The 53,266-nt window shown below is 49.7% G+C and overlaps 2 protein-coding genes across 3 annotated transcripts; one reads left to right on the top strand and one right to left on the bottom strand.

The window, feature by feature from the left end:
• Positions 1 to 27,222: 27,222 nt before the first annotated feature.
• On the bottom strand, positions 27,223 to 39,988 carry LOC101938246 (uncharacterized). The gene is made up of 9 exons (XM_005310993.4): positions 39,770 to 39,988; positions 39,156 to 39,269; positions 34,192 to 35,877; positions 33,499 to 33,598; positions 32,652 to 32,800; positions 32,365 to 32,477; positions 30,326 to 30,415; positions 29,130 to 29,252; positions 27,223 to 28,538 (listed from the first exon to the last, which is right to left on the bottom strand). Exons 1-9 carry the CDS (start codon positions 39,828 to 39,830, stop codon positions 28,335 to 28,337), a joined length of 2,640 nt encoding a protein of 879 aa, XP_005311050.2. The 5' UTR covers positions 39,831 to 39,988; the 3' UTR covers positions 27,223 to 28,334.
• Positions 39,989 to 44,548: 4,560 nt separating this feature from the next.
• LOC101935785 (glutamine amidotransferase-like class 1 domain-containing protein 3, mitochondrial) lies at positions 44,549 to 52,999 on the top strand. Of its 2 annotated transcripts, none has more exons than XM_065556373.1 (4): positions 44,549 to 44,860; positions 49,194 to 49,365; positions 50,923 to 51,124; positions 52,466 to 52,999. In XM_065556373.1, the coding sequence occupies exons 1-4, from the start codon at positions 44,636 to 44,638 to the stop codon at positions 52,656 to 52,658; spliced, it is 792 nt and encodes a 263-aa protein (XP_065412445.1). In that variant the 5' UTR covers positions 44,549 to 44,635; the 3' UTR covers positions 52,659 to 52,999. The 2 variants fall into 2 exon arrangements, with proteins under 2 accessions (XP_065412445.1, XP_008173408.1); XM_008175186.4 differs by having other exon boundaries at positions 44,562 to 44,743.
• Positions 53,000 to 53,266: the final 267 nt, after the last annotated feature.

Genomic DNA, 53,266 nt, shown 5'->3' with positions numbered 1-53,266 from the left:
AAAGTGGCGGGGAGGCTGGTGATGGAAACCATGTTTTTGGTGTTTGTTATTACTACTTCAAGCCAGTTAGCACCCCTAGTTCCAGCACCACTATCTGAGGGTTAAACTGAAAAATCTGGGGGGGGAGTTTCATTTTCAACAGAAACTGATTTTTTTCAGTTTTTTTTTCTTTTGTTTCATTTCATTTCTGGGTGTTTTTCACTCTCTCTTTTCTTTAGTTTGGTTTGGTTGGTTGGTTGTTTAGTTTCAGCTTTTTAATAAATAGAGCTTAATTCCTAAACAAAAATGTCATTTTGAAATGCAAAGTTGAAATGTTGTGTGTCAAAATGAACCATTTTGACTTTTGGGGGGTGGAGGGGTTCTCTCTTTTTTGTGGGGGGGGTTATTAACAATTTGCAGAATTGGACCCAAATTTGCTAATAATTTCGGTGCTATGGGAAATGCAATTTTGGGTGAATTTACTATTTTCAGGGGAAAAAACACCCAGTTCTAGTTGGGATACTCAGTCTTTGCAATGATATATGTTAATCTATAGAGCATGACATCATCATCATCATCATTTATGTCAACCATTGCAGGAAGGAAACTCTCACAATGATATTTATATGTCAGTGTATAATCGGAGCTTCTGCTCTTTCAGTTTGACCCATACAAGTGGACCCTGTCTCCCACTAATTTCACCGGGACTCTGCATGGTCATCCCATGTGCATCAGATTACTGAAACTAGGGATTTCCCCAACTTTTTCACTGTAGGGACAAGTTCTTAGAATCATAGAATATCAGGGTTGGAAGGGACCTCAGGAGGTCATCTAGTCCAACCCCCTGCTCAGAGCAAGATCAATTCCCAACTAAATCATCCCAGACAGGACTTTGTCAAGCCTGTCCTTAAAAACCCCTAAGGAAAGAGATTCCACCACCTCCCTAGGTAACCCATTCCAGTGCTTCACCACCCTCCTAGTGAAAAAGTTTTTCCTACTATCCAACCTAAACCTTCCCCACTGCAACTTGAGACCATTACTCCTTGTTCTGTCATCTGCTACCACTGAGAACAGTCTAGATCCATCCTCTTTGGAACTCCCTTTCAGGTCGTTGAAAGCAGCTATCAAACCCCCGCTCATTCTTCTCTTCTGCAGACTAAACAATCCCAGTTCCCTCAGCCTCTCCTCATAAGTCATGTGCTCCATCCCCCTAATCATTTTTGTTGCCCTCCACTGGACTCTTTCCAATTTTTCCAGATCCTTCTTGTAGTGTGGAGCCCAAAACTGGACACAGTACTCCAGATGAGGCCTCAATAATGTCGAATAGAGGGGAATGATCACATCCCTCGATCTGCTGGCAATGCCCCTAATTATTCAGCCCAAAATGCTGTTAGCCTTCTTGGAAACAAGGGCACACTGTCGACTCATATCCAGCTTCTCGTTCACTATAACCCCTAGGTCCTTTTCTGCAGAACTGCTTCCTAGCCATTAGGTCCCTAATCTGTAACAGTGAATGGGATTCTTCCATCCTAAGTGCAGTACTCTGCACTTCTCCTTGTTGAACCTCATCAGGTTTCTTTTGGCCCAATCCTCTAATTTGTCTAGGTCCCTCTGTATCCTAATCCTACACTCCAGCATATCTACCACTCCTCCCACTTCTTAATTAAGAGTGTCTCATGGATTGCTAGCATCTCTTTAGCTAGCATGTGGGCCATCTCCCCTCCCATTCTCAGCTGTATGACATCCCAACGGCAACTACAACAATTGTTTACACAGCTAAGAAACGTGATGGAAGCTTTTCATGCATTTTTTGCTGCTGTGTAATGTGATTTAGCGGCTGGAAACAAAAAGGAGAACCAGCACCCTGGGACCAACCCATTCACCCCAGCCCACCCGCAAGTGCTGTGAGGCACCAGCAGTCCCCAGAGCCCAATTAGAGAACCTCTGATCTTGCATACTGACAGGGATGATGGGGCAATAGTGCTCCAACAGGAAGATTTTCTGCCACTTGTTTGTAAATCTCCAAGGTGCTCTCGGGGCCAATGGACAAGCACTTTCTCCATGATGCAGTATTTACTGGAGACAGAGCCCTGAGGCAATGAAATGTGAGGATTATAGCACAGTGACAATGTGGACAGATTCTAAGGACTCAAAGAAGCGATTAATGCTGCTGAATAATACAGGACTCACACTGTTTAGGACTTAATATTCTGTTTCACCATTTCATTGGCCCCTTAATAATCCTATAAATACATACATTCTCACTGTGTTCAGTTACAGCTTCTTTGTGCCATTTCACAGGCATCCCTGGGAGTTAGGCAACCTAAATATCTTTGAAGATCTGGGCCAAAATCATCTTTTTTTCCAACAAGGCAAACCTTTATCCAGAGCCATGGAAAGACAATGAACACAGAGGCCTGAATCCTCAGTGGGAGCTAGGCGCCTAAATACCTTTGAGGATCTGGGCCAAAGTCCCATAATTCTTTTGCAGAATGACTTTTTTGGGTCAGAACTTCCCTGTAGGGCAAGTGGCCTTATTCTGCACTCCCATTGGTGTACAGCCCCAATCCAACACCCACCAAAGTCAGTGAGAACCTTCCTGTTGGCTACAAAGAGAATCAGATCTCACCTTAAATTAGAGTCACTTCAGTTAAGTCAATGATTTACACTGCTGCAAGTGAGAGGGGGAAAATGATGTGGAGTTATTATGAACGATGTAATGTGTCCTGGAGCCAACGCTGCAGGGCAATAAGTGGCTATGGTTATATCACTCAACGGCAGGTGGTGTTCTCATCTATCCTCCTGTTTGAGGGTAAAGGTCCAGGTAGGGACACGCACATCCTGGAGATGAATTCATGGCTGTGCACAGGGTGTGGACAGGAGGGCTTTGACTTCTTTGATACGGTGACCAGACAGCAAGTGTGAAAAATCAGGACGGGGGTGGGGGTAATAGGAGCCTATATAAGAAAAAGCCCCAAAAATCAGGACTGTCCTGATAAAACTGGGACATCTGGTCACCCTATTCTTTGACCATGGAATGCTGTTACGGGAAGATCTGCTGGGAAGAGATGGTGTCCATTTGATCAAGAAGGGGAAGAGCATCTTCATGCACCAACCTAGTGAGGAAGGCCTTAAACAAGGTTCAAAGAGCGACAAAAGCCCAAAAGAAGGTATAAAAAATAGTTATAACAGAAGGTTAGATGGTGGGGGCGGGGTTGGGGGGACGTGGCAAATTTCAGCAGGATCATAGAAGCAACAAGAGGGAAAACGGGGGGAATTAGCTCTATATCCTAGATGTCTATACACAAATGGAAGGAGTGAGGGGAATAAACAGGAAGAACTGGGAGTATTAGTATATAAGATAAATTATGACTTAATTTGCATTGTTGAGACTTGGTGGGGTAAATCTCATAACAGGAATGTTGGTATAAAGGCATACAGCGTGTTCAGGAAGGACAGGCCGGGGAAAAAGTATTGCATTATACATCAAGAATATATACACTTGTTCTGAGGTCCAGAAGAAAGGGAGAGGCAGGCCAGGTGAAAGTCTCTGAGGGAAGATAAACAGGAGGAAAAAGAGGGGTAATGTCATGGTAGGGGTCTATTATAGACCACCAAATCAGGGGGAGGCATTTTTAGAACAAATGACAGAAATATCCAAAACACAAGACCTGGTAATAACAGGGAATTTAAGTACCGAGACATCTGTTGTAAAAGTAATATGGCAAAACACAAACTGTCCAAAAAGTTATTGGAACATATTAGGGACAATTTCTTGTTTCAGAAGATGGAGGAAGTAACCAGGGAGACAGCCATTTTAAACTGGGATTCTGACTAACAGGGAGGAATAGATTGTGAACCTGAAGGTATGACAAACTGGGAACTTTTTCTAATATTTTTCTGATCCCTATGTGTGCCTCAGGTTCCTCCTACACTGGGCCTCGCTACTCAGGGGGTGGAAAGCATTAAGTCTTCTCTCAGAGCAGAACAAGACACAAAGGTGGCCATGTGTCACTGTGACGTTGCACTCCATAATGCTTTATAGAAATATGCTTATGAGTGTAAATATGATATAACTTGAATATGTTTTATGCTATATAACATATCTTTGCAAAGGTTATGATCTACTGAATATATTCATCCTATTTGTATGCATGTACCATTTTTATATGTGAAGTTATGAGTGTTGGCTCTATAGCTTGTATTTAAAGTGTTTGCTGTAGGAAGCATATAAGGCAGATTTGGTCAACAGGGGTTATTCAAGTAATTGGGAGCACTTAACTAACAATGGACTTTGGGAGATGCCAATCCACATCTGAGCTTTCCTGGGAACATTCAAACTAACATGTAAACAATGGCCTTGGCCTGCAAAAAGCTCAATCATTCATAGACATGTGACTTGCCCAGGTGGCTAGAGACCCCATCTTGTGGCTGTGATGTTGCAAAAGAGAGAGACTATAAAAGGCCCTGGAAACCCCTCCATATTGTCTTCAGCTGGCTCAGAAGATAGCCTCTCCACCCCAAACAGATGCCTGAAAGAAACTGGAACAAAGGACAGTAACTACTGGGGTGTGAGTGATTGCTGGACCCAGAGTAGGAAGGAGACTAGTCTGTGAAAGATGCTTGTTGGAACATCTCTGAGGGTGAGATTTACCTGCATTTAGTTTCCTACTGTATTAGGCCTAGACTTGCGTGTTTTATTTTATTTTGCTTGGTAGCTTACTTTGTTCTGTCTGTTATTACTTGGACCCCCTTAAATCCTACTTTTTATATTTAATAAAATCACTTTTGCTTATTAATTGACCCGGAGTAAGTAATTAAGGTCTGGGGGAGCAAACAGCTGTGCATATTTCTCTATCAGTGTTATAGAGGGTGGACAATTTATGAGTTTATCCTATATAAGCTTTAGACAAAGTAAAACAGATTTATTTGGGGTTTGGATCCTATTGGGACCTGGGTGTCTGGGTGCTAGAGACAGGAACACTTCTTAAGCCGTTTTCAGTTAAGCCTGCAGCTTTTGGGGGACATGGTTCAAACCTGGATCTATGTTTGCAGCAGGCTAGCATATCTGGCTCAACAAGACAGGGTACTGAAGTCCCAAGCTGGCAGAGAAAATGGGCTCACAGGTAGTATCAGCACATCAGGTGGCAAGGAAAAAGGGGCTGTCTGTGACCCAACCCGTAGTCACCTAGGTATATGGGCCATTAAAGAACAGGCTGAAATTGACCGAGATCAACAGAGGATCTGGCAGGACAAAGAGACACCCCAATGACTGAACAATCCACACTTAACAGCAGGAAACCCCAGTAGGCAGGACATGGGAACTGAGCTGGAGAACAAAGGAGTCAGGAGACTGGGAGAAGGCTGCCCTTGGGAGGGACTCAGGAGCTCATCTGGAGGGGAAAGGGGGCAGAGAGGGAAAGCCAGAGATGGAGTCCGTCACAGCTTGGCTGGTTTATCATGGTCTGGTTTGGCCAGAATGCACTATGGCTCAACTTCTGCCTCACTATGCTAACCTAAGGACTATGGTTACCTTGCTCTGAAAAGGCTGCCTGTCTCATTGCAAATACTCACTGAAAGCACTGCACCCTGAAGGGCTACAGTCCAGGCCTGCTGAAGGGCTACAGTCCAGGCCTTCAGCAGGACTCTGGCTTGGCTACATGAGACAGGGTTCACTGGTGCCAAAGGTCCAGTCTTGGCATTTTGGAGCCTAGAGGCCTGCCCCAGAAGAATGGTGTGGGTCCTTGAGGCCTGGCACTCTAAGGGGTCACTCCCTAGAGACTGGTTGCAGGCTGGTGCATAGACTAGACCCTTTGACTCTGTGACAGAAGGTTGAAGGGAATTTGGGTGAAAGTGCTCATGAAATGATAGATTTCATGAGTCTAAGAAAAGGAAGGAGGGAGTGCAGAAAAATAAGGACAATAGACTTCAAAAAAGCAGACTTTAACAAACTCAGAGACCTGGTAGGTAAGGTCCCACAGGAAGAAAATTGAAGGGAAAAAAGAGTTCAGGAGAACTGGCAGTTTCTCAAGGGAGGCTGTGGAATCTCCATCAATGGAGGTTTTTAAGAGAAGGTTGGACACAAACTGTCTGGATGGTCTAGGTTTACTTGATCCTGCCTCAGCTCAGGGGCTGGACTAGATGATCTCTTGAGGTCCCTTCGTGCCCTACATTGCTATGATTCTGTGACAAAAAGAAAATTGGCACAAGCATTGTTTAATGGCTCTGAGTAATTAAAAGTGAGGGCCAACCACTGCCTTAAAATAACCCTAGTACAATAGAACTATCGAGGTTGCATTATTTTACTATCAAATTACTGTTATCAGTGTATTATAAGGGGTTGTTTTATTTAATTTGACTTCTTGAGGTCCCTTCCTGCCCTACATTGCTATGATTCTGTGACAAAAAGGAATTTGGCACAAGAATTGTTTAATGGCTCTGAGTAATTAAGAGTGAGGGCCAATCACTGCCTTAAAATAACTCTAAATAGAACTATCGAAGTTGCATTATTTTACTATTAAATTACTGTTATCAGGGTGTTATAAGGATGTTTCATTTAATTTGACTTCTGGGAATCCAATAAGTAAATATTTTATGGAGTGTTCACATTGGGCCAGTTTCAATGAACTGGCACTATTCATCCTTTTGTAGCCTGACCCAAAGTTGGGTATATATAATTGTAACTTGAGGATTAACAGGTTCTTGTCCCAAGATCAGGCCCAGTAAGATTACTGTAAAATTATCATATAATTTGGGAACTCCTATGTGCACAGATTCAACACTCACACTATAGGAACTCTCTCTATATATTAATAATTTAGCAAAACTGGCCATTTATAAAACCAGAGTGAGGAGGTTGGCCGATGGAGTCTCCTGTGACTGTGGGGCCTATTTCCGGTCCTCCGTTCGTTCACGTATCCGGGCAGAGTTCCTCTGGGCGGCGTCCACTGGCTCCCTTGACGCCTTCGAGGAACAGTGGGCGCTGTTGGGGGTTCTCTGCTCGGTGTCCCCATCTGGTTCCCTTCTTTTGACCCTTTGACCTCACTCCTGTCCCTGTTCTTTTATTAGTTGTCCCCTGTAATTTTTTGGTCTCCAGGCCCTGTGGACCCCCCCCTTAGGCTGGGGGGGATCCTTTAGCAGTAGGCGGGGTACTCCTGTACCCCACTGGTCTGGGTCTGTCACACTGCACACATACAAAATAGGAAATAACTGCCTAGGAAGGAGTACTGCGGAAAAGGATCTGGGGGTCATAGTGAATCTCAAGCTAAATATGAGTCAACAGTGCAACACTGTTGGAAAAAAAAAAAGCAAACATCATTCTGGGATGTATTAGCAGGAGTATTGTAAGCAAGACAGGAGAAGTAATTCTTCTGCGCTGAATAGGCCTCAGCTGGAGTGTTGTGTTCAGTTCTAGGCACCACATTTCAGGAAAGATGTGGACAAATTGGAGAAAGTCCAGAGAAGAGCAATAAAAATGATGAAAGGTCTAGACAACAGACCTATGAGGGAAGATTGAAAAAACAGAGTTTGTTTAGTCTGGAGAAGAGAAGACTGAGAGGGAACATGGTAGCAGTTTTCAAGTACATAAAAGGGTTTTACAAGGAGGAGGGAGGTAAATTGTACTCCTTGACTTCTGAGGATAGGACAAGAAGCAATGGACTTAAATTGCAGCAACAGCGGTTTAGGTTGGACATTAGGAAAAACTTCCTAACTGTCAGGGTGGTTAAGCACTAGAATAAATGTGGAATCTCCATCACTGTAGATCGGGGTCAGCAACCTATTACACACGTGCCAAAGGTGGCACTGTCACGGACTCACAGATCGTGCCCACTCTTGGCCCCCTGCGGTCCGTGGGGGGTGCCCCTTTTAGTGAGACAGCTCTTCTCGGGGGTCCACTCTCTCTCGGGGTCAGGCCCCTCCACCTCCTGGAGCCGCACCTCTCGGAGCCCTAGCACACCTGTTTCTCGCTGTGGGCCTCCTCAGGGACTCCACTCGCTCTGGACCCCCAGGGCCTCGGCCCCCAAAGGGGTTGATGCCACCCTGTTCTCTAGACCGGAGTGACTCTCAGCCAGCGTAAAACAGGAGGGTTTATTGAGAGTTGAACACAGCACAGGAAACTCTCAGGGTCTTGGGCCTGGCCTCCCTCAGCCCAGCACACCCCAGTCTCTCTGCATCCAGGTGGGCTCTGCCTGCTCCCCCTCTCCAGCCCAGAGCCCCCCTGCTCCCAGCTGGGCATCTGAGATCCCTGGCCCCAGGCCCCGCGTCTGTCCATTGTCTTCTCTCCAGGTAAACAGGGTCGTAAACCGGGGCCTCCTCTCCTCGCTTCTGTCCTCTGGCTGGAACCAGCTGGTCAGGTCACTGGGTCCTCACTCTGCAGCCCATTGTCTGCCCACTGGCCAGAACCGGCTGCATCTTCTCAGCTGGGCCTCCGGGTCACCAGTTCACCCAGGTCACCAGTCGCTGGGGTATCCATCCTCCCGGCCATCGGCTGGGCCCCCAAGTTGTCTATCCAGTCCTCTGCAAAACACACTCCCTCTCCCCTCACCTCGTTAAACCAGTAATACCCAGGGAAACTGAGTCCCACCCCCTCCGAATGCAAACCATTGAAACTCCACAGAAAACAAGAAAACCCCCCACTTCGTCACAGGCACGTAAGCCAATTTTTGATGGCACGTTGCGGCAGGCTGAGCGGCTCAGCCCACTGTCTCTCTGAGGTTCCAGCTGCTGCCCCGTTGGCAGTCAGGGTCCCGGCCACCGGCCCCACTCAGCGCCCGCTGCCAGCCTGGGGACCCCCAAGGAACCTCAGGCTGGCAGCGGGCTGAGCAGGCCGGTGGCTGAGACCCCGGCTGGCAGGAGCCGGCAGCCGGAACCCCAGAGTGGTGGTGGGCTAAGCTGCTCAGCCCGCTGCTGGCCTAGGGTTCCATTCACTCAGCCGGCAGAGGGCTGAGCAGGCCGGTGGCGGGCTGAGCAGGGCCAGTGGGGGGCTGAGTGGCTCAGTCTGCTGCCAGTCTGGGGTGCCGGCAGCACTCAGCCTGCTGCAGGTCTGGGGTTCCGGCTGCCAGCCCCTTGCCAGTTGGGGTCCCAGCCGCTGGCCCCGCTCAGCCCACTGCCAGTCTGGGTGAATGGTACCCCAGTCTGGCAGCGGGCTGAGTGGTGCCAGCGGCCGGGACCTCAGACCGGCAGCAGACTGAACCGCTCAGCCCACTGCCGGCCCCGCTTAGCCCGCCACTGGCCCCGCTCAGCCTGCTCAGCCCAGACCGGCAGCGGGCTGAGCAGGGCCTGGGATCCTTGTCTGGGGTTCCAGCCACCAGCCCCACTCAGACCGCTGCCGGTCTGGGGTTGAGGCTGCCGGCCCCTTGCCAACCAGGATCCCGGCCACCAGCCCCCCTTAGCCCACTACCAGCCTGGGGTTCTGCTCACCCAGGCCGGCAGGAGGCTGAGCGGGGCCGGTTGCTGGGATCCCAACTGGCAAGGGGCCGGCAGCTGGAACCCCAGACTGGCAGCGGACTGAGCCACTCAGCCCCCTGCCAGACCCACTCAGCCCGCCACCGGCCCACTCAGCCCACTGCTGGCTAGGGTGACCAGACGTCCCGATTTTATCGGGACCGTCCCGATATTTCCTTGTTTGTCCCGCGTCCCGACCGACGTGCGGTCGGGACAACCGGACAAACAAGGAAATGCCCCGAGCCTCGAGCCCGGAAGTGCTCGCGCCCCCCCCCCGCCCCGACTCCGCCCCCTCCTCCCCCGATTGGCTCCCTCCCCGAATCCCCGCCTCTTCCCCGGGCTCACCATTCCCCCTCCCTCCACAAGCGCTGGAGGGAGGCCCGGGAGACGCAGGGGAAGCGCGGGGCCGGGGTGAGTAAGAGTCCGGCCTGTCCCAGTGCAGGCAGGACTCAGTTGGGTGGTGGGAGAGGAGGGGGGCGACCCGCGGGACCAGGCGACGGGGGAGGAAGCGGCCATGGCGCTCGGCGGCTCTGGCGCCCCCGAACCCCCCGAGCCGGGGCCTGCAGCAGCGCGTACGCTGGGACCAGCCCCTGGCTAGGCACGTCTGGGCTGCCCAGCTGGTGCTATCGCGCGGCGGCCCCGGGGCGGAGGCATCGGCAGCCCAGCCCCGTTCGTTCCCCTGCGGGACGGGGGGGCTGGGGCCTGCTGCCCCCACTCCGGGGCCGCCGCAGGATAGCACCAGCTGGGCAGCAGCCCAGACACTGGCCAGGGGCTGGGCGCAGCGTGCGCGCTGCTGGGTCCCCGCAGCAGGCCCCGGCTCGGGGGGTTCGGGGGCGCCAGAGCCGCAGCCGCGGAGCGCCATGGCCGCTTCCTCCCCCGCGGCAGTGGGAGCTGCAGCAGCGGCTGCTCCCGAGTCCCGCTGCCCGGGGGTGAGAACAGCCACCGCCTGGCCCCGTGGGCCGCCCCCCTCCTCGCCCTACCTCCCAACTGAGTCCTGCCTGCTCGGGGCCAGGCCGGACTCTCACTACCCCGGCCCCGCGCTTCCCCTGAGTCTCCCGGGCCTCCCTCCAGCACTTGCGGAGGAAGGTGTTTTTTTTTTTTTTTTTGGCCCCGCCCCCCGCCACGCCCCCCCCCCCCACGTCACACCCCCCCCCCGCGTCCCGATATTTGTCTTTGGTGATCTGGTCACCCTACTGCTGGCTGAGTGAATGGAACTCCAGACCGGCAGCGGGCTGAGCAGGGCCAGCAGCTGGACCCCAGACGGGCAGCAGGCTGAGCGGGGCTGGTGGCTAGAACCCCAGACAAGGATCCCAGGCAAGGATCACACTAAATTGATAAGATCTGCATTTTAATTTTATTTTAAATGAAGCTTCTTAAATATTTTAAAAACCTTATTTACTTTAAATACAACAATAGTTTATATATAGACATAGAGAGAGACCTTCTACAAACGTTAAAATGTATTACTGGCACGGGAAACCTTAAATTACAGTGAACTTGGCACACCACTTCTGAAAGGTTGCTGACCCCTGCTGTAGATTTTTAATAGCAGGTTAGACAAACACCTGTCAGGGATGGTCTAGATAATACTTAGTCCTGCTAGGAGTACAGAGGACTGGACTATATGACCTCTCGAGGTCCCTGCCAGTCCTATGGTTCTATATCACTGATGATGGCTTTGCTGGGAATCCGCCCAAGAGATTGAATCTATAAACATTTGTTAAGCTAATATTCGATCTAAATTAAATTTGTTCATTAAAAAGTTATTCTAAATGATTTCCTGCTGTTCACAGAGCTTCCACAGTGAATAATTTCAAGAGGTGCAGTGAATTAGGGCCTGGGAGCACACAGCAAAGGACAATTTTGACAGTATGTTATGGGGTTGTTTTTTGCTTTGCACAAGAAAGATACAGATAGGGCTCTGTTGCTATCCTCACCCAAGCATCTCTGTTCTGTTTTCTTCTATGTGGACTGATCTTATCAGTAAACTCGACACCACAGCTGGTCAAAAACCTCAGGGACTCAAAGTGCATGCAATGCACCCATTGTGTCCACCAACTCATGGCCAGACTTTGTGATGCACTTAACCCACTTGTAGGGTGACCAGACAGCAAGTGTGAAAAATCAGGACAGGGGGTGGGGGATAATAGGAGCCTATATAAGAAAAAGACCCAAAAATCGGGACTGTCCCTATAAAATTGGGACATCTGGTCATCCTACTCATTTGTGCAATTCCCCAAGCAGCTAATTAAATTGCTATAAGACATGTTTACATTTTGTCCATTTCCAGTAGTTCTGTGTCATTGTGTAGGCAGGTGTAATGGAAGGATACAGTAATGGCTTTCCCCCTACAGGATAACACACATCTCTCTAGCAGACAAATGTTAAGAGTTGATAAGAGAAGCTTTCCCAGAATGCGGAGTCAGATTGATATTTGGCTCCATGTGTTTTACCCTATCCGGAAATTTGTTCCCTCTACCAGCTCCCCGAACTAGACTTGAATACATTTTTTGGTTGGTTGGTTGGTTGGTTGGTTGGTTTTAACAAAAATTTAAGATGGGGCCAAGGACACAACTTCCATTAACTGCCCCACTTTGGGTCACCCATGGTCACAAATTACCCTTTAAATGTTTCCCACACACAAATCCTGGAAAAATGAGGATTAATTAATCTTCTTTCCTGCACCTTCTAACCTTTGCCTTGGGTCTGCAAGCCAAGGCATGAGAGCACCCAAGTTGCATGTCTTGACAAGATGTACAGCCCATCGGCACAGTTTGACCTTTTGGCTGCCTTCTGTGGGTGTTAATCAAGAACTCCTATTTTAGTCTTCACAGAGCATTGGTATTCACAGACTTCAAGGAATGGGAGTGAGGCAGGGTCCATGAGACAGGTAGTTGATAGCACTGAACAATAATCACATGTAATTATAGAGAGGGTGTTCACAGCAGGACAGAAAGATAAGCCCAGGCTGCTGGTTCTATCTTCCTCCAAACATCTCTGTTCTCTGACTCGTGGATCATATTGACATAACATTGTCCCAGACAACCAGCTCACTGAAATTCACATGTGAGCTGGAGGGGCCAGAGCCCTTTATGTCCTGTGATGAGGGTGCCCAGAGCAGCAGCAGGCTCAGGGGCTGCCCAGGTAGAAGGCTATTCCAAGAGTAAAGCACTGGTACCGGCTATGTTTTAAAGTCACACATCTCACAAATGGCTTGTGCTAAGCACCTCAAACTTTGCAAAATGAATGAATGAAAGAAAGAGAACAAATCTCCTCTGGTAGGAGACCGTGCATGAAGAATTTCAAGTAGCAAAGACCTTTTATTGTGGAACTAAGTAGGCGGCTCAAAAATCAGCTGGAAAGATTTTCAGTCTTAACTGTGGCATCAGTACCACAGATTCTCATCTGTGATCAGCCTTGTAGTCCCGGCTTTATTCTTGGAGAACATAGGGTTAATCAGGGCCATTTCCACTGTGATCTCCTATCCAAGGTCTATAAGCTACTGCATGTCAGCCATAGACAAACTGATGGAGCACCCCCTTAACTACAACATTGAGCTGATGTAAACTGGAGTAGCTTTAATGGCGCTCTGAGGACCTTATTTTCAGTGATGTATGTAACTAGACCATCCTATCTTTTAGTTATCGGAAGTATCCTAGGCATTCAGGGTTCTCAGAGACTGGAGTACCACATGCTTGCAATTTGGCTTTTACAGTTATAACTGCATAAGCTTTCGTGGACTACAGCCCACTTCTTCGGATGCATATAGAATGGAACATATATTGAGGAGATATATATACACACATACAGAGAGCATAATATATGTCAATATATGTTCCATTCTATATGCATCCGAAGAAGTGGGCTGTAGTCCACGAAAGCTTATGCTCTAATAAATTTGTTAGTCTCTAAGGTGCCACAAGTCCTCCTGTTCTTCTTTTTGCGGATACAGACTAACACGGCTGCTACTCTGAAACAGTTATAACTAATGCCCTGCCAAGTTCATGGTTAAAGCCTGTGTCCTGGCAAAGGCAAATACCCTGAAGGAATTGAGTAGAACTCTCTTCTTAGCTAGATGAGTAACTCAGGATTATCTCCAGTGAAGTCAGTGGAGTTACAACAGTGTAAAGCAGAGGAGAACCAGGTCATTAGGCTGGAATCTGTGTTACTTTGCATCTCATTGAGTCATTTATACCAGTCCAAAATGAGTGCAAAGTAGGTGTGAAACATCGCCAAATCAGAATAGTGATAGCGTACACCCACTTTACCCTAGTGTAAGTGATGATATGTGACACAAGACAACAGGCAGTCTGGCCCATAGCCTCTGATTGGGATAGCTAAGTGGTTTGAGCATTGGCCTATCTAAACCTAAGGTTGTGAGTTCAATCCTTGACGGGGCCACTTAGGGATCTGGGGCAAAATCAGTACTTGGTCCTGCCTAGTGAAGGCAGGGGGCTGGACTTGATGACCTTTCAGGGTCCCTTTCGGCTCTATGAGATAGGTATGATCCTGGAGTAGCAACTCTGCTTGCCTGAGGGAGCTAACACTGGCAGCATACCTAACAAGTGACTTTAAGCCACTTTCTAAATGACAAATCTAACCAGCTAGTCGACCTTCACCCCAAAGTGATCCAACCTCATCTTTCATTCTCCATGCCAAATCCCTACAACCACCCCCCAAATGATTCAACTCTATCCCAGCTGCCAAAGCCTCCTGTAGTTCTCCCAAGCAAGTGCTCTGAGTTGAGGTCACCTCCTGGAACTGGATCCTGCTTCCAATCACAAGCTTGCCAAGCCTTAAAGCTACCCACTTCCAGTAAAGCATTAAGCAATGTCACAGCCACATGTCACGCATTGTTTCTTCTCTCCTCCTCCTCCCAGGGAGAGACATGCATGCAGTGGAGTGTTTTGTTCTGTTGCTATGTGTAACAGAGGGGACTCACTACAGGTGCCACCTTGTGGCTGGGTGTGGCATACCAGCTCTTCCCTCATCTAGCCCCCACTATTGACAGCTGCTCTGACTCATATGGTGGTCTCTCTTCTCCTGATTCAGCCCTCTGGCCAGGTCACTTTAAAATCTCTCCCCTTCAGGGGTATCAATGTCCCCTGTGACACTAGTCATCAGTCTGGTCTTTTCTGCAGGGCCCCTTTTCTGTCCCACTCCTCTGTCAGAGCAGGGGCCCCAAAGCTTCTCCCTGGAGGCTTTAAACCAAACTCAAAAGCAAAACACAAACCACAAAAAGCAACTTCTGCCCCCTCCCTCAGGGACTCCTCCCCAGCTCTCCATGCCTCTGCAGAATGCTGACTCTCGGGGGTTACCTCCCTGGAGTCTTGCTCTGCTCCAGTCCACCCCAAAGGCCATCTGTCTCTGGGGTGGCTTCTCTCAGGCCCACTCCAGGAGTCTTCTTCACCCCCCACTGCCCTCTTCCATCAGGACCCACCCCAGGGTGTAAATTCCCTCCTGAAGCCTCTCTTCAGTGGAACATTGCCCTGGGTTTCTTCCCTGGAGGTCCAGGTCCTGCCCTTCTTCTAGCAAGGCTCACCACTGGAGCATGCGCCCCCTAGGTAGCATCTCTGTATCTCTCCAGGTTCCCTTCCCTGCTAGTCACAGAGGGACTGCAGGCTTCTGCCATGTCACCCTGCACCCCTTTCTACTCCAAGCTTCCTATTGTTATAGAAACCAGCCAGCTGCTTCCCCAGCTGGGCTTCATTTTTAATGAGGTCTGGCTCACCCTCCAGATGCAGCCAGGTAGCATAACTGGCCTCTCTAGCCCCCATTGACCATTTTAGTGCCAGTGTGAGGTATACACCCCATCTTCACACTACATATTTATATTAGAGAAGGCCGGTTAGAGCCACGTACTTCGCATTTGGACCAGAAGGTTTTGAACTCTCTGATGTCCTTTAGTTCCTGGGGGAGTTCATTCCACAGCCTTGGGCCTGCCCCTGAGAAAGCTCTGTCTCTCACACAGATGAGCTTTACCCTTATTGTAGAGAGCTCCAAGGTGCCAGAGGAGCTAAATCAGGGGGTTCTCAAACTTTTGTACTGGTGACCCCTTTCACACAGCAAGCCTCTGAGTGCAACCCCCCTTATAAATTAAAAACACGTTTTAATGTATTTAACACCATTATAAATGCTGGAGGCAAAGCAGGGTTTGGGGTGGAGGCTGACAGCTCGCAACTCCCCATGTAATAACCTCACGATGCCCTGAGGAGCCACGACTCCCAGTTTAAGAACCCCTTAGCTAAATTGTCACCCATGTTCTTCATACCAGAGCTTTACAGGGTCTTTGAGATACCCTAGGCCAACTCCACAAAGTCCTTTGAAGATGAGGTGTGACAGGGTAGTGTGCTACACCCACATCTCTTCCACCCACACAGACCACTCTGAGACCTTGTTTGTGAACACCCCACATAGGTTATTTAGTATTTAATCCCTTCACCAGCACATATTAGTGTCTCCATACCTTTACACTGTATCTCAGCTTTCTAATCCCTTCTCCAAAAGAGGCAGGAGGTAAGGTGTCTACGCAGAGAACCCCTTTGTCAGGCCCTCCTAGCCTTCTGTCTCCCTGTTTCTCTCCTTATCAGCATTCCTTCTGTACAGCTTCCCTGTTAATGGACTAATTGGCTCATTGACTCACTAGCCCGATAATCAAATACATCTCTGTCCTTCTCCAGGAGAACCTAATTAGTATTAATAGTGACCAGAGTTCTGGCTAACGTGCTAGCTTTCTCTGTCTGTCACATGGGGACCGAGACTTGGAACTATGGGAAGTCTTCCAACAAATGATAGAGAGCCCTTTCAACACTGGTGTGCTCTGAGCTGCACTTCATCTGGGGAGGATTGACTGGGACACAGAACTGTTCTCTACTACTAGCCTCTAGCTGTTTTTTTTTTTCCAGGGAGAAGAATTTGGGGTGTCTCCTCCGCTGGCTTGATCATTCCCTGAGCTGGAAAAGTCAAAGGCTATATACTGCTCTCTACAAGGATTGACAGTCTTAGTATTTTGTCAGTGTGACTAGAGTCCTTTTGGCTCAGGGATGATTTGATCAGATATGGTTTTGGTATGCAGAACTTCAACTCAACCTATTCCCTTGCCTCTGTGTCCCTCCCCTCCTAGGACTGGTTCCCTGGAGAGGTGGATCTCATATCATGCTTTCCAGCTGAACTAGTCCATCTGGTACGGTGTGTGACAGACCCAGACCAGTGGGGTACAGGAGTCTGGTAGAGGGCAAATATACTGGTCACTGGATGAGTAGTTTTCTGTTCCCTGAGTGACCAGACCTATTGGGATCCAGGAAGTGGGCGGAGCCCGCCCACTGCTAAAGGATCCCCCCCAGCCTAAGGGGGGGTCCACAGGACCTGGAGACCAAAAAATTACGGGGGACAACTAATAAAAAAAACAGGGACAGGAGTGAGGTCAAAGGGTCAAACGAAGCAAACCAGACGGGGACACCAAGCAGAGAACCCCGGACAGTGCCCACTGCTCCTCGAAGGTGTCAAGGGAGCCAGTGGACGCAGCCCAGAGGAACTCTGCCCGGATACGTGAAAGAACGGAGGACCTGAAATATGCCCCACAGTCACAGGAAACTCCATCGGCCAACCTCCTCACGCTGGTTTTATAGATGGCCAGTTTCGCTATGGCCAGAAGGAGGTTGACCAGGAGGTCCCGCGACTTTGTGGGGCGACAGATAGGGAGTGCATAAATAAAAAGGTGAGGAGAAAAGTGCAACCAAAATCTTAACAAAATATCCGTGAGGAGCCGGAATAGGGGCTGGAGCCTGGCGGACTCCAGATAAACATGCGCCAGCGTCTCCCTCACGCCGCAAAAGGGGCAGGTGTCTGGGATAGGGGTAAACCGCGCCAAGTACACGGCCTGTGCTCACGGCTCCATGAAGGAGCCGCCAACTGATGTCCCCGCTGGGCTTCGGGATCAGAGCAGAATAAAGGCTGGCCCACCGGGGCTCCTCACCCTCCAGAGGTGGCAGAAGGTCCCGCCACTTCGTATCGGGGCGGGACGCGAGGGTGAGGACATGAAGAACATGGAGCACGAGCGTGTATAGATGTTTCCTTGGCGCGGTCCGGAACGGAACCGGCTGTAGATGGTGCAGCTGGCTCATCGCGAATGGACGGGGAGGGGGCTGGTTGGGTCCACGGGGCAGGGGCCCGATGAAAAAGTCTGGAGGGCTCGGAGTGGAGGGTGGGTGGGGCATGCCCTCTCGCAGGACCCGGTCGAGATAGTCCCGAGCAGCGGGCGGCAAAGCGGCCCTCACCTCCTGAAGTACGCGCTGGGGAGTATGAGGTCTGGAGAGCCCCATGCACTGAGCGAGCGTCAGGGGATCCAGCTAGTCTCCCCGGTCGTAGTCCAGGAGGTCTCCGACTTTGGTGACTTCTGCTAGGGCCAACCTCTGGCGCACCATGGGGGACTCCGCCACCTGCACACGAAGCTGGGGGTTGTATAGCAGGGGCTCCGCGAGGAGATCTGCCCCCACGGTGGCCGCCACGGACCTGGTCACTGAAAACAGTTTCCAGGTCCGGAGGAGGTCCTGGTAGAAGACCGGCAGCTCGGAGAGGCCTCGCGGAAGACCTCTTGGATGGAGACAAAGGAGCTGCCGGTCATATCGGAGCCCTCGGAAGCGGCGCAGGAAGGCGTGTGCCAATACGCTCCATGCTGGACTATCTGCACCATAAAGGAGCCTCTGCAGGGCCTGGAGGCGGAAGACATGGACCTGAGCATGCAGACACTTCAGGCCCTGCCCTCCCTCCTCCAGGGGTAGATGGAGAACCCCCGCAGAGACCCAGTGCAGTCCTGACCAAAAGCACTCCAGAATCAACGTCCGGAGGGTGGTCAGGAAGCCCGGGGCCGGGACCAAGGTGTTGAGCCGGTACCAGAGCATGGACAGGACTAGTTGATTGAGCACCAGTGCTCTCCCTCGAAGGGAGAGACACCGGAGCAGTCCTGTCCATTTCCGGAGCCGCTCCGACACTCTGCCCTCTAAACCTAGCCAGTTCTCCGGCGGAGACGGATGCGTGGCAGAAAGGTAAACGCCGAGATAGAGCAGCGGACCCACGCTCCACCGGATGGCCTGAAGCACGGGTGGGAGGGGGCTCGCCTGCCACCCGTCCCCTACCACCAGGCCAGAGCTCTTGACCCAGTTGACCCGGGCGGAGGAGGCCGCCGAATAGATGGTCTGGCAAGCCTCCACCCGCACCAAGTCGCCTGGGTCCTGGATCATGAGGAGCACGTCGTCGGCGTACGCCGACAGGACCAGCCGCAGCTCCGGTTCCCGCAGCACCAACCCTGCCAACCTCCTACGGAGGAGACAGAGGAAGGGCTCGATCACCAGAGCACACAGCTGGCCCGAGAGGGGGGCACCCTTGATGTACTCCTTGCCCGAAGCTGACCGGTTCGGTCAGGCAGGGCCGGCTTTAGGAAGTGCGGGGCCCGATTTGAACAGTTTCGACGGGGCCCTGACAGGGATGACTAAAAAAAAAAAAAAGCACGTTAAAAAAAAAACACGTGGGGCTTGTACTCACTGGGCCACGCTCCTAGTCTTTGGCAGTGGGTCCTTCACTCGCTCTGGGTCTTCGGCGGCACTGAAGGACCCGCCGCCAAAGTGCCGCCAAAGACCCGGAGCGAGTGAAGGATCCGCTGCCAAAGACCTGGAGCGCCGCCGGGTGAGTAAAAATTAAAAAGGTGCCTCTAGCCAGGGAAGGGATTCTCTGCCACTTGCCCCCCATTCTGGGCAACCCTGCCACTGGGCGCGGGGCCCTCTTAAGCGCGGGGCCCGATTCGGGGGAATTGGTGGAATTGGCCTAAAGGCGGCCCTGCGGTCAGGGTCCAGTTGAGCCTGACCAAACACTCTGCGGAGGCGTACAGCACCTGGAGAAAACCCACAAACTGGGGCCCAAAGCCAAACGCTCGCAGAGTGCCCAGGAGATACCCGTGGTCCACCCTGTCGAACGCCTTCTCCTGATCCAGGGACAGGAGGGCGAACGACAGACCATCCCTACACCCGAGTTCCAAGAGGTCTCGGACCAGATACAAGTTGTCGAAGATGGTGCGGCCCGGGACGGTGTAGGTCTGGTCTGGGTGGATCACGTCCGCCAGCACGGACCCTAGCCGCAGCGAGATGGGACGCCAATTCCGTAAATCGCGGAGGTCCCCCTTCTTCGGCAATAAGGTCAACACGGCTCGCCTGCATGAAAGAGGGAGGACCCTGCCCTGCAAGGACTCGGCTGAGATGGTGACAAGGTCCGGACCGAGGACGTCCCAAAACACGCGGTAGATCTCCACGGTCAGCCCGTTCATGCCCGGAGATTTATTGGTGGGCATGCGGCAGAGGGGTTCTGACAACTCTGCCAGAGTGAGAGGCAGCTCCAGCCGGTCTCGGTCACCCGCGCTGAACGTCGGGAGTTCATCCCAGAGCATTCTGCAAGCATTAGGATCGGTCGGATCCGGGGAGAAAAGACCTGCGTAGAAGGCCCTGGCTCTCCCACACATTTCCACTGGATCCGTGAGGGGGGTGCCGTCCTCTGCTAGAAGGCAGGTGACGTGCTTTTTAGCCCCCCTCTTTTTCTCCAGGGCGTAGAAGAAGCGGGAACCGCGATCCATCTCCCGAAGGAGGCGGATGCGGGATCGAACAAAGGCACCTCGGGCCCGATGGTCCTCGAGGGTCCGCAGCTCTTCCCGCTTCTCCCGGCACGCTCCGCAGAGGGGTGAATCACCGGGGCTGGCGGCCAGACGCCTCTCCAGCTCTAAGACCTCCCGTTCCAACTGCCCTATCGCCGCATCCCTCCGTCGCCTGGCGCCCCGGGTGTAGTCACGGCAGAAGAGCTGGGCGCGCACCTTCCCCAGGTCCCACCACCGTTGCGCTGAGGGAAAGGCACGCCGCTGCCCTCGCCAGGCTAGCCAGAACTCCCAGAAGGACACCACGAAGCCCACATCCTCCAACAAGCTATTATTAAAGTGCCAATAGGCCGGCCCCGGCCTCTCCGCGCAGAGAGAGGCTGTCACGGTGGCTAGATGGTGATCTGAAAAAGGGGCCGGCCGGATGCTGGAGGAGTGGGCCCGGGAAAGATGGAAGCGTGACATATAGATGCGGTCCAACCGGGAGTGGTACGACCGATGGACCTCCACCCGGACAAAAGTGAATGTCGAAACGTCATCCGGGTGGTCACGCCAGACGTCCACCAGGGAGTGATGTTCGACGATCTCCCGGAGGACGTCTGTGGTGGCCTGGTGCTGCTCGGCCCCCGAGCGGTCCCGTTCCTCAAGGGTGGCGTTAAAGTCCCCGCCCAGGACCAGGCACTCGCGAGGATCCAAGGTGCCGAGGAAGGCGGACGCCTGCTGATAAAAACACAACCTCTCCGGGCCCAATGTCAGGGCGTAAACATTGACGAGATTAACCACAAGCCTCTCCATGCGGACCCAGAGGTGCAGCAGGTGGCCCGGCACAGCCTCGGTGACCCCCAGCACCTCGGGCTGTAGGTCGGGGGAGAAAGGGTCGCCACTCCAGCCGTACGAACTGTGAGGTGGCTAAAATAGACCCTGTCCCCCCACTCCAGCCACCAGCTAGCTTCAGCGGCCGGATCCGTATGGGTCTCCTGAAGGAAAATCAGAGTACCCCCCCTCCCGAAGGAAGGAGAGCACCTGGCTCCTGCGGAGACCCATCCTACAGCCCCGGGTGTTTAATGTTGCGAAGATGATCGGTGCCATGAGGAGGGCTGGGGGGAATCCTCGCTAGCAGAGACACCCACGGCCTCCGTCGGGCCGCGCAACTATCCGTGACCTACCCCATAAGCGATTAAGGAGTCATGGAAGAGGCGGACCCGTTGGTAGGCTGCGGCGGCCTGCCTCCCGGTCCTCTTACCCTCTCCCATGAGGGCCCTCGCGGCCCGGAGGATCTGATGGAAATCCCCCCATCGCTGGAGTGCAAGCTGTACTTTGTTGCGGGAGCCACGGACGTCCTCAAGGAAGTCCCGTAGCTCCTCTCTCAGTGTATGGGGGGGTGGGGTTATTGATCTATGGCTATCCCCCAGCGGGGCCCCTGTCACAGCCCCGTGGCCCACCGAGACGGGCGAGCAGGGGGCAGACCCTCGACATGGCGTCCGATGGGCTGGCGCCACGTGGCCCGCCTCAGACCCTGGCTCAATGGGGGGCGGTGGAGGGAAAACAGCAGCCCCTGGTGCGTCGGGACAGGGAAAAACAAAGGCCGCTCCTTGGGGGTCATCCTCTGGGATATGGAAGGAGACAACCCCAGGGGCGGCAATAGTATCATGGGAAGTGGAGGGGACAGGGACAGGGTCGGTGACTGGGGCAGGGTCGGAGTCAGGAATAGGGACAGGGGAAGGGGCGATAGTGGGATCGGGGGCCTCAGCAGCCAGGCCACTGGGTGGGGGGGGGGGTGGCACCCCACAAAGGGGCTCAGGGATTTGCAGGGAGGGAGGTGGGCCCTCGGCGATGCCGGACTCGTGCTCCAAGGCAGATGGTAAGGCCACTGCATCCGTAGGTGGAGAATCAACGATGGGGCCCCTACCCGGAAAGGAGGTCGGCTGTCCCTCAGGGAGTCCCCTGGCGACTCGGGTCCCGGTTGCGTGGCACTGGCCGTCGCCTCAAGAGGTTCGGCAGCCGCTAGCGGGGTGCCATCTGCAGCTGGGATGGTGGAAGAGTCCAGGGGCTCCTCAGAGGCGAGAGTGGAAGCAGTGGGTAAGGGGATGGAATACGGGGAAAGGGGGGCCGAGGCAAGGTCGCTCAGATCAAGGCCCGCTGGCAGAGGGTCGTCCTCCCCCTGGGTAACCGGGGTCAGACCCAGGGCCTCAATCTCCTCATAAATGGAAGGGAGATCACCTTCCACCACCCCAGGGCTCTCCCCTCCTGCACCCGAAGCGACGCTCACCTTGGTGCGTGCAGGGGCTTCAGATTGTAAGGGGGCGAGAGGGGCTCCATCAGGGGTTTCCATAGGAAGGGACACCGGAGGAGGGGTAGTGATTTCCTCCGATGCTGCCACGTCTTCCCTAGCCGGCAATGGTGGACAAAACCCACCCGGGGGCAAAGCGGAAGGCTCAGCATCGGTTCCCCCCTTCCTGGTCTTCCGGGGGGCTACCACATCAGATGGAAGGAGTGGATCTCGAGCCTTCTGCTTGCCCCGCGTCCCCTGTACTAAGGACCAGCCCTCCATGGCATCATCCGGGGGCTGGCTAACAGGAGTTGGGTCAGGGAGCAAGAGCGAAGGCTTAGGGACTCGGGGAGGCAATGGTGGGGCAGTATGTAGGAGGGAGGATTCTCTCTGGGGCATGCCCTCTTCTATGCCCGGCGATATCCCTACCTCACCCTCCTCCACAGGCCCCGCCAGATCACAGGCGGCAGAGGCGGGGCCCATTCGCTCATCTAGGCGCACTGGGGGAGATACCCCTTGGGCCCGAGCAGGAGCATTGGTGGGCCGGAAAGGAGGAGGGGCGGCTTCGGGCGCCAGGCAGCTAGGGGTGCCGGCGATGACGGGGCCGGCGCCCTGCCGGGGCTCGGGGGTCCAGGGTGTCCCTCCGTGCCGGGCCAAAGGGCAGTCCCTCCGGACGTGTCCCATCGCCAAGCAGAGGTAGCACCGGGCCTCCCCTGTTGAATAATGTACCCGGTAGCGGGCCCCCTGGTAGGGGACCAAGAAGGACCCCTCGAGCGCCTCACCGTCACGTGCCGCCGGCGGAACGAGAGGACGTGATGGAGGGCGGGGTCTTTGCAGCCCAATGGGAGAGGGCTGACCACAGAGATCGGCCTCCCCAGGGTAGAGAGGGCGGGTAACAGGGCGGCATTTGGAAGAAAGGGAGGGACAGAAGTCAGGACCAGTCGGGCGCCCAGGTCTTCTAGCGGCTCCAGGGGGACATACACGCCCCCCACCGCCAGGCCCTTCTCCACTGCCTCCTGGGCGGCGGCCTCCGCTGCTAGGAATAAGACGACCTTTCCGTACATCTTGGAGGCCGCCACAATGGCCGTGGGCCCCACCACCCTCGCCAACGCCTGCACGTAGGTCTCCACGTGGGGCGAGGCGGGTACCAGGAGGCAACGGACGCCGTGCTTCCTGGTCAAGGTGGGGAAGGGGCCCCGGCCGCTATAGATGGTAGCAGAGGCGGTGGATGGGGGAGATGACGTAGCGGCAGGCGGGTGGGCCGCCGCTACCTGGGCGTACGCCCTGGGAGCTGGGGGTGGGACACCCATAGAGCTGGTGGAGGGAACAGCAGGGAGGGACGCCGCGGCTTGTTGCGGGGCCGCGGCAGTGGGGGCACCCCCTGCCATGGAGGGCCTGGTTTTTTAGCGGGGCCTTTACCCTTCTTTGTGCCCTGGCCCTTCCTGCCGGCTGTGGGGACTCCCCCAGAGTCAGAGGGGGTGAGGGATGTGGCAGCAGCGGAGGTCACCTCGTTACCCACCACTGCCGGCGCTCCAGCAGGGGTGGTAGTAGGTGGCTCGGCAGCGGCAGTTGAGGTAGAGGCTAGGGGGGGATGATGGTGGGGCGGGTGGAGGAGGGGCAGCAGGGTCTGCCCGAGGGGTCTCACTCTCCTCATCCCCTGCCATAATGAGGACAGGGGGAGAGCAAATACTGGAGGAGGGGTAGGGAAGGGGGAAGCAGGTCGACCACTCCTCCCCGCTAGGCTGTAGGCAGGGGAGGAGGGCGCCAAAAAAAGGGGGGGTGGATGGGGGGCTATTAAGGGCTAGGGGTCAGTCACCGACTCAGAGAAGGTTTCTGGCTCCTCTTGTTGCACCAAGGAAGGGAGGAAATAACAGCATTGGGGGGGTGCAGTGAGACAGAATCCAAACTAAAACGGGGAGGGGCACAAGCGCATAGGAGGGGACATGGGCGCACGAGGGGAGGGGCTAATCAGGGCAAGGGGACCGCAGGGGGAAGGGAGCAACCAGGCAGGCGGGAAATGGAGCAGAGGAACCACGAGGCTAGCTTCAGAGGCTGGGGCGGGTTAAACAAAGGCTGCAGAGGGAAAGGACGGGGCAGGCAAACAAATTGGACCTAGCGAGGGGCTGGGGCAAGGGAGAGGGGCAAAAGGTTGTAAGGGGCAAAGGGTAGGTAACAGGGGCAAAGCTGGGGGCTTGCTGCAGGGGGGAAAGGGTCAGTCCAAAAGGGGGGGCACGTGTACCCATGTGCGCTTGCAACAAAAAAGAAAGTCCTTGCAAGCTGGCTGCTGCGTCAGGCCCAATGGTGGCAACAGGGTGTGGCAAGCTTTGGGGAGCAGCTGAGTCCCAGAGGCAGGAGCCCGAGGCAGATGGTAAGTAGCCAGTGGGGATGGTGGAGGGAGCAACGATGATGTTGATGGTGGGGGTCGGGGGGGGGACACAGATGGACCAGGGGGCAGGCTCCACGCCACACCCCCTGTGTCCCACAAACACAGTCTAGACCCCCACCACAAGAGCACAGTTCAAAAGTTACTCAGTCCGTGAGAACCCCTCCACGGTGGTATGTTCTTAGGCGCTCCCCTACTGGCAAATGGTCCTCTTCTCCTTCTCCTCCTCTTCGGGGCTTCAGCAGCTCCCAGCAGCAAACACAGCAGCTTTAGGCTGCAGTCTGGGGGCCAGCAGGAAGGATCCCCCTCAGGTGGAAGGTCGATGGTGGTGGTGTCCTCAGCAGCAGGAGCAATGGCTGGCTTCCTCCCTCCCCTCCTCCGGGGAGTGGGCCAGCAGCCGCCCCCCCAAGGGGCTGTAACTGGAGCAACAGCAACCAAGGAGGGGTGGGGGGTCTAGCAGCCAGCCAGCAAGCAGGTAGTAGAGATGCAGTGGGGGGGGGGGTTAGCCCAGCCAGGAGAGTAGCTGGAGCAGCAGCAACAGACAGCAGTTGTAGGGAAAACCCAGGGCCTAGAAGCAGGAGGAGCAGCTCTCTACCTACCTTCCTCCAGGCCACTGGGGTACAGGAGTCTGTTTGAAGGCAAACACCCTGGTCACTGGCTGAACAGTTATCTGTTCCTTGAGTGACCAGAGCTGGGGCTGCACTAGAGTAATTAGGAACCTGCTAGAACCAGTTAAGGCAGGCAGGCTAATTAGGACACCTGGAGCCAATTAAGAAGAAGCTGCTAGAATCAATTAAGGCAGGCTAATCAGGGCACCTGGGTTTTAAAAAGGAGCTCAGTTCAGTTTGTGTGTGAGTGTGAGGAGCTGGGAGCAAGGAGCTGAGAGGGAGAGGGTGTGTGCGCATGTGCGCGCGCTGCTGGAAGACTGAGGCGCACAGGCATTATCAGACAACAGGAGGAAGGTCCTGTGGTGAGAATAAGGAAGGTGTTTGGAGGAGGCCATGGGGAAGTAGCCCAGGGAGTTGTAGCTGTCATGCAGCTGTTACAGGAGGCCCTATAGACAGCTGCAGTCCATGGGGCCCTGGGCTGGAACCCAGAATAGAGGGCGGGCCCAGGTTCCCCCCAAACCTCCCAATTGACCTGGACTGTGGGTTCTTCCAGAGGGGAGGGTCTCTGGGCTGTTCCCCAACCCACATGGTGAATCTCTGAGGCAAGAAAATCTGCCAATAAGCGCAGGACCCACCAAGATAGAGGAGGAACTTTGTCACCGGTGCTAGACCCAGTTGCAATGCCAACAGGCCTGTTTTAAGATGTCATTTCCAGGAGCAGAAGGTGAAGTTGATCTTTCCTGAGAATGACAAATACTCTTTTTGTGTTGGGTTTTGCTTTTCATTGTCATGGCTGCCTCTGTACTTCTGGGACTGCAAAGGCCAAAGTGCTGCTGGGAAGGCCCTTCTGGAATGATTAGTTCCAAGCCCAGCCAGGAAGAGGAGGTGTTGAAAATCTCACATGTGATTTCCAGCCAAAGTTTTCAGGCCCAAAGGATTCAGAGATGGAACCAAAATGAACTTATGGACCTATGTACCCATCACTGATAATGTCATGGTGTACTTTAATCACCTCCCTCTGATGGAGTTCTGAGCCCCCTAACCATCCCCTTCATCCCCTACCTGGCCTGTGGCCCTGTGGTACACCCAACACCTTTCCTGCTGAGCAGGGCTAGAAGGGAAGCCCTCTGGCGCTCATTAACACTCTTCCCTACAGAGCCAGAAGAAGACACTGTTGCAAAATGAGGCACTTGTGAGTCTTTCCAGTTGGACTTAAGGGTTTAAAGGAGGCCAAGAACATAATTTAACATTATGGGGGCTGGCCACTTGGCCAATGGGAACTGTCCTGGAGAGGAGGAAAGAATCCAGACTGGGGTTTTTGAGAGGGGCCAGAATTTTCAACCCATTTTGAACTCACTGGTATAAAGTACTATTCAAGGTGCATAACAATGATGAATCCAGAAGCTCTCCATTGGGGCTCCCTATTAGATGTCCTTGGGGAAGAGGTCTGTGATACTTAGGTACCTTTCTGGATTAACCCTCTTCAGAAACTCCTCACCTTGGACTTCTTCAGTGATGCCTGCTTGTTATTTAACCTGGTTAAGGAATGGGGCCCACTTCATCTCAGGGGCATTATTATTAGCATACCATAGTACCTAGTAGCCCTAGTCATGGGACCCAGACCCCATTGTGCTAGGTGCTGTACAAACACAGAACAAAGGCCCCAAAGAGCTTACATTCAAAGTGCAATCCTATTGAAACCTCTCACAGATGAATTTTGATGTTATCTATGACCTCTCTCCTATTTGAGACATGGGCAGCTTTTGTGAAGGGTACGAACAATTCCCTACATTCTTGAGGGGTATCTGGATAACAGATTAGGGCACTGTGAAGTGTTTAAATTCATTTCAGAGACATGGCTCCTGGTTTGCAGATGGTCTGATAATCACCATGCATGGTAATGCTGTTCAGTGTTACAAGTTGTATATTTTATTAGAAATGTTTTATTGATTTTTTTTTGAAAAATCAGTAAAAAAAAGTTACAATGAGAGACTCTGCAAAATAAATTAAATAAGTCAATGATGCAACATTCTGTCTTTGCATAGAAGGAAGCCATCTCCTCAACAAGTCAAGAAGGCCTTATTGTTCCCTCAGTATTGTAACAAAGTGGGAACTGTTGTAATATTTTTTATGAAGCCTATGTGTGCCTCAGTTTCCCCATATGCCACATTATTATCCAGTGGGGGGGGGATTAAATTTGCTCTCAGGGCAGACTAAGCTACATAGGTGAGTGTCAACTCCCTGCCTGGAGGGAATGGAGAGTTGGAACTGGTTGAACCCGACCCAAATGTCTCTCAGCAGGCAAGCTGAGCAACGCCCCTAGGTTAAGAACAAAAGCCTGCATTCTCAGGTTTAAAAGTTTTGATACTTCAAAAATGTGCCTGCAGTGTAGATACTATCAGCACCCAGGGTGATATCATTCCCTCAGAAAGGAGGGTCTTTCCTGAAACTCCACTACTTCTGCAATCTTCATTTTGAGCCAAGTAGCTAAACTTTAGGTACCTGCCTTTCTTGGGAAAAGGTGCCAACATCCAGGCGCCGTCTCCTATCTACCTTGATGTTTACACTGCACTCATGACCCCTGGGTTCAAGCCTCTGAAAAGGTCTATGGGGGCGGGAGAGCAAGGTTCATCACTTGTTTCATGTAGAGTTCCCCCCTAAGCAAATCAATATAAGTAACATGAACAGAAAGACTTTCCCAAATCAGAGGCCGTATGACCAGTCTTCATATTGGGATGAAGCATAAACCCTTGAAGAAGGACCTGGGGCCAGTAAGCCACTCCAGTAAGATTGTTTGATCATAGATGGTATTTGGTGAAATCTGGTGAACTCCAATGAGGAAAAATAGCACTGTACATTCCTGGGTTATAAATCACCCCCAGGCAGGGGCAGTTTAGCAGTATCCATAGAAGGGTGGATTCACAGCACCTAAGACAGGGATCTCTCTCCCATCCTCTATTTTTATCTGCATGTCACTTACTGGAAAGCCCCTCCCTGGTGAATGTGTAACTGGGCTGCTCAGAGCTTTCCTCCCTCTTCATCAGTGCTGAATGCACCATTAGTGAATGATGTCAATGCACTCTCTTCTGGGCTAGCAGCATGTATCCCATTGGAGATGGCATGGGAGAGGTGCTGCTGCTGCTTCTGGCCCGCCACGGCGACACTGCCATTGGTATGGCCCTGCATGTGTTTCCTCTGCACCTGCTCCAGTATCTGTAGCACCTGGAGTTGACAAACAGGATTGGGAGTTGGATATTGAGTGGCAACAGCACTAGCTTCTTTTGCGATCACAGGATGCCACAGTGTTTTTAAAGCCACACTGGCTGGCCCTTCTCTCTTGCAAGTTGCACCCAGCCTTCACTTCAGCTCAAAGACTCTTGGATTGGCACAACTGAAGAACGTACATTTCAAAGTCCCAGCTGCTGACTAGCAATAGATTCCCCACCATCTTTTAATCTAGTGGAATAAGGAAAACCCTTTGCACTAACATATGAGGCACCTTTCAACCTTGGATCTCAAAGCATTTTACATAAATGGGCAAATGATTTTTACATATGATAAACCCTATGTTACAGATGGAGAAGCTCGTGCACAGAGAGGGGAAGTGACTTGCCCAGGGTCACACCAGACTCAGAAATAGGACACGGGCATCCTAACTGTCAGTCCCTGACTCTCCAGCATTAGACTATTGGAGATATCTTTGCCTCCCTGTGGATCTTAGGTGCCTCCCTGTCCTTCCAGTACCCACTTAGTGGGGAAGGGAAAGAGAGAGAGTGAGAAGGGAAAGAGAAATACAGAAAAGAGATGGTTTACCTGGGATTTGGGAACAATGCCGACCCTGAAGAACCCTATGTTTCCACTCTCAATCTTGGTGCAGTCCACAACAGTGGAGGCAATGTTCTCTGGAGAAGGCCCATCGCATAGAACCGCATCCACCTTGATAGTAAGCAACACTCATATTATGAGGCCTTTCTCAGGCAGTTGGTTAAAGGGGGGAGAGTTCCCCTTTCTCAATGGATTTAGCATTATCTACAGGTTCTAGCCATGCTACAGATTCCTATCCCTTCCCTCTCCTTTTTCCACCTTGCATTGGCCAAAGTCACCAGAAATCCCTGGTGATTTCCAGCAGTCACCCAGTGATCTTGGGTGACTTTGATCAATGCAAAGTGGAATTAATGCACTAAGTAAAACTCAAGGGCCAAATCCTCAGCTGGTGTATATCGGCACCATTCCATTGACTTTAGTGGAGCTACGCTGGTTTACATCTGCTGAGCATCTCTAAGGTTGCCTTTGTATGTGTAGGCCGTCAGAATGGTCAGATGTGAGAATGGTGAAAGAACAGTTGTGAGCCTAAGTCATCCTCACATGAACTTGCCATTAACTTGTCTCAAGTTCTGTATTTTCAGTGGGAAATATCCAGTACATTCATGGGATTACTTAAGGCATTAACTCTGCTTTCAGAGTTTAAAAACTGGAAAATACAAGAATCTGGTAATTTAATTGGCAGTGCTCATGGAAGACGGGAGTCCCCTAAGATTCAGAAAGTTTTAGAACTCCCAGTGGTTTTAGTCTCTAGAGCATTGGTCATAGATTTAGAACTTTAGTTCTGAAAACTAAAACAAAAGACAACAAGGGTTCTAAAATCTTTGACATCCCCAAAGGCTTTGGAACATTAGAATGTCAAGGGCTTGATCACTTCTAGGTCCATAAATGCTCTATGGCACCCACATCCTTATGGATCTGAAGAGAAACCAACCACAGTGGTGGGTCACAGATTGTGCATTTAAAAACAAAAATGTTTGTGTTAATATTGATTCCTTATTTTTCCAGCCTTCTTTCTCTCCCTCCCTGGCCCTTCTGGGATAAGCCTCAATGAGCTTCTAATTTACAATCTATCTCAGGATTTTAGTCGTAACCACGACTTGCCAGCTGGGAGTAAATCAATATCACCTTGTGATCACATCTCCCTCAGATCCCAGGATGAATGTGAAGAAGCACATGGTGATTACCTTGTCTCCCAGTTTGGCATACACCTGATTGTGGTGGGTGGTGTCTGCTTCTCCAGTTGGATTGGCTGATGTGACTGCAATGGGGCCAACCTGGTAAATGAGAACAAAATGAGAAAGTGGGTTTTGATCAGAGCTTCCAGCACAGAAACAATAATGCTCACGGACTCGTTTCACTTTTTGTTTGTTGAAACACATTTTAACTGAAGGAGAGTGCCAGAGTGTGAGTGTGAGGACAGCAGTACAGTGAGGAAGATACGGAAAACTAGGCTGAATTGAGGAGGTCTTATAGATTCTGCAGCCAGAAGGGACCCTTGTGATCATCTAGTCTGACCTCTTGGATTACACAGGCCAGAGAACTGCCCTAAAATAATTCCTGGAGCATATTTCCTGAGGAAGGAATGAAGCATTTTAATTTCATGGGACAGTAAATTACACTGGAACCCCAATGGAAATATGGGCAGCAAGCAAATTATCAAAGGAACAGGAAGGGTGTCATGGTTTCGTCAGCAGAGGCCCACAGACACAGTGGTGGGGAAGGGGTCTGATTTGTGGAAGGTCAGGATCAGGTTCCAAATAAATTGCCTTAGTACAGCAGCACCAGCCATCCCACTGTTCTGGGTGATCAATGTAGCCCCACTTGGAGCAGTATCAATGGGGCATAGGTGCAATGGTCAGCATTGCTGTAGGAAGTTTGCTGCAGCGCTCTATGCAGCAGTTATGCCACTGAATTGCACCCGACCACACCTTCATTTGCTGCTGCCACCAAGAGTTCATAAGGAAGACAGCAAGAGAAGTGCTCAGCACAAAGCAGGAAAGGGCAAAAGCTTTTCTACCCAGCAAAGGCCAGAGGAAATGGCCTTAGGGATGTATCAAATGGGAAAACAAAGAGTGTTCAGCATGTGGCATTGTGACATTAGAGAGAGGAGTTGCCTTGAGATGGTAGCTATGTGGATCACATCCTTGGACTGAGCTGTTTCTGTGACTTGGTATGGTAAATACAGCTGTCCACCTCTGCATTATACTAACACAGGGCAGCGATGTTGTCACCCCACGTACCACTGCTGGGGTTATTTATGGAGCAACAGCATTGGTTCCATAATTTAGGTTGAATAAGCATCATTTGCTCTACAGTCCACACCTACAATCCAAAAAAGGATCATATTGCATTCAAAATACGAGGTTAGATGTGAATCGGAGGTAGAACTTTTCTAGTAAATATACAGCGAATTGGACAAGGGGGGTGATAATTATGCATTTTCTAGGTTTCTAACATTTGGATTGTTGGGTTTTTTGAAACATTCTTGTAAGCAAATGTTCAACCAAACAACTGCTATGTGTTCCTTCAACCTTAACCTTAATTAATATTACGGGCCGGTAATAATAATACTCATCACTTTTCTTCCCCAGAACTTTACAAAAGTGAGTATCACCAAGAGCTGGGCTGGAAAGGATTGTACAATCCGATGAAAAATGTTGAGATTTTGACCATTTTCCTCCATCCTGAATCGGAATGAAATGTCAAAATCTCCAAAACTTTCAGGAGCCAAAAATAAAAAAAAACTGTTGGCTTGGGTCAATCAAAACACTTTGTTTCAATTTTGATCTTTTATGATTATTTACTCAGCTTCAATCGCAAAACAAAAAATCATTCAGAACAGGAAAACTGGCATTTCTTGTTTTGAAAATATTGAAACAGGTTTTGACACTTCCAAAACATTTTTTCCAAATCCTTTCCACTAAATGTTTTGGTTTTGACAAATCGGCAATTTTCTATCAAAAAATTCCTGACTGTCTTTACATAATCTCATTTTACATTTGGAGGAACAGTGGTGTGAAGTGACTTGCCCAAGATTAGACAGTGACAGAGCTGGGAGAACTACCTAGGTCTCCTGACACCAGTTCCTAGCCATTGCACCATGTGCTGAATGCTAGTTGTTGACACCAAACCTGTTCATGGTGGCCCATGTGATCATTAGACCCATCACCTTTCTTGCTAAGATCAAGCAGCAAGCCGAGAGAGATGTGTGTTGGTCACTCACCAGATCAATGAGATGTGTGGTGATGGAGCAGTCGGGGATACGGATGGCGATGCTCTGAGAGGTACCGACATATTTGGCAGAGTCTTTCATCCCCAGGAAGTCCACCCATTCCCCTGTAAGGGAAACAGCCACACAACACTTACTGATGGGGGTTGAGTCTACAAACAGTCGTGGTACCCTGTAACTAAACGAGGAATGGTCTGGCATCGTTGCACAGTGTTGCTGTGTTTTGGATCAGCAGTACTCTCCGCCTTGTGGAAAGCTTGACAGCAACAATATTTTCTCACCTCTGGGAACCACCAGGCTAATGGGAGATGGCCAGGCAGCCGCCATGAAATCCCACAGTATGGGGTTGAACAAATGCTTTGTAGGTTCCAGCTGCTTCAGACTAGAAATCCAGAGTGACATGGGGCGATCCTGAGCCTGGCGCTTAGTCCTGGTAAGAAGACAAAAGAAAGGAACGCTCTGTAGCACCCAACGGGAGGTTGGGAATTATTTTCTCCAGTTGCAATGGAAGCAGTTTGAGGGAGGTTTAGACTCAGACATGCCTTTGCACACTTCAGCCAAGCACAAGAGCCTTTGTAGTAAAAGCCGCATGATCCAGCGGATAAAGCCCTCAGCTCAGCGGGGGGGAAGGAGAGCTGGGATCTAGTCCAAGTTATGATACGGACTCATTGTGTGACTCTGAGCAAGTCACTTAGGCCCAAATTCTCAAAAGTGTCCACTAATTTTGGGGGCACAACATGAAAAAGAAATCAGACCCAGAGGAGGAGTTTTTCCCATGAATATGATTTTTATCTTGACAGTGCGTTCCCACTGCCTGCCCCCACTTTTTGTTCTTTGTACAGTCTTGTGATCTCCCAGCCAATTGGTTCCATCAGCTGGCAGGGGTGATGTTCCTGCTGGATGTTCTAGGGGACAATTACCCAGCTAGTTGTTCCCTCTTCTAACCCTGATCTTCACCCGCAGGCTTACTGCTCTTATGAGGGCTGAATCGTGGCCCTTGCACCTTCAGACCTGTTGCAGCAGACACTGCCCAACAGCAGCTGTCAGTTGCCACTTACAGCCTGTGGCTAGAGTCTCCATTAGACTATTAGAAGAAGCCCTCACTGGGCCTGTAGTGAAAACACTTACTTGTAAGCTTTCTCTACGGCATCAGGTCGATTGCAGGCTGCCACCAGAACGTACACTGTGTCTGTGGGGATGCCACAAGCTCCTCCATTCTTCATGATCTCTAAGAACAGGAAACAACCCAGAGAACTGCTGGGTGATAAACTCACAAAAGAGATATAGATGGAAGAGATCTACTATGGGACCTCGGCTTCATCCCCTGGCTGCTAAAGTGTTGCCCACTACAGTATATTTTCTAGTGTTCATTAAAGGAGAGTTATAGGTTACATGCAGACAGGCAAGGAGGCGTCCCACTATCCAGAGAGTAACCCTCCCCCTCTACCCCTTGAAATATCCCAGCAAGGATTCCCAGAGGCTGTGTCATGCTGCAGTGCCAGCCTGTTGGATTTGTATGAAGTAGATGGGATGACCAGCCAGGGACAGGAACCAGGAGACATTGAACCACATAAGTGGGTGCAAAGCCATTGACTTCAATGGAATTTTTCCCACTTACACCAGCAGAGCATTTGACCCCTACTTCCCACTCTTCTGCTCTAACCATTTGACCATACTGCTTTGGTCAAAATGCCATAGTATAATCAAAGTTTCTAGATTCAGACAGGGGAAAAAATGTAGTTCTTCTATCATGACTTCCTTCAATATGAAACCCCGCAGTTAACCCCTACCCCTGTTCTCTCCACTATACATTTTCCTTACCTGCAATTTGCTTGACTGAGGAAGCTTTCCTAGCAGGCAAGTGAAGGCATTTGGTGCTTCCTCCCCCAACACCACTGAGCTTCACAATAGGCCTACCCATAGGGAAGTGGGAACCTTCAAAGGTACTGTTGAAAAGGGCAGAAAGGAAGCAATAGAAGCTGGCCAGCCCAAAGATGATGGTGACAGCAATATCATAGCCAGCTGGCATGGCATTGACTGCATCCAGCAAGAAGCTGATGAGTATGAGTAAGAAGGTGAGGGAGTAAATGAACCAGGAAATGCTTAGGAAGAGAGTGCAGAAGACAATGAAGCAGTTGAAAAGCATGAGGGCGATGATGCCTACAGCTACTTGGAAGCCCCTGCTAGTGCCATAGAGATCACCATATCTGGTTAAGCCCCAGATGATCCACATGACCCCATAGAGAATGAAGGCACTGCTCTCCAAGGTCTTACCACAGGCAAAGGCCACTGAACCACATAAAAGCTTAAGGATCCCTCCGGCTATCACCACCCAAGGTATAACAACAGTAGCAAGTGGTGCCCTTGGGTCCACTGTCATCGTGATAGCAAAGGAAGCAAGGACGCTGCACGCAAAGCCAAGCACCTCGGCATCTGCATACTTGGAATAGCCAAGGTAGGGAGCATGAAGGTCTTTCCCTTCATGAAGTTTGAGATGACTGCTGTGGGAGAGCAAGGCCTTGACCGTTCCCTCCCCTATAGGGATTCTGGCACTCGCCTTCATGTTGTACTGGTAAATGAGAACCATAAGGGCCGAGGCCACAAAGATGGCCACGTCTACACCTTGGGGACCACCTTCAAAATAACCATGAGGGTGACAGGCTAGGGCGATGCAGTAGGCCACGTAAAAGAGCAAATACAGGCCATCCACCAGGCTTTTAATGGTGATGAAAAGGGCCAAGACAGCAAAGAGGATAGCAAAAACCACCAAGAAAGGGATGGGGAAAACCGGCTCATCCTGCTGCCAGATCCGGTACAGGAGGGAATAGCCTCCAGCAAATTTCAGCACAGAGGTGAAACCAAAGAATGTGGCAGCCAACGTATCCAGGGCACGGTAAGAGAAAATGCAGACCCCAATCTGGTAAATCCCAGCTGCCCAAAGCCAAGGTACTTGGCCCACAAATAGCTTGCTGGTCACTCCCAGGAGCCTGCAGCCAAAGACGCTGGCAGACAGCATGTTCAAGATCAGACCAATGACTGCCAAGTCATTCGTGTTGGCACCATTGGCTTGGACCTGCTCATTGGTCTTACTCTTGCCCAGATCTGTGCCAGGAAAGGTGATTTTCTTCTTGCTGAGGAAATAAAGACCCCTCCCCATAGCAAAATAGCCCCCAAGGAAGCAGACAATCATATAATTGCAAGCCACTGCCGAGGAACCAAAAGCCGTGTTATAAAGCATGGCAATTTCATGGGCACAGGCAAGCGAAATGCAAGAAGCAACCATGGCAAGGATGAGCTCTCTTTGAAGGAAGCCCACCACCCCAATGATGAGGAGCCCCAGAGTAAATGTCGCCAGGCCGGGCACCACGGCATTGCGGAAATCACCAGTGCCATTCAGGACCCCTTGCCCTGCCAGGATGTGGATGACTCCATAGCTGCACCACAGCACTGAGATGGTGAGACACAGCGACACGAACAAGGAGGCACTTCTCAGGCTCTTCTGAACTCCTACAAGGGAAATAAACAAAGGAAGCAGGAATGCCAGGTCACTATGTCTCGGAAGCCACCAACTCGTAGAGACACCACCAGGACAATTGGGTGTGTTTGTCAGTGTGCCGGAATGACACATCCCAGCACCACATTTTGATGTAAATTGCATCACTTTTTAATGATAATGAACTTACAGATGTTCCCACAACCAACTGTCTTCCATTTTCCACACCTCCAACCCTTGTCCATGGACGGCCCTGCCTAGTCTGGGTCCCCCAAGCCGTTATCGTCTCTTCGTCCAAATTCCATGATGCCCATAAGTCAATAATAATTGTCACAATAGACTAATACAAAAAAGTGCTGGTGCTCCCTTCTCTGGGTTTCCCGTTGCATCCTGTCCGCTCCATTTCTGTCTAATTTACATTGCCAGACCTTTGGGGCAGAGCCTGTGTGTATTATATGTCATGTACAGCATGGAGCACCTTGTTGGCACTTAATACATAACCAGTCATTCACAAAGAAGCATAGGTACTGCCTGCCTGGATCAGACCCAAGGTCAATCTAGTACAGTGCCCTGTCTCCAAAAGTGGACAAAGAACTTGATTAGAGAGACTTAAAGTTGAATGTGAGTTTGAATGGAATTCAGCTATCACCCCAAAACAATATTACAACTTTACAAACATGCTACATGCCCTCTTCGCTTCCTATATTAGACAAGCACCTTCCATGGTGCCTCAGGATTTCCATGATCACATTACTAACCCCTAGTGTTGTGAAGTTTATACCTAGGCTGGGAGATGCTCATTCTGGGCTGGAACTTGGCACCCAAGAATTTCCCCATTTCCATTCCGTTCTGTTATGGCCCTGTGAACCAGTGCCATGTTGGGAGGGGGAGCGGCAGCACTGATAGAGCAAGGCTTTGTGGCATTGTGCCTGTGCAATGGAGGAACAGCTATGCCTCAAGGGGGCTGAGGTGCAGTAACCTTAGAAACAGCAGTTGTTATAGCTGCTTTGCACTGACACACTTCCCCCGGAGACTGCAATGCTGACTGACCTCTCCTTTAGTGCTCCCATGTAGCTAGCAACCCAGTCATGGCTGCTCCTGCACAAGTGTGTTAGGGGTAAGAGGCTCTCCATGCTTATATCAGTGCAGGGTGGCCATAATTTAACCCTTTGTGTTTATGCCCCCAAACTACTGGAGTAATAATTAGGCAATTCACCTCTAAGGGTACAAGGGTACAAAGTTGGTTTCAAGCCAACTTTCTAATTGCACAAAACTGAACACTCTTGCCCTGCCCCTGCCTGGCCTCTTCTCTAAGGCCGTGTCCCTTCTCCTCCCCTTCTCTGAGGCCCCACCCCTACTCACTCCAGCCACCCAGCCTCCGTCGCTCGCTCTCCCCCACTCACTCACTTTCACTGGGCTGGGGCAGAGGGTTGGTCTGCAGGAGTGGGTGAGCGCTCCACCTGGGAGTGCGGGCTCCAGAGTGGGGCCAGAAATGAGGCATTCAGGGTGCGGGAGGGGGCTCCAGGCTGGGGCATGGAGTTGTGGAGCGGGAGTGGGTGAGGGTTCGGGCTGGGGTGCAAGCTCTGGGGTGGGGCTGGGGCTGAGGAGTTTGGGGCGCAGGAAGGGGCTTCGGGATGGGGCCAAGAGGTTTGAAATGCGGGAGTGGGCTTATGGCTGGGGCAGGGAGTTCAGGTGCGGGAGGGGGTGCAGGCTCCATCTGGGAGTATGGGCTCTGAAGTGGGGCTGGGATGAGGGATTTGGGGGGTGCAAGAGGAGGCTCAGGGCTGGAGCAGGAGGTTGGAGTTGGGGGGTGGGTGGGCTCCAGGAGGGGGCTCAGGACTGGGATAAGGGATTGAGGTGCAGGAGGGGGTGCAGGGTGCAGGCTCTAGGAGGGAGTTTGGGTGTGGGAGGGGGTTCCAACCTAGGGCAGGGGGTTGGGATGCGGGTGGGGGTGCGGGGTCTGGGAGGGAGTTACAGTGTGGAAGGGGGTTCCAACCTGGGGTAGGGAGTTTGGGGTCTGGGCTCCGGCCAGGTGGCACTTACCTCAGGCAGCCCCGATCAGTGGCACAGTGGGGCTAAGGCAGGCTCCCTGCCTGCCCTGGCTCTGCGCTGCTCCCAGAAGCAGCCAGCATGCCCGACCCCTAGGCAGAGGCACAGCTAGGCAGCTCTGCGCAAGGCGCACTGCCCACGCCTGCAACCGCCACCCCGGCAGCCAATGGGAGCTGCAGAGCTGGCACTGGGGGTGAGGGCAGCATGCGGAGTTTCCCTGATCACCCCTGCATCTAGGGGCCTGCCTTAGCCCCAGTGCGCCACCGACTGGACTTTTAACGGCGCTTTTCGACTGGGCATTCTGGTCGAAAACTGGACACCTGGCAACCCTAGGGTGTTCACTGGCCTCTGTCATGATTGATCACTGCCTAATGTGAAGACAGCACCTGCCCACTGGGCTGAACCAAGGCTACCAACCCATTTCACAAGGGCCTTCAAAAAGCTGCTCCATGCTAAGGGCCTCATCCCAAGCCCAGTGAGGCCAATCAATAGATTCCCATTGACTTCAGTGGGCTCTAGATCAGGCTTTAGGGCAGCTTTGTGTCAGCACTGGCTGAGAGTAGATCTGAACCCAGTACTTAGAGTTTAAAAGCTTTGTTACCCATGACCACTCCCCTCTAGTTAGCATTTTGTTTAATATCTAGGAAAATGCCAGGACCAATACAAGGCAATCCCATTAATGCCTCCCTTAAAATAAATGTATTGAAACCTAAGCATCAGTCTCTTCATTCCCCCTGGTGGGGAGACATGAGTAATTCCCCAGTCAGTCAAAATAGTTTGAAACTTTTTATAACCTGTGATGATAACCTGTGATTTCCCCCTAAACTGATTATAACCTTGGCAAACTACTTATTAACATGTGTCTGACGAAGTGGGTATTCACCCACGAAAGCTTATGCTCCAATACATCTGCTAGTCTTAAAGATGCCACAGGACTCCCTGTTGCTTTTTACAGATCCAGACTAACATGGCTACCCCTCTGATACTTGACACTTATTAACACACTGTTTAATTCACTGACTGCCCTTAAACTATCATTCTTACAGAGTTTGGAAATTGTATTTATAATGAGCGAACCTCCAGTGCAGTGAACCTAATTCAGTAAATGATTCATTTAGAACTGATGTTTCTTTCTCAAGTCCCTCTGCACATTGACAAAACTGCTGGCAAAATAGTACAACAGTACAAAAATATGTATAAAGCTGCAGAAAGGTCTGTTAGGTGCCAGTGCTCCTGGTCTTACCTGCATATGCCAAGAGAGCTGATATAATAAACAGAAGGACTCCCAGAGCCGTGCTGGGGATCAGAGGGGCTGGGCTGGTGAAGCTGTAGGAGTGCACAGCTAGCAAGAGGGATCCTGCATGGAACACAGGGGAAAAGAAACATCTTAAAAGCTTTCCAGGAAAATGGGAGATGGGGGAGATAAAGAAGGAACAGAAAAATGCAAAGAAAGAAGGAATCAAGAAAGAGGAATGGAAACAGAGAGCAATTGGGGAAAAGAGGGATCCAGGGAAGAGAGACAGAAGGAGAAAAGAAAGAGGAAAGTGAATCTCAATAAAGAATTCTGTTAGAAACTACACTATATTGGAAAGTTTAGGTTTGACTCCCAACCAAATAGAAAAGTTCAGCTCAGTGTTTGAAAGGCAAGACAAACATGTTATTGACTGCTTTATGCAGATTGGTTTATAGATCTACGGGTTTTATCCAAGCAAGGAAGATTCAGAGAACCCATTGTGGGGAAGAACTCTTTCTTTCATAACAGAATCTAGTTAGTCCCTATTTAAAATGTGTAACCTCATTATACAAGAAAGTCAATTCCACCACCAGCCTCCCTTGCCAGGTAAACTTGGTTCCTACCTGAAGCAATGCCCAGGAGCCCTATGGAGTAATGAAGTGACTGGACCCGGCCCTCTGCCATGACCAAGTTTGCTGAAGACTCAAAGGCAGTCTGAAATGCTGTCTCTCTCCCTTTTCCTAGCTCTTTATAGTCAAACCTACTCCACTGGCTGCTGTTCCTCCCAGCACTCCACCCCTTTCCCTAACAGTAACAGCTTCAGTTATATTTCCCTTGTGAGTAGCAGAGAAGGAAATACAAGTGGGCTGTTAAGCGTAATAAACTTCAGTCTGTGACTCAGCCTGTGTTGCTCCTATCTTTCCCTGAAGGCCTGTTAATTTTACTCTTGATTAACTCTTGCTAAAAGGACACCTTATAAATGATTGGCAGAGGTTATTTTCATGCTCCCCTGTTGCCAATGGGACAGTTTGGGTACTGAATAAAATAGTTCTAAAAAAATCCATCTGCTGGTTCTAACAAGCACACCCTCACTCTCTGAGCGGCCCTGGGTTCCGTCATGTCTCCTGATTTTGGACTTAGTATTCCCCTTAATTCCTAACACATTTAGAAATGCCAACACTGGCTGGTGTGTGCCCTGCTGTTGTTAGCTGGATAGAATCAGGCCTGCTCAAGGGTATGTGATTATGCCACCCCTGCAAAGAGGATTCCATCCAGCCTGGATGTTCTGTGTCTTTTTGTCCCACAATAATAATGTCTTTGTTGCCCCACTGGCTTTACCACTGAAACAGCAGGTTCTGGAGCCCTAGCCTATGATGGGGTTTAACCGTTGTAACTCTGAGCCATATCAGGTGAACTCCAATCTTACCTGCACTCCTGTGTTGACATAAGGTTAGCGGAGAACTAGGTCTTAGCAAAAACGAAGCCAGTCCAAAAGGGAACCTGGCAGAGAACTGGAAAAGATAGTTGCTACCCTTCCAAATGTTCCTCAAAGCAAGTGACAATGCAGAAAAATGGGAGAGGGTGAAGTTCTGTATACGGATACTCATGGGATGGCCAGATGTGTGGGACAGCTATCCTACATTCCAGTGGGAGTATGAATGGAGCTATAAACTGCTCAGCAAAGGTGTTTTAAAATGCCAAGAATAGCTGCAATCTGCATTAGAACGTCACATTCTCTTTACAAGAAAGTAGCTGCCAGGTCAGACCATTGCCCATTATGTGATGGGCCTGTCTTATAATAGCAACGTCATATAAGGGCTTGGCTACGCTTGCGAGTTACAGTGCATTAAAGGAGCCCCGGGCGCACTAGCTCACTACCCGTCCACACTGGCAAGGCAGGTGCCATGGCTAGAGCGCTCCTGGTACTCCACCTCGGCGAGTAGAATAACGTTTGATGCGCCCCCACTGGAGTGCCCCAGCATCAGTGTGAACGAGGTGTTGCATTACTGCACTCTGATCAGCCTCCGGAAACATCCCATAATCCCCTTAAGTCAAGTGGCCACTCTTGTCATTGTTTTGGATATGTCCTTTGAAAGCTCCGTTTGACAGCCAGCATGCTTATCTGCTCCGAGACAAAGCAACCATTACTGTGGAATGCTGTGTGTGGGAGAGAGAGAGGCGGGGGGGAGGAGGAGGTCTGCTGCTGTCTGAAAATACAAGATAGTATGCTGACATGCTCTCAGCCCCCCAAAAACCCACTCTCTCTCCCCCCCACATACACACAACACACTCCCTGTCACACTCCACCCCACCCCACCCACCCAAGCACATTTCAGCCACTTGCATGTTGGGATAGCTACCACAATGCACTGCTCTCTGTGGCCGTTGCAAGAGCTGCTAATGTGGCCACGCCAGTGCGCTGGCAGCTGTCAGTCTGGACAGACTACAGCGCTTTCCCTACTGCACTCTACGAAGGCTGGTTTAACTCATAGCGCTCTACATCTGCAAGTGTAGCCACGCCCTTAGTCTGAGGAGTTAACAGATAGGATAGTCTCAGAGACACATTTACTGAGCAATCACTTGATGAATACAGCCTGCTAGAGAAGTGAGGGGGCCATGGCAGAACAAGTAACAACCACAAAAGGCAAAGATGCTCAGACAAACCAGAACCAAACAGCAATTCAAGCGCTCACAGTGTATAATGTATCTATTGGGCCAAATCCAGATACGGCGTTAAGTGGTGATGTTAGTTACACAACGAGTGGAAGTTGGTCAGAAAACAGTGGTAAACAGGGGCCTTAATAGAGCTTCGTGGGAAAATTTCTACAGCATTGGCCAGCATTTAAATACTCCCTCCCACCAATTTGTATCTACATAATTACTAACATAGGACCCAATCCTGTGAGGAACTGAGCTCCTGCTGAATCTCCATTGACTTTAGTTAGATTGGGGGCACTCAGCACTTCTCAGGATTGAGATCATGATGAGGGCTGAGTATGATCAAATGTTAGTGTTTTTAAGGGCTCCCAGTTCTGTGCTGTGCTTCATCCCAGAATCTCCCCTCTAGAGCAGTTTAATTCCCATTACTGCTCCCAAGTTGGTTTTCATTAAATGCCTGAGGTGATGATTACATTTAATTATACTCACCCCTCTTTGATAGCATAATGCCCTTTCAAGTCAGTGGGATACCTTTGGACTTGTTTACACTTGAAAGTTAATTCAGATTAACGAAGAGCGTGAATTTAAAGTGCTATAGCTATTCCTGATAACTCCATGTGTAGACACTCTTATCCAAAGTGGATTAAATAATCTGGAGTAAGGCACTCTTATTCCAGAATAAGATTGCTACAGTATGGGCACATCTTCACTACTCGCCGGATAGGCGGGTACAATCGATCTATTGGGGATCGACTTATCGGGTCTAGTGAAGATGCGATAAAATCGATCCCTGATGGCTCTGCCATCGACTCCGGAAATCCACCGCGGCAAGAGGTGGAAGCGGAGTCGACGGCGGCACGGCAGCGGTCAACTCGCCGCCGTCCTCACAGCCAGGTAAGTCGACCTAAAATACGCAACTTCAGCTACGCTATTCACGTAGCTGAAGTTGCGTATTTTAGGTCGACCCCCGCCCCTGTAGTGTAGACCTAGCCTATGTCTTCACTACCCACCGGATCGGCGGGTAGTGATCCATCCACCAGGGATCTAGTCTAGATGCGATAAATCGACCCCCGAGAGCTCTCCCGTCAACTCCTGTATTGCAGCGCCACAAGAGGCTCAAGCAGAGTCGACGGGGAAGCGGCAGCAGTTGACTCACCACGGTGAAGACACTACAGTAAGTTGATCTAAGTATGTTAACTTCAGCTACGTTATTCACATAGCTGAAGTTGCGTAACTTAGATTTATCCCTCCCTCTCCCCCCCCCCAGTGTAGACCAGGGCCCACCAAGAATAGTTATTCTGGAATACATGAATAGATATTCTGGAGTCACTCCATCTGTAGACAATTTTTAATTTTTAGTTGACTTTAACAGGGGTTGGCTCAGGCCCTAATATATGATTAACAGGTGTGCAGTGGGGTCAGCACCATTTAGCACGGGGAGGTATTGTTAAATGGGAGACAGCTCGGCCAGTTTGTAACATACAGAAATGGATTATGTTTGCGGTGTGTGCTAGATTTGTTTATCCAAGCTATATCTACTCAGTAATATGACTCCATCTAATTGTCTGAAGGAGGAAGAACTAATATTTTTTTCAACTACAGCATGACTTGGCAGTTTTGTATCTAAACCAGGAAGGAGTGAATTTGCACACTATTTGCATCCATAGATATCAGTTGGGTTTTTCCACACCCATCATGCAGGGCACCTGCGTTGGGACTAGTAAAAGCAGTGTAGGGACCAAATGTGCATTGGGATTAAATGGACCTTAATTGGACTTTTCTCCCTCTCTAATGTTTGCACTGCTCATTCTGGTTTATAAAGGAATAGCCATGAACACATAGTGCCTGGTGTCATTGTTTTTTAAAGTATGCCAGTAAAAACTGCAGACACATGGTGATGGGCACGCTATCCATAGTTGTAATAAATAATTAGCACCCCAAACTGTATTGTTGCTAAAGAAAGCCTATATCTCAGTAGAGACCCAAACAAGAGGTATTTCATAAATAATCTCGGGAGACTATCTAACATTATTTAGGGATGCTGCACGAGACTTACCGGCCTTTAAGGAATGGAAATTTAGGCACCTCCGCATGCTGAGAGCATCCCTATAAACTGAAAGAATGGTGGGTGTATCAAAATGATGATTGCTCACGTTGATGGATTTTCCCAGGCCCTTGCCTCTGTAACACCACTTTTACTGCAGTCAGTGGAGTTACATTAGCGTAAAGCTAGTGTGAAGGTGCAGAGAACTGAGCCCCTTGTTTCTAAATTCATGGCCCAAAGTCCAGAGAATTAAAGTGTCTGTAGAAAGCCTGCTGTTTGGAGACTGAGCTTAGAGACAGAGGACATTTAACAATGGAAAGGGATCACCGCCTGTGCAACTAAAAATTTTAAAAAGTACATCCCTGGTGTAACTGCACTGACTGGAATAGGATTTAAACTAGGGGTTTAGCCCAATGCATGGCTCTGTTACATGCCATTATACATATAAAAGTCCCTGTGCATTAGTCTGCAATACAATTGAAAATTGATTGAGAAAGGAGAGATGAGCACGGGTAGCCAACAAACAGCTCCGGCTAGCTGCGAATTCCCCCTATGGCAATGCACAAGGAGAGCTAACAGGGAGCTGCTGATTACACAACATTTATGTACACATCAAAGCCTGCTTTGGAGAAATAGAAAACTTCCTACCCGTAAAGGGCTCTGTCCAGCCCATACAGCCCTGCCTTGTTCTGGGGCGGGATCTCCTGCTATAAAAGGCTCAGGGCAGTGAACAGAGAGAGACAGCAACTCCAGCCTCCCAGAGAATCCACCTACTTTGAGTCTGAACATGGGCAAGAAGGTAGCCATTGTCCTGTCCGGCTGCGGGGTGTATGATGGCAGTGAAATCCATGAGTCTTCTGCCGTGCTGGTGCATCTCAGCAGAGAGGGGGCACAGGTAAGAAGCACCCTGGCTCTGAAGACCAAGGTCTATCTTGGCTATATATCCTTTTGCCCTGGGCTGCTCTTTACCATCTCCTCCACTGGATGGATCATTTTGGGGCGCATTGGAGCAGTAAGTCATAGTTTCCTTAGGTGTTAATTCCTGTTGCTGCTGAGATAATCAAATTGCCCTAGTGATCAGGTGGCAGGTACTGTACAAAAATCTAGATAAGATACTCTCTATCTATCTAAATTCGTGCACTGCACCCAGCACCAGCGAACTTGATCACTAGGGGAATGTCATTAAAAAAAACCTAGGTAGTCTCTTATTTCTGTATCTTTCTTCTTCTATCCAGAGCTCACCACTTTAGCAGCCAGAAATCTTGCAGTAGAAAATGGACTGTCTGGACTCAATTGTATACATGAAAATCTAAATCTCCTTAAGCAATTTCCCTAATATGTCCCTCCTCTGCTACGCTGCAGTTCTAGTGTTCTTTTTGACCTAGACATTTGCTCACTTCTGCAGTTCTCTCTCTGTTTCTTTTAAGTGGCCAGTTGCCACACCTGCTTTTTAAATTCCTGTTTGAGGCAGAAAATAAAAACAGAAGCCTCTGAAAGGGCTCTTGCCAGTTAATCTGAAACAGAAAATCATAGCAGCCAGCAAGAAGCTGATAATACAGAATTAGTAACTGTAGCCAAATTGTCTGAGTGCAAGAACACTGCATGAGATCACCCTTTGCTCCCAGCAGAGGACAAATCTGGGCCCAATCCTCAACTTCTATAAATGATTGTTTCTCCTTTGAAGTCAATAGAACAATGCTGTTTTACATCAGCTAAGGATAAAGGATAAAGGATAAAAGTTTCAAGGTTCACATTCTCAGTTCCTGTTTACAAAAAAAAAAGGTGTCTATCTCCCTCTTTCTGAAACTGTATTTTCTCCTCTTGTTTTTTTCTTCCTGTATTTTTCACTTTCCCTCTTTCACAAAACTGAAAGACTATTCAGAGTGCTGCAGGTCCCTTCTTCATCCCTTAACCTAAGGAGCCCTCTGATGGAGGAAACGGGTATAACTTTTCCTCCATAACGTTTAGGACTACAGTAACTCCTCACTTAAGGTTGTAGTTATGTTCCTGAAAAATGCAACTTTAAGTGAAACGATGTTAAATGAATCCAATTTTCCCATAAGATTTAATGTAAATGCGGGGGCTCAGGTTCCAAGGAAATTCTTTGGGGGCAGACAAAAGGCATTATATACTTTACAGTACTGTACTGTACTGTGGTGGGGAGGTGTCCCTGGCTTACCCCTAGGGCTCAGGGCTGGGGGTGCAGGGTCTGGGAGGGAGTTAGGGTGCGGGAGGGCTCTCAGGGTGTGGGTGCGGGAGGAGGCTCAGGGCTGGGGAAGCAGGAGGTGCTGAGCACTTACCTGGGGCAGCTCCTGTTTGGTGCAGGGGGTGTGCAGGTGGCTCTGCGCAGCGCGGCAACGCCCCCATGGCCACGATTCTGGGAACCGCAATTCTGGGAGCTGCCCGCCCCACACCCGGAAGGCAGGGCCACCTGGAAGGCAGGGCCACCCGGAAGTAGGGTGACCAGATGTCCCGATTTTATAGGGACAGTCCTGATTTTTGAGTCTTTTTCTTATTTAGGCTCCTATTACCCCCCACCTCCTGTCCTGATTTTTCACACTTGCTGTCTGGTCACCCTACCCGGAAGGCAGGGACTTTAGGGGCTGCAGGGCCCTGGGCTAAGGGGATCCTGGGGCCCTGGCCTGCAGCGCTAAAGCCCCTTTCGGAATGCAGCCCTGCGAGCACAGGCCGGAAGACTCAGGAGGAGCAGGGGCAGCCGCGCAGCCAGCGGCTGAAGAGAAGCGGCACTTTCCCCTTCAAAGTGCCACTTCTCTCCGGCCGGCTTTGAAGGGGAAAGCGCCGCTTCTTTACGGCTGCTGGCTGCGCGGCTGCCCCTGCTCCTCCTGAGTCCTCCGGCCCATGCTCGCAAGACCGCATTCCGAAAGGGGCTTTAGATGCAGGCTCCGGGTGTTCCGGGTGGCCCTGCCTGCCAGGAGGGCTGGGGGGGGCAGCTTCCCCGCTTGCTCGCTCCCTCCGTCCCAGAAAGACCTAAGCGCCGCCAAACAGTCCTAACTCTTTGTCTGACACTAGTTCAAATTAGCGCTGGGAGAATAACAGACTTTTTGGTTCACTGGCAATTTCAAAAAGCCCCCCAAAAATATTATTTTGGGTAAGAACAAGAAATATTTTTTTAGGGCTATCAAGCAATTAAAAAAAATAATTGCAATTAATCGCGTGATTAAAAAGATTAATTGCAATTAATTGTGCGATTAATCGCGCTGTTAAACAATAATAGAATACCATTTATTTAAATATTTTTGGGTGTTTTCTACATTTTCAAATATATTGATTTTGATTACAACACAGGATACAAAGTGTACAGTGTTCACTTTATATTTATTTTTATTACAAATATTTGCACTGTAAAAAACAAAAGAAACAGTATTTTTCAATTCACCTAATACAAGTATTATAGTACAATCTCTTTATCATGAAAGTTGAACTTACAAATGTAGAATTATGTACAAAAAATAACTGCATTCAAAAATAAAACAATATAAAACTTTAGAGCCTACAAGTCCACTCAGTCCTACTTCAGCCAATCACTCAGACAAACAAGTATGGTTACAATTTGCAGGAGATAATGCTGCCTGCTTCTTGTTTACAATGTCACCTGAAAGTGAGAACAGGTGTTCTCATGGCATTGTTGTCACCAGCATTGCAAGGTATTTGCGTGCCAGATGCGCTAAAGATTCATATGTCCATATGCGTCCATGCTGATGATGGGTTCTGCTCAATAACGATCCAAAGCAGTGCAGACCAACATATGTTCATTTTCATCATCTGAGTCAGATGCCACCAGAAGAAGGTTGATTTTTTTTTTTGGTGGTTTGGGTTCTGTAGTGTCTGCATCTGAGTGTTGCTCTTTTAAGCCTTCTGAAAGCATGCTCCATACCTCGTCCCTCTCAGATTTTGGAAGGCACTTCAGATTCTTAAACCTTGGGTTGAGTGCTGTATCTAGTTTTAGCAATCTCACATTGGTACCTTCTTTGCCTTTTGTCAAATCTGCTGTGAAAGTGTTCTTAAAACTAACATGTGCTGGGTCATCATCCGAGATTGCTATAACATGAAATATATGGCAGAATGCAGGTAAAACAGAACAGGAGACATACACTTCTCCCCCAAGGAGTTCAGTCACAAATTTAATTAATGCATTGGTTTTTTTTTAACGAGCATCATCAGCATGGAAGCATGTCCTCTGTAATGGTGGCCGAAGCATGAAGGGACATATGAATCTTTAGCATATCTGGCATGTATATACCTTGCAATGCTGGCTACAAAAGTTCCATGCAAACACCTGTTCTCAATTTCAGGTGACATTGTAAATAAGAAGCAGGCACCATTATCTCCCATAAATGTAAACAAACTTGTTTGTCTTAGCAATTGGCTGAACAAGAAGTAGGACTGAGTGGACTTGTAGGCTCTAAAGTTTTACATTGTTTTGTTTTTGAGTGCAGTTATGTAACAAAAAAAATCTACATTTGTAAGTTACTTTTTCTTGATAAAGAGATTGCACTACAGTACTTGTATGAAGTGAATTGAAAAATACTATTTCTTTTGTTTATCGTTTTTACAGGGCAAATGTTTGTAATCAAAAATAGTAATATAAAGTGAGCACTGTACACTTTGTATTCTGTGTTGTAATATAAATCAGTATATTTGAAATGTAGAAAACCATCCAAAAATATTTAATAAATTTCAGTTGGTATTCTATTGTTTAACATTGTGATAATTTTTTTAATTGTGATTAATTTTTTGAGTTAATCGCATGAGTTAACTGTGATTAATTGACAGCCCTAATTTTTTTAACTTGTTGGCAAATCAAAAAGTTGAAATTTTCATTTCCAGTCAAATCAGATGATTTGACAAAACTGAAATGTTTTGTTTCAGCTTCAAATATTTTAAAGCATTTTTTAATTATTTAAAAAATAAAATTGGAGGAAATTTTTAAATTAAAAGTCATTTCAAAGCAGAAACTTGAAATGTTATATTTTGAAAACACTGTAACAATTTGACAGTCAACATGAATTCACACAATGTTTCAGGGTCACCAAATCTGCATTTTCACCTAAAAAAAATTTCCACCCAATGCCCAAGAAGTTAAAAAAAATATCTCTCTCTTCTTATTCTGACAATACACTCTATCACATCAATAACCTGGTCACAGGTCAGCATTTGAGTTGCTCAGATCTACTGCCATATTGCTGTTGTGGTTTGTTGTCGAATTCCCTCTAACTCAGCAACCAAGCCACCCTCATTCACTACGACAAAGTCTGATACTGCTTAGGAACCATGGCTTGCTGTTAGCCTTAAGATAACAGACCTTGCCATCTCTTCTGTCCCAGGGGGAGTTCTATGCTCCAGATATAGAGCAGATGCACGTGGTGGACCATGTGAAAGGGCAGCCAACTCAGGAGAAACGCAACGTGCTGGTTGAGAGTGCCAGAATCGCCAGAGGCAACATCAAGGATCTAGCCACACTTAATGTCAAGGAATTGGATGCCCTGATCATACCAGGTAGGGCTGATTGTGGACTCCCAGCATGGGTAGGCAGATAAGCACTAACTCTGCTTATGCTAGCGGATTAAAAATAGCAGTGTGGCCATGGCAGCACAGGCTAGCTGCCTGGATCTGGGCAGGATTGTACTCAAGTGGCTAGCGTGAGCCGCCGAGACCACACCGCTATTTTTAGCATGCTAGCTCAAGCAGAGCTAGAGTGCGTCTGCCTACCTGTGCTGATGCATAGACATCCCCTTAGAGATCCCATGGAAGGGAGCAGCTCTCCATTGGCATGACCTGGAGAGGCCCCACCATGAGTCACCAGGAAGAGGAGTTTTTTTGTTTGTGGTGGTTTTTGGAGGTTGGGAGAGAAAAGATTTGTTGCCCTTAAGAAAAGCAGCAGCACACTAGGAGAACTGCACTAACCAACTGCTTGGCATAGATGTGCTTTGATGTGACTTCTATTTTAACTGGCTGTAGAAGTGAAGGTGCTTATCTGGGAGAAGAGGAGGAAATAATTATACCCACCTCTCATCTACAGCTTTTCACTGGTAGATCTCAAGCGCTTTACAGAGAGCATAACTATCATTATCCCCATTTTACAGATGGGGAAACTGAGGCACAGATAGGTGAAGGGACTCGCTCTAGATCACCCAACAGACCAATGGCAGAGCCAGAACTACAGCCCAGCCCTCCTGAGTCTCACTTCAGTGCGCCACAATACTTCTGATCCACCACAGAACCTGCCATGCCTCTCTTTCCTTGACTTTAGTAGAAAACATCATCAAGATGTACCTGGTTCAGCCATTAGCGCAGACAGGAGAATCACGGAGGGGTAGTGGAAGAGCAAATGATGAAAAGCCCAATCACTCCTGCACCTGTTGTAACTAATGGAAGCGTGGCTATTGACTTCAATGAGCACAGGCCCTAGATGAGGATTTAATTAGGAGAACTATTTTGGCAACATGTTCCACCATTACTTTAGAAAAATAAGAGAATGGAAGAGGAGTGGATTTGTGAATAAAGCACTAATACATCTCCAGATTAACTCTATTTAGAGACCATGAGGATTCTTTGCCATTTCTATTGGATGGTAATTGGCAGGTAAGGCTTACAGCCTTGTTTATACTACAAAGGGTTTGCCAGTATAACTACACCAGTGGAGCTATACCAGCAAACCCATTTAGCAGAAATGCAGTTTATGCTGCCAAAAGAATTCTAGTGCCAGTACAGCTTATACCAGTTGCCTGAATTAAATAAGCAATACTGAATCAGGTACTCGTCGGCTGGTATAACTGTCTCTACTTTTTTTTTGCTGGCATTGTTATATCTGTCAGGAGTGTGATTTTTTCCCCTCCAATACTCCCAACAAAACTATGCCAGGCCTAAGAGAGAGCTGCAGGTATTCAGCAGACATGGTGGCTTGCTGAGGTTTTATTGAAATATGTTTGGACCATGGATAAATGCCACACTGCACCAAATTCAGTTAAGCATTTTAGTGAAATAGGTGAGTTGGCAAAAAAAAATCCTACATTCAAACAATCACCTATTTTTAATCTCTTTCCCTATTCTGAGGTGGTTTTGGAGTGGCTAAGAACCTCAGTACTTGGGCAACACAGGGGAAGAACTGCACAGTCTCTAAAGTTGTGGAGGACACTTTGAAGTCATTCCATGCTGCCAAGAAACCCATTGGCATGTGCTGCATCTCCCCAGTCCTGGCAGCCAAAATCTTCCCAGGATGCGAGCTGACGGTTGGACAGGACAAAGAATGTGAGAAGTAAGTGTTGCCGAGCCCTAGTGCAAAATCTGATTCTGAAGGATCGACACAGCACACCGGTCCACATCTCTCAACCCAAGGGTAGGAAACACACCAGGGTAGTGATTCACAATGCTCATTATGTCATTTATGGCACATACTGCCACAGTACCTCTTCTCCTCCACTAACCAGGCCGAGATCATTGTAGTAAAGGGGCTGAAAGCTGGGGCTGAATTATCCCAGTGGAAGGAAATGTATTGTGCTGGCATCTGCTGTTTGAAGGAGAGTTAACTTGTTTGAGAAGAGTTGGTCAATAACCCAATACAGGTACCAGGGGGAGGGGGACTACTTGTAGCTTTACAGAGGGATGCTAGCTAGAGTCTTAGCCCCGGTTTACACTACGAGTTTAGGTCAAATTTAGCAGCGTTAGATCGATTTAACTCTGGACCTGTCCACACGACAAAGCCATTTTGTCGATTTAAAGGGCTCTTAAAATCAATTTCTGTACTCCTCCCCGATGAGGGGATTAGCGCTGAAATCGACATCGCCGGATCAAATTTGGGGTAGTGTGGAAATCATTCGATGGTATTGGCCTCCGGGAGCTATCCCACAGTGCTCCATTGTGACCGCTCTGGGCAGCACTCTCAACTCAGATGCACTGGCCAGGTAGACAGGAAAAAGCCCCGGGAACTTTTGAATTTCATTTCCTGTTTGGCCAGCATGGCGAGCTCATCTGCACAGGTGACCATGCAGTCCCAGAATCGCAAAAGAGCTCCAGCATGGACCGAACGTGAGGTACTGGATCTGATCGCTGTTTGGGGAGACGAATACATGCTATCAGAACTCTGTTCCAAAAGATGAAATGCCAAAACATTTGAAAAAATCTCTAAGGGCATGATGGACAGAGGTTACAACAGCGCAACGCTCCGTAAGTCGATGCTAGCCATGGTAGTGAGGACACACTCTGCCGACTTAACGCGCTTAGTGTGGACATACGCAGTCGACTGTATAAAATCGATTTCTAAAAATCGATTTCTATAAAATAGACCTAATTTTGTAGTATAGACCTACCCTTAATGTTTAAATTTATTGAGGCTTTTTGATTACTTTAGTGAGGGAGAGGGAGTAGTATAGAGTTTGCTTAATTCCTTGACTTCTGAGGAATTCCTCTGGCACAGTATACACTGTCTTCCACACAGTGGTCTCTTACCTGAGGGGTATTCATTTAGCAATAGCAGACTCCTAGCTACTGCTGTGGGACACCTAATGAGAAAGGATCTTTTCCATCTAAGGCCTTGGCAGAGTCTCTCTGTGTCAGGATCAGCTACACACACCTGATTTATTCTCACTTCTTCCTTTAGGTGGCCCTATGCAAAGACTGCAGAGGCCATGAAGGAACTTGGCTGCAAACACGTGAACAAGCATGTAGACGAGATTCATGTGGATGTGAAGAACAAGCTGGTGACGACCAGTGCCTTCATGTGCAATGCCCCGGTCCATGAAGTCTATGATGGTATTGGAAAGATGATAAAAGAAGTGCTGAAACTTGCCTGAATGCCTGACTACAGAACATGCTGGAAAATGATGGGAATCCAAGTCTTCTGAAATAAACTTCAGATACATAGTAATGGAGAGCAGCCACTGAGAGTGGGCTACTGCTGTCCTTCTCCCTACACCCTTGTGCCACAAAGCTTATTTCTAATCACACTGAGCCCTTTCCCATTGGACTGCTGCTAGCTACCAAGGAGGGAGACGTTTAGACAAGGGGTTCTCGCAACAAAAATTTTGGTGGCCTCAGAGTACGGCCACCAACTCTCACTGGTGGCCACACGTACACTTTCTTCTTAAAATACTTAATTAACTTTAGGAAAAACAATTAAATATGGACAGATACATATCTGATTCATTGTAATGTATATTTGTAGGGTTTTTTGGCAGACTCAATACAAAAATAATGCTGCGTCCCCCTTTAGCTCCCCCTCCCCCCATCCAGGGCTTAGTGCAGGGGAGGGCAATGTGGCCCGCGAGACCATCCTGCCCAGCCCCCAAGCTTCTGGCCTAGGAGGCTAGCCCCCGGCCCCTCCCCCGCTGTTCCTCCTCCCCCGCAGCCTCAGCTCGCCCTGCCGCCGGCACAATGCTCTGGGCGCTGGGGCTGTGAACTC

This window comes from Chrysemys picta, chromosome 9, assembly GCF_011386835.1.
Source record: "Chrysemys picta bellii isolate R12L10 chromosome 9, ASM1138683v2, whole genome shotgun sequence".
Classification (NCBI taxonomy): Eukaryota; Metazoa; Chordata; order Testudines; family Emydidae; genus Chrysemys; species Chrysemys picta.
Note: the sequence above shows the minus strand (reverse complement) of the source record. Positions and strands in the feature narration are given on the sequence as shown.

What these genes read in the sequence shown, in the direction of transcription:
- LOC101938246 (XM_005310993.4), bottom strand. Translation starts at nt 39,830, where the DNA reads ATGGCAGAGGGCCGGGTCCAGTCACTTCATTACTCCATAGGGCTCCTG. An exon ending in AGCTCTCTTGGCATATGCAG is followed by an intron (nt 35,878 to 39,155) that starts GTAAGACCAGGA and finishes TTTCCCTTGTAG; the next exon opens with GAGTTCAGAAGAGCCTGAGA. An exon ending in GCATTGTTCCCAAATCCCAG is followed by an intron (nt 28,539 to 29,129) that starts GTAAACCATCTC and finishes TGTCAACTCCAG; the next exon opens with GTGCTACAGATACTGGAGCA.
- LOC101935785 (XM_065556373.1), top strand. Translation starts at nt 44,636, where the DNA reads ATGGGCAAGAAGGTAGCCATTGTCCTGTCCGGCTGCGGGGTGTATGAT. An exon ending in TTTTGGGGCGCATTGGAGCA is followed by an intron (nt 44,861 to 49,193) that starts GTAAGTCATAGT and finishes CTTCTGTCCCAG; the next exon opens with GGGGAGTTCTATGCTCCAGA. An exon ending in CAGGACAAAGAATGTGAGAA is followed by an intron (nt 51,125 to 52,465) that starts GTAAGTGTTGCC and finishes TTCTTCCTTTAG; the next exon opens with GTGGCCCTATGCAAAGACTG.